General features: G+C 35.6%; 2 protein-coding genes across 3 annotated transcripts; both read left to right on the top strand.

Moving 5' to 3' along the window:
• The first annotated feature begins 27,409 nt into the window (after positions 1 to 27,409).
• On the top strand, positions 27,410 to 42,732 carry LOC147409667 (LRR receptor kinase BAK1-like). Of its 2 annotated transcripts, XM_086431311.1 has the most exons (12): positions 27,410 to 27,874; positions 30,719 to 30,851; positions 30,988 to 31,059; positions 33,981 to 34,124; positions 35,495 to 35,566; positions 35,679 to 35,750; positions 35,845 to 35,957; positions 38,436 to 38,570; positions 38,679 to 39,020; positions 39,918 to 40,312; positions 42,100 to 42,440; positions 42,541 to 42,732. In XM_086431311.1, the coding sequence occupies exons 1-11, from the start codon at positions 27,781 to 27,783 to the stop codon at positions 42,412 to 42,414; spliced, it is 1,887 nt and encodes a 628-aa protein (XP_086287437.1). In that variant the 5' UTR covers positions 27,410 to 27,780; the 3' UTR covers positions 42,415 to 42,440; positions 42,541 to 42,732. The 2 variants fall into 2 exon arrangements, with proteins under 2 accessions (XP_086287437.1, XP_086287435.1); XM_086431309.1 differs by having other exon boundaries at positions 27,411 to 27,874; positions 42,100 to 42,732.
• A 7,146-nt stretch (positions 42,733 to 49,878) lies between these two features.
• On the top strand, positions 49,879 to 66,828 carry LOC147409666 (LRR receptor kinase BAK1-like). Its single transcript, XM_086418265.1, has 13 exons — positions 49,879 to 50,276; positions 53,652 to 53,696; positions 56,443 to 56,556; positions 59,946 to 59,990; positions 60,622 to 60,717; positions 61,301 to 61,345; positions 61,970 to 62,014; positions 62,652 to 62,696; positions 63,348 to 63,386; positions 63,546 to 63,686; positions 64,888 to 65,226; positions 65,307 to 65,701; positions 66,310 to 66,828. The coding sequence occupies exons 1-13, from the start codon at positions 49,967 to 49,969 to the stop codon at positions 66,622 to 66,624; spliced, it is 1,974 nt and encodes a 657-aa protein (XP_086274391.1). The 5' UTR covers positions 49,879 to 49,966; the 3' UTR covers positions 66,625 to 66,828.
• Positions 66,829 to 72,089: the final 5,261 nt, after the last annotated feature.

Genomic DNA, 72,089 nt, shown 5'->3' with positions numbered 1-72,089 from the left:
CGCTGAGCCTATTATCGATGGCACTCCCGAGCCTATTCCTGAAGATTTGACAACGACGGCCGAAGTTCGAACCCCCAATGACGCAGATGCCGGTCTCGAAGCGAACGTCTAGATTTTCTCTTTTCTTTTTGTAATCTTACTTTCTGTTCTTTTTTGTATTTTGAAATGTAAAGGTCATTCTTATATAAATAAATAAAAAATATTTTTCGCACTCCTCGTGTTTCCTGTTCTTTGTTGCTTATTTCTTTTGCTTTCGCATGGGTGTGTGGCGTATGAGAATCCTAGGATAGTTACCCTTACCTTTGACATATATCATAGGGCTCGGCGCTCGTTGGAGGCCGAGAACTTGCCTTGACCAGGACCTGACCCCCTGTAGAGGAGCCAACGTGCTTAACTTCCAAACCAACTCCTCAGTTGGGCTCGGCTCCTATGGAGGGACCGAGGTTTTTTCTTAGACAAACTCCTCAGTTTGGCTTGGTCCCCGTGGTGGGACCAAGGCTTTTCCTTCAAACCAACTCCTCAGTTGGGCTCGGCTCCTATGGAGGGGTCGAGGCTTTTCCTTAGACCAACTCCTCAGTTGGGCTCGACTCCTATGGAGGGGCCGAGGCTTTTCCTTAGACAAACTCCTCAGTTTGGCTTGGTCCCCGTGGTGGGACCAAGGCTTTTCCTTCAAACCAACTCCTCAGTTGGGCTCGGCTCCTATGGAGGGGCCGAGGCTTTTCCTTAGACAAACTCCTCAGTTTGGCTTGGTCCCCGTGGTGGGACCAAGACTTTTCCTTCAAACCAACTCCTCAGTTGGGCTCGGCTCCTATGGAGGGGCCGAGGCTTTTCCTTAGACAAACTCCTCAGTTTGGCTTGGTCCCCGTGGTGGGACCAAGGCTTTTCCTTCAAACCAACTCCTCAGTTGGGCTCGGCTCCTATGGAGGGGCCGAGGCTTTTCCTTAGACAAACTCCTCAGTTTGGCTTGGTCCCCGTGGTGGGACCAAGGCTTTTCCTTCAAACCAACTCCTCAGTTGGGCTCGGCTCCTATGGAGGGGCCGAGGCTTTTCCTTAGACAAACTCCTCAGTTTGGCTTGGTCCCCGTGGTGGGACCAAGGCTTTTCCTTCAAACCAACTCCTCAGTTGGGCTCGGCTCCTATGGAGGGGCCGAGGCTTTTCCTTAGATAGCAGGCATAGGCGCAAAGATGTCTTTATTGATAGTATTTCTTTAGATTGAATACATTCCATGGTGATGAAATTTCACCCCCTGCTGGTGTCTCCAAGTAATACACACCTGTTTCCCCGATTTTGCGCACCATGTATGGGCCCTCCCAGCTACAGCCGAGCTTCCCGCTATTGACTTCCTTGGTGTTAGAGAATACCTTTCGTAGAACCATATCGCTGACTTTGAACTCTCTGTGACGTACCTTCCGGTCATAAGACCTCTTCAACACCTGTTGGTACCGTGCCAACCTTTCTATGACCCTTTCCCGCGTCTCATCCAACCAATCCAAATTTCGTGCCACCAATTCATCGTTGAACTATGTCTCGGCCACTAGTGTCCTTGTTGTAGGAACCTGTATCTCGGTTGGAATAACGGCTTCCGTGTCGTAGGCTAGTGCGAACGGGGTGAAACCTATTACCCTTCTCGTCGTGGTTCGGTACGTCCAGAGGACACTGTGTAGCTCGTCTAACCATCTTCCCTTGTGTTCCTCCAGCTTCTTCTTCAAGTTCGCGAGGATTGTCTTGTTTGATGCTTCAGCCTGGCCATTTCCTTGTGGATATCTTGGTGACGATTGCAGTGATCGGATTCCGTATTCCTTGAAGTACGATTGCACACGGTTGCCCTTGAACTGTGTTCCATTGTCAGAGATCAATGCATAAGGGATCCCAAAGCGCGTTATGATGTGCTCCCAAGTGAATTTGATGACTTCCTCTTCCCTAATCCGTGTGAGGAGCACAGCTTCCACCCATTTAGTAAAATAGTCTGTAGCTACTAGGATGAACAGCTTACCCCCCTTTCCCCGAGGCAGAGGTCCAACAATGTCCATACCCCATATCGAGAACGGCCAGGGTGATTTCATGGGACGGAGTTCGCAGGCTGGCTGCAGATGCATGGGGGCATGTTTTTGGCATTGATCACAGGTCCTTACATACTTCTTACAGTCTTCCTGCATCCTTGGCCAAAAATAGCCCTGACTGATGACCTTATTGGCGAGCGACCGTCCTCCCGAATGATTGCCGCAGATTCCCTCGTGGATTTCTGTTATTATGAGCTCGGACTCTTCCTTAGTAAGGCACTTAAGAAGTGGTCCCCCGAAGGACATTCTATATAGCTCCTCCCCAACGAGAGTGTATTTGTCGACCTGCCGAAGTAATTTTCTGGCCTCCCCTCTGTCTGCTGGCAGTACCTTTGAGCGCAGATACTGAGTGAATTCTTCTATCCATCCCGACGTTCTTTCGGCCTGTGCGCACTCCTTTCCCTCGTGTTCGATGCTCGCTTTAGACAGGTATTCCACTGGTAATGACCGTCTTTCTGTTTCTCCCAGCATTGAGGCGATGTAAGCCAACGAGTCTACATGCCTGTTCTCGTCCCTGGGTATCTGGCATATCTCCACTTGATCGAACTTCCTAATCTCCTGCTTAACTGAGATCAGGTATCTCGCCATGCGTTCGTCCTTTGCTTCAAATTTCCCGTTGCACTGGTTTGCTATAAGTTGGGAGTCGGTACATAGCTTTACCTTGCCGATTTTCAACTCGCTTGCCATTCTCAGCTCGTGGATGACTACCTCGTACTCGACTTCATTATTTGATGCCCCATACCCAAGCTTGATTACCTTTTCCAATCTATCGTTGCTCGGCGTTACAATTACTATTCCCACCCCCGAGCCTGAGTAATTAGACGACCCATCGACGAAAATTCTCCATCCTGCCTGTTTGTCCCACAGCTCCACTTCTTCCGTCCCTTCGTCTTCGTTTTCCAACTCCTCCCAGTTCGGATCCTCAACCGGGAAATCCGCAAGAAAATCTGCCAGTACTTGTCCTTTTATCGCTGTCCGGGACTCGAATTGTAAGTCGTATTCGCCCAGGATCACAGCCCACCTCGCCATTCTCCTCGACTTTTCGGATCTGTGCATCATCTCTTTCAACGGGGTGTCCGTCACAACTCGGATGCGATGTGAAAGGAAGTAAGGTCTGAGCTTGTGTGCTGAGTAGACGAGTGACAACCCCACCCTTTCCGTCCTGGTGTACTTCATCTCCGATAAGCCCAACGTTTTGCTGACATAGTAGATGGGGTATTCCCGTCCCATATCGACTTTAAAGAGAACCGAGCTTACTGATGACGAGCTAGTTGCCAGGTAAATTCCCAGCTCCTCTCCTTCTTCCGGAGAGCTAAGGATCGGTGGCTGCCGTAAGTATCTCTTCAGATCGTTGAACGCTGCCTCACATTCCACACCCCAGGCGAAATTCTTCTCCTTCTGCAACAACGTGAAGAGCAGGCGGCATTGATCGGATACCCTGGAGATAAACCTATTTAGTGCAGCTATTCTCCCTGCCAACTTCTGCACCTACTTCTGGTTAGCGGGGCTCGGCATTTCTATCAACGCCCTGATCTGGTCTGGGTTAGCCTCGATGCCTCTTCTGGTGATAATGTGCCCGAAGAACTTCCCAGAAGAGACGGCGAAGACACACTTCTTCGGATTCAACTTCATTTTGAAACTCCTCAGTCGATCAAATGTTTGTTTGAGGTCTACCAGATGGTCCCCTACCCGCTTGCTTTTTACCAATAAATCGTCGATATATACCTCCACGATCTTCCCGATCAGTCCTTCGAACATTTTCGTCACGAGTCTCTGGTAAGTCGCCCCAGCATTTCTCAAGCCGAACGGCATAACCTTAAAGCAAAACAATCCTTGCTCGGTGATGAATGATGTTCGTTCCTGGTCCTCCATTGCTAGGGGGATCTGGTTATACCCCGAGTATCCGTCCATAAAGGACATTCTCTCATGACCAGCAGTGGCGTCGATCAACCTGTCGATCCTTTGCAGCGGAAAACTGTCCTTTGGGCACGCCTTATTCAGGTTCGTGAAGTCAATGCACACTCTCACCCTCCCATCCTTTTTCGGTATTGCCACTATGTTCGCTATCCATTCTGGGTATTCTACCTCCCTGATAAACCCGGCCTTTAAAAGTTTCTCGATTTCCTTATTTACCCCCTGCCTTAGGCGCGGAGACAGCCTCCTCGGCTTCTGTCTAACAGGTCGGAAGCTTTTATCGACATTTAATCTGTGACACGCCACCGAGGGGTCTATTCCAGGCATGTCCTCCAATGACCACGCGAACACGTCCTTGTTTGCCTTCAGAAGTTGGAGCAGTGCTGCCCTCTCCTCCTGCAACATCGTGGTACCGATACTAACTAGTTGTCTTCCATCACCGCCGAGGTCCACAACTTCGACTTCCTCAACTGTCACTCGCTGCTCTCGCTGCGGTTGCTTCTGTAATTGCTATGAAGCTTCATTCCCAGTTGGGGGTACCTTTCTCTTCTTTTGAGGAATGGCCTCGGGGCCTCGGTCTTGCTTCAAGGCCAGGTGAAAACACCTCTGCGCCATCTCCTGGTCACCCCTAATTTCCATTATTCCTTCCTTACCCGGGAAGCGAATAACTTGATGATAGGTTGACGGGACCGCTCTCATCTCGTGTATCCACCTTCACCCCAGGATTGCGTTGTAGGCCGAATCCGCATCTATTACCACGAATCTTTTCATTATTACTTTTGACCCTGCAGTGATCGGGAGTGTGATTTCTCCTACCGGACTGCTCGGAGCACCATTGAACCCATAGACGAGGGTCGGAGTTGATTCCAGGCTCTCTGAAACCCCCATCCTCTTTGCCGCGCTCAGGAACAGAATATCCACTGCGCTTCCCGAATCCACCAATATCCTTCAGAGCTCGACATTCCCCACTGGGAGCGCAATCACTAATGCGTCTTGATGGGGCCTTGCCGTTCCCCTCAGATCATCCTCTGTGAACACTATCGCCCGGGAGTCCGCTCTGCTGGACTTCGTTCCCGCTACCCGTACTCCTGATGCCACGTTGTTGACTCCGACCTCATGTCGGATCTTTTTCACCTTCTCCCAAATCTCCCTCCTAGATGGCACTCCGTCCCCCAACACCCCCGTGATGGTATGAACTATCCTGCGCTCTTCAGTTTCTCGACGCCCACCTTTAGTTGGCCTTATTTGTTCGGGCTTTCGTTCGGCTTTCTCAGAAATTTCCCCTCCTCTTCCTCTTCTCGCCGAAACATACCTACCGAGCTTCCCTGCTTCAATCATATCCTGTATGATATGACGCAGCCTGTAACAGTCCTCCGTAGGATGGTCCTCAGCCTCATGATACTCACAATACGGTTTTCTGAGCTTCCCCTTGTACCCCCGCGGTGGTTGAATGAAATCGGGTTCCCCCTTTATGTGCCTCAGTATCACAGATAGCTTCTCATTGAGCGGGGTATACACCCGGCCTCTCTTCCACCATGACTGCTCGTTCGAATCTCTCCGCCTTTTCTTGCTTCCTTCCCCTCCGAGGCGTGTCGGCACCTTTGCAGCATCCATTCCCCCTTCACTGTTGGCCACTGTTTGAGCGCTTCGTCTCCTGCCCTTTACCGACTCTTCCACCAAGATGTACTTTTCCACCTTCGCATACAGATCTTCCAGACGAGTCGGGTCAGACTTGATCAAGGATTCATGCAACCGTGTCCCCGGGATGATCGCAGCGATATACGCCGCGCAGGCCGTTGCCTCGTCCATGCCTTCTACATCCAGGGCTTTTGTTCGAAAGCGAGTTACGAACGATCTAATACTCTCCCCGGGCTCTTGTCTAAGGTTAAATAGAGTGTTAACTCCGACCTTCTTCCTTCGCAGATGAACAAACTGCCCAACAAACGTCTCCTCTAGCTCGAAAAAATTTGTTATTGTTCCAGCTGGTAAGGTCTGGAACCACATCATGGCCCCGAGCCTCAAGGTTGACGGAAATAGCTTGCAGAGCAATGGGTCGTCGTTCTGGTACAACACCATCTGGCTTCTGTATTGCAGTATATGATCCATTGGATCTCGTGTTCCGTCATAAGTTTCGAATTTTGGCATATGGAACGATCTGGACGGCTCTGACTTCATTATTGCCGACGAGAATGGTGTCCCTTTGAGTTCCCGAATTGCATTCCTCACCTTTTGCACGGGATCCTTTCCACGGGCGACTTCCCCATCCCTTCTCCTGAGCATTTCTTCCACTTCCCTCCTTGTCATGGTTTCTTTAACTTCGGAGCTTCCTTGCTGCGTTTTTACTGCCGCTGAATCTTCGGTCCAGTCCACCTCCGTCCTTGCTGCTCGAACAATATGATCGCTACTCCGCTCTACACCTGGGCCTTCTTCGATCTCCGCGCGCTCGCCTAGCCTTTGCCTGAGCTCCTCGTTTTCCCTTCTTATTTTCACTATCTTATCATTTTGTTTCTCTAACCCCCTGCGCATTTCCTCTCTCATCTCCGTGAGTAAGTTGTACATCGCAAGCATTGAGTCTGGCGTGTTTGGGGGCGAGTCTGCTGGTAGTGGGTTTGATGGTTCTCCACGATTTTCGCCTCTAGCTCTTCCCATCTTGGTCGTTTTTCTCCCTGTAAGTTTCCCACGGACGGCACCAAATTGTAGATGCACGAAATTGCTCTACACTTTCCTTCTCTCTCAGCTCGGGCGGACCTGCAAATCAGCCCACTCCGACGATCAAGTTAGACCAATTGATCAGTATAATTTTTAAGAGAAGAAGAATTCGAACCCTTTTTACCCATAGTTTTCTTCTTTATATAGGCGTTCAACTTGATCGTTTTCTGTGCCATCCCTTGAGGTGACCTAGGGTAGTTATCCTACTCTCTGACATGTCAGCTGCAGGAGTTGTTGCAACTGCCCTATCACTTCTGAGAAAATCGGAGTTGGTCTGACATGACGTGGGTTGTCAGGACTGACTGTCTATCACTGGCACACCTGTCAAATCTGTCCTACCGACCTATGAGGCAGTTGCCCGGACCACTTCACCGGCTGATGGTTTAGTTCCGAGCTTAGAATCCGTGCATTCCTCGGGGTTAATAAACCGAGCATGAGTCGCGGTTCGTCCGACCTTAAAATCGTTAATCTCCAGCCCTTATTTGAGCCACGTGTCTGTGCTCAAGAATTTTCCCCCCACAAATACCAATACCTATCAATGGTGAAGAATGTATTTTATCATATCGTTTTTCTCATTTGAATTAATTGTTTTTATTAATTATGAGCAATTTCTTATAAATGTTGACCCAACTATCCTATAGCAATCTTTCCATCCAAAGCCAAAGCAATTAGCACTATCGACAAAACTTTGTGACTTTCTTTTTTAAAAGCATCATTAAATCATGCTTTTAATAGTTGTCGATTAAATCACGAGTTTTTGAAAAAAATCACAATTTTCTTTTTTAGCATTTTATGTGTTATTTTATCATTCAATATATGATATATATATATATATATATACATTTTTATAGTTATAAAATAATTTTTAATTTATTCAATATTTTCCCGACTTTGTCAATTTTTGTTGATTTTTTCAGAAGCTTTCTATTGTCGTAATTATGCCCCAACCCCAACTTTGTCACTATGGTTAGCATAGACTCTCGATTCTGCATTGTTTTACTTAAGTTTGATCATGTAGTTTCTGGGAGAGAAAATCTGATTTTTTTTTACTCACACATCGATATCTTAACAACGAACCATCAAGATGTGGATCATCTCAAACTTTATGTCGATCTATGCATGGAGAATTGAATGAATGAATGCTTCTATGTTTTTCTTTTTATTTACTTATTATAGATTTCTCACTTCTAGTACATTCTTTAAAAAGGTTCCCTTAATTTTAGGGTTCTTCTCATGATTATTTTTCATTGAATAATGATTTTCTAACTCCCCCCCTCTAATATATGCCCCCCATACTCTCCTGACATGGCATCTGTTAGAATTATATTTTTTTTTCTCGGGATAAACAATTGTATGATGTGCAAATGTCTATCTCGAGAAAAAAATCTAGGATTTTAGCACATGCCACATCAGGAGAGTATCGGGGAGTGTGTTTGAGGGGGGAGTCAGGAAATCAGGCCTCTTTTCCATTTTAATTGGCATTGTTAAAATTCATATTAAGTTGATCTTTGACCAAGTTGATACCTTTAGGTGGAACCCATTGGACCTACGTGGTCCCAACTCAACTATTTATGAACCAAAGTTTTGACTGATTGTTGGAAAAAGAAAATTTGAAAATATTTTTTTAATTAAGTATCTGGTCAACAAGTAAAACTTTATTTTTTAAAAGTATAGTCTAGAGTTCATAATTATCCTGAATTTATAGGCTATTACAAGGGTGCGAATTCAAATCTAGTGTCTCCACCACCTCCTCTCTTCGAGGACATCTAGGATTCCTTTATTATTCAAGTTAAAGTATACAATTATTATTATTTTTTATTTTTATTTTTATTATTCAAATGATGACTTATTTGTGATCAACACATGATAATGTCACATATGTTGGTGCTAAACTAACCCAACATAAGTGAAAATAAGCATGAAAATTCCCTATAATTGTCTAACTAATTCAAAAGGGGAAAATGTTTCCTAAACTGCTATTAGGAGAAAAAAATGATTTTTTTTTCAACATTTATGCTTCATTTTAGCTAGATACATTTGTCTTTTATTATGTTAGGTGAAGCCAAAATTCCACGTTATATATGGGCTGGTATGCAAGATCCATCAAAATTATGAGTTTTTAATGAATTTAGTATTAAATATGTCATATAGTTATAGAATCTGCTTGATTTTTTTTTTTCCCATCTTATTTCTTGAAATATCCAATTCCAAATGCCAAAATTATTTCTAGATTTGATTTTTCGATCGCATTACCTGAAAAATCCAAATTAAGTTGGTCTAATTATTATTATTATTATTATTTTTGAATGGGTGAGAGTATAGCAAAATACCATTTTTAACTAAAAAGAAAAAAAAATTATATCAATGCATCATTCATGCACAAATGTGTTTATGTTCCTATTTTTTAAGGTCTTCAAGGATGTTTTCTTTTCCTTGAGTAATTTACTAAAATGTGTATTGAAAATTGAAAAATTATTAAAATGGTACACTATTCGTTTTAATTTTGAAAATAGTAAATTATTATTTTTGAAAATAAATTATTTTATTAAAATGGTAAAATTTAAAATGAATAGTGTTTTGATATCAAAAATACACATCCCTATTTTTAATAAAACAATATACACATCCCCTTTACTTAACATATAGAATATAATTATTTTGGTCCACAGTGTTGAAATAAACTAAATCTTGAAAGAAAACATCATTATACTAAAATAGTTATATATCAATCAATTTACTTAAATAGGGGATATGTACATTATTTTATTAAAAAAAATGAAAAAAGGACATTTTTGACGTTGAACAATGCTCATTTCAAAATTTACCTTTTTAAAAAATAACTTATTTTTTAAAACGATAACTTATCATTTTCAAAGTTAAAATGAACAATGCATCATTGTGATAATTTTTCAATTTTCATGGACCGTTTTAATAAATTTCTCTTTTTTTATACAGGAGATTCTATTGCCACACTAACTTTTACTAAAAACACCCCAAAATGTGTTCTAATTCATTTGTACTAGTTAGTAATTACTATCATATGAATTTGGGGTGAGGGGGGAGGAGGGGTTGTGTTAACAATTTCATTGGTTAAGATTTGATTTATTTATTTGTTTTATTTGATTTAAAATTTAATTTATTGTTGACTTAAAATTATTGGTTGAAATTTTTATTGGTTTGATCAAATGTTTTATGTTTTAATGTATGTTAAACCTTTTTAATTGTTTGATTAAGATTTTATTTGTTTTTTCAAAAAATTATTATTAATTTAAAGTTTTTAGAAATTTTTATTGGTTCATTTTTGTATTTTTTTTTTCTCAAGATTTTTAATTACTTGTTAATATAATATTTACTTGTTAATTTTGGAGGTGTATAGATATATTTATACATGTATTTCAAGGGGTGATAGGTGCAAATATCTAATTTGAGACATATTTTTTATATATATGGTAATTCAACAGGTGATATGTGAAAACATCTGATTTTTAAAAGAGGTGTTGTCAATTGTTTTTAAAATTTTTTAATATACTTGAATTTAATTACATATTATATTAATATTTATAGTTAAAATATAAAAAACAATACAGTATGAAGACATATTATGACACTAAAAAACAAAAAACAATAACAAGTAGAATATAAGGGTTTTTTTAAATTTTTTTTTCCAGAAATCATGAGAAGTCAGTATAGTTTTCAAACATACTTTCAGCACAAAAATATTTCTACCAGTACTTCATAAAATAGATACTCAAACACCCTTTCGGCACAGGAGTACTTCTTCAACTCCTTCATAAAGTACTTCAACTCCCGCTCTTTGGCAAAGTACTGCTGCTTTTGACATCCAAATATGCCCTTGGTTCATGCTTTACATAGAATCGCGCCAAATCGAAAACTGAATCCTGATATTAATAAAATTATAAATAAATATTATCAATCTATTTAATAATCTATACCCATTTTTTATGGATAGATTAATGACATTGTTTTAATGAATGGATTAATGACTTTCTTTAATTGCTAGAAAAACTATTGACTTTATTTTTTGGAATGGATACATTAACGATTTTTTTTAGTGATGACTTGATTAATGATGAGATTTCATATTCATATTTATTTATTTATATTAAAATTATGTTGATTCAATTAGGTTTTTAAGATATTGGCAACCCATAGAATTGAATCAAATCGACCTTATCTCAGCTCGGGTTAATTTGGTTCTATGGAAATTTGGTTTGGTTATGGTTCTCATTTAATGGAACCGACCTAGGTCAGCTAGGTTTTGATTTGGCCCTAAACCAAACCAAATCGAATCAAATTGCACCTTTACTATGTAACATGTATCTAGACAAGTTAAGGGATATTAACCCATATTTGACCTATTTTTAATTTGGATGTACCTGAAAGAACCAAACTTGCTAAATTCGGATATAGATCTTCACACATGTAGATTTGAACTTTCGAGCAAATTTTAAATCCAAATCAAGATTTGAATTATGTTCATCTAAGGTATGTGTGATAGTATGACTGACAATGATCCGAAATACACGCGATGTCTAAACCGGTCCGAACTAATTTGATCAAAAAAATATGAAAAATTGGATTCGCATGTACCCCAATCCACTTCGAAAAAATCTAATCCGAACATATTTTTATTTTTTACATTCTTAATTTCATATAAATATATATGGATAACACATTTTAGTGTGACGCCCTACCAAACGCTAACACAAATCCCAAGGCCGCCTCGAGGCACTAGGTGGTGCCTCAAAATTTTGGCATGGTCTCCTCTGTTTATGCTAGCGTTTCACGGAACTCAAACTTGATAAACAAATTCCAAACAATCCTGTATAAAGCAACATATCAACAATGAGTAAGAAACGGAAGATGATAGATTTTATGAACAACAAAAAATTAATGTCAGAGTTGCACAAAAAGGTATAAAGTTATACAGGATTATAAAGTTTTCCTCACTCTAACATAGACCTAGCACTCGTCCCAAAACAATATGTACACCTCCTAGGACGAACAGACTCCTAATAGAAGTAGTCATGATGCTCACCGGGTAACGGGCTCTGGTCGTCGATCTGATCGACCAGATGCTCCTCAATGGATGGCCCAACACTCGTCTCTCCAAGCACAGGTTCTGCAACTAAAAAAAATGGAAGGAAAGGGTGAGTAACAATGGTTACCTAATAGGTTCACAAATAATTCCCACTAATAACCTAACTTAACGTGATCGAATAAAGCATACTGCATCATTTCAAAACATGCAAGTTTTACAATTGAAGCTACGATTAACTGGTACATATAGCCAATGATAAGCAACTAAACAGTTTAAAAGTTACACGTAACATCAATCATCCATACTCATTATGCATTTTCCATTTTATGCAAATACAGTTGACAACATTGAAATAGTAAACATGTTTTTCAATTTATAGTTCGAAATATAACAACAGATACATAATACAAGTGGTAGAGTAATGTAATTTGAGCGTTGAGGTTCATGACTAGATCGCTTCCAGTCGGGACATGATGTTACAACGTAAATCTAGCTTTTAGTTCATGATTTTGTGACCAGTCGCTACTCTTACCACACTGGTGACCATTTATCCGGCTCAGGCGGGCCATTTGACGTGACCGTAAGCAATGGGTCTCTTTTCGATGTATCAGAACGTTCGACTACTATTAGATTGTTAGTGATCACTGACCAATCATCTTCGTTTATGCCTATCAGGCGTGTATGTGATTCCCAAATGACACTCTACTCGTATACGACCACCTTTACAATACACGTTCGCTGGTAAAGATAAGAAAGGAATGGACCCGGATTCTAGTTGTGACTCCACTCTCATACCCGTCCCATACCACGTATGAGCTTGGTGGTCCCTATCGTACATCCCAGGATAGTGCACCCCTCCGGATGATGTGACGCACTATCCCTTCAGGCATTCACAAACCCTTTAATAGCTCACAAAATAGCTACGTATATATATATATATGATTGTTCATTTAAAACAAAAGAGAAATTAACAGAACAGGGTTGAGAATGGATATCCAGTTCCTACCATGCAACCGTGACCACCCAACCTAAAAATAAATAATAATACTCAGCGCACGAGCTAATATAATCGTAAATAAACATGCAACCCTTTCATTAATAACTTTGATATCCTTTCACCAACCTACATACAACATAAAATGTAAAATACAAACATCACCCATTGGGTGTGATTATGATATTTTACCGTTCATCCATTTTTCCATTCTCTCGACATTCTCAATTTTCGTCTCTTCAAGTCAAACTATTCATTTTTAATCTTTCCAAGTCATTTTTGGGTCTTTCCATCGAAAACCATCAAATTTTTATTCAAAACAAGGTCCCGACGATACACAGGACCAAAGCTGTTAAAAATAAGAAAAGCTGGTGAAAATTTGGTTAAGTGTCGGAAACTCAATTTTTCAAAATTCTCGAAATTGAAAATGGGTTTTTCGAAATGAAATTCTCTATTATGAGATTCGACACCATATAGTTTTTGAAATCTAATTCAAAGTAATGCGAAAGTTATTACATTTTGAAAATTTGTTGAAAACATCGAAATCTACATTTTGTTCTTGAAACCAAAATTTGTATTTTGATCCTTTGATATTCAGATCTCGAAATCATTTCCATTGTTCCGAAATGGGGGATAAAACCTTAATTTCATTAAAGAATTTAAAGTAAATGGAAAGTAAATATACTTAAATATTTTTAATGAAATGAAGGGTGGGAAATCAAGTATAGGCAATGGGGAGGTCAAGGCAAAGGTCAGAACTCAATTTTGAAGAGAATTGTTTCTATCGGTGGCTGTCGGCGATAGAGCGGTAGAGTCAGGATGTTGTCGGTAGAACCAACAGAATACTCATCGGCAGGTCTAAGTTTTATTTCAAAACCTAAATGCACATTTCGGAAATCTAAAGTTACCAATAGGAATTGAAAGTCCCCTACTTTGTTTGTGGACGTCGAAAATGATGAACTCGTACAATGATCAAAGTTGGTGATGAAAGAGTTGATGTTGAGATGAGTTCGATGTAAAGAAGACGAGGGTTTGCAACTCCTTCGACAACGACACTCTCCTCCACTTCTACCTTAGAACACAATCCTTTACTAATATGGTGAAGTTCCGAGTGTGACGATATCCTAAGTTACTCGCTGATTTCTGATGGAGGGTAAGGAAACAGACGTGAATGGGTTAACAAAGAGGGTAAGGTTGTAGCTATCGTCGTAACCGACAACTTTATCTTCTTCGTTGGGTTTCAACGGTCATTCCTTCTCAATGAATCTTGAGGTGAAGAGAAAAATGGTTCATGTTTGGGTTCTTTAGAGAAGAAGAGAAATGAAATGAAATGAAAGAAAATCATATTTTTCTTTTATAACAAAGTTGAGGGCATACTTGTAATTTCTTTACTATTTCTAGTTTCAACCGTAATTTAACTATTCGGACTCGAAAAATGACAAACGAGTATACCATTTCGAATAATTTTTCGTTACGGTCCTAATGGTGTGGTTGAATCTTCCTGATTCTTGCTCTAACGAAATTTCACTATTTTAGGGTCCCACTTAATGCGAAATTCGAGGATTTGTTAACTTTTCTACCCGAACTTGAATTCAAGTTTTCTTATAGGCTAAAGTATATATTTCAATCGTTTTAAAACTAATGACGAAGTCGATTTTCAACAAAAACGAACATAGCATAATCCGGGTACTTTACTCTAAGTTATCCTTTTTAGAAAATTCTTTGAATAAATACTATCCTCGAGATACGAGTTAAAAACACGAGGTGTTACATTTTAGTCTTTTTGGTTTCCCTCTAAATTTGTAGTAGAAAAGTGGATTTTTAAAATTTTATATGTTTTAAATTTTTTGAACATTAGTAATTTGAAAATAAGGCATGCGTTCGAATTGGATCGATTTTGGATTAAGGATGAAATAAAACGGATCATATTCGATTCACATATATATTCATCTGATCGGGTACATGCTTAAATTTTTTTGGATAGGTATTGGAATGGTACTGATTCGTGGTATCGAATCGATCCTTTACCAGTACTATGTGATAATAGGAAATGATTGTATGAGGTTTGAATTGATCTTTGATTAAATTAAAGCATTAATTGATAAAATCATCGGACGAACGTTGGTAGGCATCACATTGGGGACCCATACCTCTTGCCTTCCCCATCCAAGAAGTTGTAAAGCAGTAGAGAAGTCTTATGTCGTAGTCTCAAGAGAGAGGAAGCCGAAAGAATAAGGTAGAACTCAATAGAAGATTGATCTAATCATGCTACCATCAACAATGGATGGAGATCGATTCAAAGAACAAGGGGGAATGTCAAAGAGCGAGAGGGGATCAGAAAACTGAATAAGGCAAAAGAACATAATTCAAATCCAAGTCTTTCGACATAGGGAGACAACCGACCCTACACCAGCAAATAAGGAAAATTGAGCCGACCAACAAAAGGGAAGCCCTAACAACTCGGACAACGAACTCGAAGTGAATCAAGACACGACTTGAGAGAAGAGTTGAAGACCACGAGCGGAAGTTGAAGCTATCAACTAGGGAGGTCGATCATATTGTCAAACACAAGAAAAAAGACATCTCAAGTTATTAGTTGAAGTAGACAACAATCTGTAACCTGATGTGTGGAAAGCCAAAATACTTCCGGGTAGATTTGGAGCCGACAAGTAGGAAGTCTTAGACCAAAGAAGTCAAACAACCACTATTAATTGAAACAATTAAGGACCAAGGTTGACCACCTTTCCCACTTCTGTGCTTTCTACCAATCGAGAAGACATCAAAAGAGTGTATGGGAATTGAAATTTGTTCACGTAAAGAAAGAGACCGAAACATCAAGATCGAACTTAACATCAAAGAACAATACGTCTTTTTTAAATTTTATTTAGCAGGGCTTATTCAAATTGGAGTGTATATAGTAATATCTACTAATTTTAAAATATATGCACTATTAAAGCAATCATCGATACATATGAGTATCATTGGATAAAACATAACTAATTTCAATTCAAATCGATTCCTTTTAGATCTAAAAGATATTCAAAATCGAGATTTCAATTATAATTCTAGTTCGATTCTCATTAAATGCCTACCCAAACCTCTCATAGGGATGGGTAGGATTTGTGGGGAACGTATCCTCTATAGGGCTATTTTCCTTTAGCTCTTCTTTTAGAATTCAGAAAACACCACATTGAGAAAAAAAAAATAACACATCAATCCTCTTGGTTTCAATGTTTATATCAATATATTTTTTAAATATATAAAATATAAAAAACCTTTTTTTTTTTTTTTTTCATGTTCTATCAAACATTTGAAAATAAATTAGTCAGTATTCTCTCAAATTTAAACCCATGGATATCTCTATCATGATGGCATGGTACACTTTCAACCCTTGATAAGAGTTAGAGGGAGTTACAAACAAAAATGCTACAGAGTAAGGTTGTCAATGGATCGGATCAAGATTGATTTGGTATCGATCCAATAAGGATTGGATCAGACTCTTATCAGATCGGTTTATTTATTTATTTATTAAATCTTAATATTAAGATCCAAATCCGATTTATTAACAATCAGATCGGGTTTGGATCGTATAAAATCTAAGTAAACTTCATATATCTCAATAAACATATAATATAATTTATATACTTTCTAACATATCATTGGATTGAGATTATGATTGATTTAGATATGATCCAATAAGATATTAGATTGAAGCCTTACCACCGTTGGACATCGATCAAGAATCAGATTTCATGAATTAAACAGGGGATTGCTCGCAAGCGGTTCAACTCATCTAAAGACTCACCCATACAGATAAATATTTATACACGTGGTTATTAAAGGGTATTTTAGACTTTTCAAATTACTTTACATAAAGCATTTAATATACGTACCATACAAAAACGTGCCAGACCATCTTATCTCCTCTCAATTTCGCTAAGTTAAGCGGCTACGCATTTAGGACGGACCAGTTGGGCCCACAAGCCACCACGACTGCCATCATTTTGACTAAGACTAATATAATACAATGTTATTTAAGATAAAAATTAAGTTGAGAGAAGATAACGGCGTTGTTCCATTACAAGCGAAATGCTAACGACGTCTACTCTCCGCCGTCAGTTCCAATTTGTTTGTAATGGAGAATTCCCTATTTTTCTAATATTGGTTACTTTACAAACCATTTAATAATGGGTCCCGTTCGCCACCCTTAGTTTTACCACACACTTTAACAAACGCGTTTTGTCTTACATGGGTTAGAAGTTTCGGAATGAGCTGATTTTTGGTGAGGATGATCTCTATGGTGAGGAAATCATCCTCACCAAAAATCAGCTCATTCCAAAACTTCTAACCCCATCAAAATTGATTTACAAAAAATTGACGGTCCATGATTTTTCAACGTGTAAACATGGGGCTAAACATTTCGAAATGGGCTGATTTTTGGGGAGGATGATCTTCTAATCATAGAGATCATCCTCACCAAAAATCAACTCATTCCAAAACTTCTAACCCATGTAGGACAAAAAACGTTTGTTAAAGTGTGTGGTAAAACTTAGGGTGCTGAACATTTCCCTTTAATAATAGCTTGGTAGTATGATACGTTGGAGTTGCACTTATGGACTGTAATGAAGGTTGAGTGGTAGACATCCAACTTGTTGGGACCCACAATTTTGAGATTTATTGGGTCAAATTAATGGTCAACATAATTAATGAATATGATCCTGACATGGGATTTTGAATTATGATTGGGAAGTTTGGACTTTTCTATCTTAGACAAGTCATGATTTGTTTTCTAGTTATGTTTTAAAAGAAAATTTATCTTTTTATCTTTGATTAAAAGTGAGGTCATATCGCCAACAGCTCAACAAGGACATGTGCAATTGTACTTGTGCGCGACTAGTGGTAAGGACATTCTCTTTATAACAAGGGGGAATAAAAGAGAAAATACAATAAAATTAAAGAAATACTATTGAAAAAAGATAGACGGAGAAAGATAATAAAGTTAGAAGAATATTTTTGAAAAAAATTATGCTGAAGTAATATTGAAATGTGCATCGTGGGAGACATTTCTGATACGGATGTGTGTCAGAACCATAAATGCCTTTCATTTAGATATGAGTGAGATTTCAATGAAATCATCCATGGTTCTGACACACATCCATGTTAGAAATGTCCCCCCACGATGTACATTTTAATGTTACTTCAACATTATTCTTTTGAAAAAGAGAAAAGAAAGAAGGCAATATAATGAAGAGTTGTCAAGAGATTCATGAGGAGATTAAGAGCCTATTTGGATAGAAAGTAAAATGTAAAAAAGTAGTTTTGAGAGAAAATAACTTTTAAAAAGTATAAATTAATTTTATTTTTTATTTTTTATTTTTAAAAAATTGAGATTTTTACTTTTTGAAAGTAATTTTTTAAAATGTAAAAAGTAGTTTTGAGAGAAAATAACTTTTAAAAAGTATAAATTAATTTTATTTTTTATTTTTTATTTTTAAAAAATTGAGATTTTTACTTTTTGAAAGTAATTTTCTAAAATGATTCAAAACAAGTTTTTTAACTTGCAAAAGTAAATCTTTTTATATTATTTTATGTATATTCAAACGAACTCTAAATCTCTACCACTACTTATGAGGGATAAACATTAGGAAGTGAACTATTGTGATTTATTATACTTACTAGAGTTTGCCCGAGCCTATGACACATGCATCCTCTTTGAGATTTAGGGAGTGAAAGAGAAAAAATAATAAATTTGAAAGTGTATTATTGAAAACGAGGAAAAAAGAAAAAATAATATTGAAAGTTATAAGGGTATTTTTGAAAAAAGGTAAAAGAGAAAAAAATTATAAAGTTAAGTTGATAGTATTCTTGAAAATAGGAAGAAGAGAGAAGACAAAGGAGGAGAAACAACCATCATCGAAATACATTGTTTATGAGGTATTAATTTTGAGACAAAGGAGTGAGGGTCCATTGTTGTGCTTTATTTTTTAAATTAGTGGTTAGAATTTTTTTGGTGCAAAAGATTTCAATTATTTGAAAAAGTAAAAACTCAAGATGTTACTCATAAATACCCGTCCTTATGTTGGTCATGCAATAATCGTTACATGGTAGACTTTCACCTAGTGACCATGAACTTTTGATCCATGCCTTTGTTTACCAAGACACAAAAAATAAGTCCAATTGATGGTTTATAGCCATTGGATTTGAGTTTCCCAATTAACCAATAAAAAATCAATGATAATCATTAGGCTTTCAAATGCTTGATATAAATGCTCAAATCCAATAAAAATCATTTCATGCCCTTTTATAGGTTTCAAGTAGACGAACGATTGGGAAAAGTGCAACTGGTCCTAGTTGTTGGTGTTCGTATTGAAAACACCCCCATTTTTGCCTAAGTCAAGCCAGAGAGCACCAAAACCTTTTGAGGAAGGGCTTGATCCAAATGTATTTCAGGAGGGTTCAAAAACCCAAGTTTCTAGTAGCCACAAGGCTTGAAAACCATTTTTCAAGTTCTAAAATTAAGCCTGGCCATACATCACTCTTGTCCAAGCTTAATTTTAAGCCTAACTGTATCTCACCTTTGTCCAAGCTTAATTTTAAGCCTAGCCATACCTCAACCTTGGTCAAACATATTTTTTTGCCTAACCAAGGGTAACCAATGTCTAAGAGCATTTTTGCCTAGTCCCTTGTGACTCATAGCCAGACATAATTTTTGTTCAGGCCTGATTCACCCAAGGCCAATTCTGTTACAAGTACATGTGTGCTCAAATTTTATTGGAGATGATTACCCTTTAAATCCCCCCTTAATGACTTTTCCCCAAAGAAATCCTCCATTTTACTCTTTTACCCTTCCTTCAATCCTTCAATAAATCCAATACTTTGATCTTCTTGTAATTTCTCAATTCTTTCAACTAAGACCTTGGGTCAAATTGATCCCTACATGAATGTAATTACTATTCTAATCCCATCTTGTTAGAACCAAAGTGAAGTAGATTACGTTTATGCCTTTCAAGCATAAATCTTAAAAGGTTTTTTTTTATAATTGGACCAAATTCCATAGTTTGTGATAATTTTTCCCAACCTTTAAAATCCTTTAGAACTTGTGAGCAAAAATATTCTTAACATTAGGTTTTTAGAGAATTAGTTAGGTTAGATGACCTTAATGTCCAAAATCCAAATCCATATTTACATGCCATCTAGCCAAATTCTTTAGGATTTGACCCAAAACTAATGACCTAGGATCTTTTTAACCTCCTAAAAAATTCTCTAGAATTATGCATTTTTACAATCTTATCCTCTTAATCATCATGATTTGTGAGATGTATATGTGTGTGAAACACCATCAAGACCAAGGAGAAGAGCGATAATTTAGATTTCTCTAGAGGTTTTGTTGAAAATATGGGGAACCTTAGGGTTTATAATAAATTTATTCCTAAAGGTCTCCTAACTATCTAAGGTAAAAAAAAGGGAGGAGCTCAAGTGATTCAAAATTACGTTCAAATCTCTTTAGCCTACCAAAACTCCATCCAAATCATTTCTCAAACACCAAAGTAACTCTAACGAAGAAGAAGAAGAGACCAATATAGGGTTTAATTGTAATCTTCAAATTTTTCTATGTAATTTTCCATTCTAAACCTTCCTCCTCTATATACCCTCGTCTTTACATTTAGTTTCATTTACTTTTAACAATATAAATATTAGTTTCCTTTAACTTAAGGCTTGGAGGTAGAAAGTAAAACCTCTTAAAGGTAATTTCCTCCTATAAGTCATCAATAAATTCCATGAGAGCATTAGAGTAATGATTCTTTGTTTATTTACTTTCCTTGCAAACTTAAAATTTTTAGATTAGATGTAGTTTATTTTTCTTGCAAATATAAATTTTTAGAATATACTTTTTCTTAGTTTATTTTCTAATGGCTTAAGAGCTAGAAAGTAATCATTTCTTAGAAGTAATTTTTTTGTTTTTAGGTCCATTACATGTATACACTATATACACACAACTAAAATATATTCCTAAGTGAGCACATAACTCTCTAAAAAAGCTTTTGGATCTAAGAATGTGAAATCCATATGGATTTCCATTAAAATCTTAAGCTCACAAAAAATTTCAGCTAGCAACATTTTTGTTTTAGCTTGCTCATTAGTGTAAATAATTCATTTATTAAAACTGGACTATAGTTCTTTTGTTTTTTAATTTTCTATATAATTTCCTCTATTTTAAAAATCCAAAAATGAGTTTTCTAATCTTCACCTATGGTCATATATTGATAACCATCTTAGGATGGGAGAGACAATGTGCCTAACACATTTCTTGTCCCTCAACCGAACCTCCTTACCTTAGATTTTTAGGTAGACCATTTCCTCTTATCTTTTGGATATATGAATCATTATAAGTGAAAAAATAGATTTTAACAAAAACCTTTTATAGTGTCCATTCACACTTTAATTGAATGGTTGCAACTCATAAACCTGTGTAGATGAGCTCAAACATCCCTAAAGATTTCAAATCCTACGTATCTACACATGTAATTAGCTGATTATGAATGACTAAATACTTCTAAGTTGGCCGATCACGTCCTATGATTTCTTGTGGGTTTGATTACATATTAGATTGTGGTACCTTCCTTTTATGTTATATTCTAATTATAGTCCTTTAATTTTGAATATTTTTAGGATTAGATTAAAAAATCGTCCAATTTTTATAGTATGTTCTTTAACAACGTTCCTAGAATAAGGACTAGTTATCGCAGGGATTATATCGATAGAACTATATCAAAGTTTCTTTTGCCAAACTTGTTGGGAACGATCATCTTGTCAAATTATCATCTGACTCTAAACGAGGTAATCAATTACATCGATCCCTGATCTACGACCACCCTCTATCTAAACTAACTCGGTCATCAAGTGGCTTACTTATCTCCAAGTCAAGGGGCATTCTTTTCTAATGAATTATACCAGACCTATACTTATCCCATAGGTAGATCCTTGCTCTTCGACGCCACCAGCTCCTAGATCTGTAGGGGTTGACCCACCAATGCCGAAATCAAAGTTCAAAACCTTTGGTTCCTCATGGATATCAACATAGTTCTATGCTCGCCCCTTCCTTTTCCAAAACAAAAGAAAACGTGATGGCTGGTTAGAAAATCTTGGGGAACCAATGGACAATGGCTAATAACATCTTGAGTGAGTGGCTAATCCAATTCTCAATGAGGATTGAAGCGACTGGTGCATTTCGATGGGTGGAAATTCAACCATATATGTGCTGCCCGATCTCGAGAGAAGATAAACTTCTTGTTTCGCGGGGATAAAAGATGAAGCTAGCTTTTAGGGGTGGAAGGTTGCCAAAATGGGATCAAATCCTAGCTTGCACTCAGTCAATGGGAGCCTATCCGCCGACCGACTTCATTCCCTTTCTAGAGTACCAATTCAATAGTGAAGCTTATATTTTATTGGATAATTTGTCTCATTGAAAGGGATGGATTTAGGTGCAAAAAACTTCTTGGGAGGTTTTTAGATGATTTGTAGATCAAAGTAAGAATGAGATATCTCACATATAACAATCAATGTGAAATCACTATAACACACTTGCTCTTGACTAATAATTTCATAGTCTCATTTTCTTTTAAGACATTAGCTTGAGCTTATTCTTGGGCTAGACCTTATGTTACTTGGGTAGATTCTAGAAGATCTATTTGGGAAGTAAGCTCGTCGATTATATCTTTCATGTGTCACGCATTGACCACTAACTCATCTATTTGCTTCCATCATTTTGTTGTCTATTATATTTTCTCAACAAGCTCATCTTGTATTGCATTTCTTTAGTCATTTTTCATGCATCATATGTATTGCTCATTTTTTGTGATTGTTGATGGTGTTCCTCTTGTTTTTACCATTCCACAATTGCTCTATCTAAAATTAAAGTTTTTTTTGTTGTGTGTGCTTATTATGAGTATCCCCACCTTACAGGTGAGACTAATCCCACGATCACATGTACCACCCTCTTGGAAGGTCCTACACACAACTGGTTGAGTAGAGGGCCAATTGGAGCCTGAAGGGTGGGGTTTTGAACATTTGGCCTACCTTTCCTAAGGAGTTCATCAAGGCTCAACTTGCCACTAGGCCAACCCCTTGGGGTTCATCTAAAATTAAGTTGTTGAATTTAGGAATAATGATCAACAGCGGTTGTACGATTAAACTTTTGATTATTTGTTATCATTCAAGTTTGATCTTGTAGCTTGTCCTAGCTCTACTACTTTCTATAGCATATTCCACAAATGAAACTAAAAAGGTGGGAAGAAAATTTATTTTTTATCTTAGACATCAAGATGTATCCTATAAACCATTGAGATATGAACCAACTAGAAGGGATACCTTCTATAGGGTTAAAAGTCATCCAATAGCTTAGGATATATGATGTGAGTCGATAAGAACTATTGGTCTTCTTATCTAGTATCCACTTTCCCTTTGATGGGGATTTTATCAATTACACTTTCTTTACGCCCAAGTCAAATTTTAATTCAGGAAAGTAACAACTTGGGTTATGGAGGATTTTGTATCTTGAGTTCTCATTAGCTCCTATTTATAGCAATTTTTTTGAGTGATAGGCAATTTGTGTAGTGTTGGTGGATATTGTGTCAAACTTAGAACATGCCATAGGGATATGATCCAACAATTGCCATGTTTTAGCTACGATGAAAGGGTATGATCTATGCATTAAGTACTTGTGCAACTAAAAATCATTCAAAATGGTAACATATGAGATTCAATGCCTCTTTAGACAAGCAAAATATTTTCTCTCTATATGTCATGTAATGTATGTTGTATGTTGATGCGTATGATTTATGCTAGCAAGTGCACTAATCGTTTCAAGTAATAATATGAGATATCGTTCCCACGAGGATTAAGTTACTAAGTACCAAAAATAATCACTTAAATTACTATTTGATAAATCGAGAATTGTAGAATTGCAAATTGAAATAACAATGAAATAAGAAAGAATGAATTCTTATGGATTAAAAACCTAGGGCTTTCGACTTCACTACAGATATTCCTACGTAATTGATTATTTAAAGTAATTCCTGCTTTGCCTTATTTGAAAGTTTAATTCCCTATACCAACTAGTGTTTTCTTTCGAAATACGCTAGATTTAAATATTAACTCAACACATCTCTATGTGAATTTAAATATCAAAGAGTAATAAAATCTGTGGAATTATCGTAAACTGAATTACTAGCCTCTTAGAACATGCTAAAGTACCTCAATCGTTCATTCATTCCAACGTGATCTATTTTATTGACCTAACCTAGATTCTAATTCTCATTATAAACCTAGATCAATAAATCAATCAAAACTTTGGCCTTCAGAATTGACAGCATTAAACTCAAAATAGACACACAAATAAGTAATTACAAAAAAAATAATTGAATTTGAGTAGAACAACTATGAAATTGTATCTGAGTTACATCTCAACCCTAGAAACGAAATTTAGTTCATTACAACATACGAAACAAACATCTTGAAATTAACCATAGAAGAAAGGAAGAATAAACCAGTAAAATTCGAGATTGCCGTAGCAATCACTTGATCTCCTCTCCCTCTTCTTCTCTGGCCTCCAAGATCTCCATAAACCCTAAAAAAATCAACTACTTATAGCCTCCATACGTTCTGAATACAATTAGGGTTAAATCCCCTTTAAATAAGATCTAAACGATATGATAACAACACGAGGTGAAGTGCAGAAAAGGAATCGCGCCACGCGCCGCGACAAGCATGTACCCACTGCTGCGACGGCTAGCTTCTGTCTTGGGGCCTTTGTTGATTTAAATACGAGCACCGCGACGGATTTGTATCCACTACTACGGCGGCCTCTGCCTCTTGTACTCCATTCTCCGAAACTTCATCTTTTCTTTCGATTTCACCCCGAATTGCTTCCTTTTCGTATTCTTGGCCATTTATTACATAAAACAATAAAAAGAACGATTACTAAATAAAATCACTCTCAAATTAACAAAATGTCAAGTAAAATTACATAGAATAAGTCGTTACAAACCGACTTATCATGTCATCACCATTTTTCTCATAGTGGTTAGAAATATCCTAGGCTTGATGATTTCATGCTTGGAGGAGATGCACTTGGGTTTATTTATCCCTCGAGGATCCCTTACATGACATTCTCAAGATTGCTGTTAAGGACCATGCGTGCATTTTGAGAATTGGATAATTTCATTACCTTTAAACTTACCAAATAAAACACATTCTTAAGTCGTACGATGAATATTGTAGTATACTTGATTATTAAAGAGATTTTTTTGGGGATCAATCTATTAAAAAGAATTAATTAAATTATTTTATTAGTGAGAGTTACTATTGCCACCATGACTTTTACTAAATGACATACCAACTATGTGCAATTCTTTGGTGATTTACATAAGAATTGGTGGGCATTAGTAAAAGTTGGTGTGGCAATAGCAGCTCTCTTATTAATTTACTTCTTATTTATAGACTTTTCATCTTTGTATTCAATAGTAAGCTCCATTAATTTTTTTTGATATTCTCTTGATTCTTTTCCATCTTGGTATTTTCAAGATGTTTAGAATTTGGGAGCAAATCCTTTGTAATACACCATCAGGAGTTAGTTGAGATGGTAAGGGCAGTTGGGTCTCCTCAAGTCATACATTTGAATCTTTATATACCCTTTCACATAAAAATGACTATATTTAAGTGTTGAACACGTATTAGGATGGTTAGTATATGTAACTCGTCAAAGCATAAAAAAGAAAAGAAAAAAGAGATGGTGCAACGTTAACACAATAGAAATACCTAATCACTTAAATTTTAAAGTCCAGTGATCATCTATTTTCAAAGCCATCGATTACATCCACTTTTTTGTTCTTTCAAATTTGACTCAAACCAGGCCGATGTATTTTTTTTCATCGTGGTACCATCTTAACCGTCCAAAACATTTTGCATGATAGCACATGAAATAAGTACTATAGAGGATCCACTCCTTAAATATTTTCCCTTACCATTTTCAAAAATAGAAATTGATTCCTCAAAAAGATTATCTTCTATTTCCACATGTCATCATCTTATTGATCTTTGAGAAGATTCGAAAAGAAAAATTTACAAAATTTTAATACTAAAAGTGGTCAAAGGAAGTTTGTCTGATGTTACAAAAAGTGATCCTTAAAATCTCCACATTCATTTTATACATAACAATTCGAATTGTACTAAATTTTTTCACTTTTTCTAAAATCATTTGTGGGATAAACGTTTAAGCATGCGTGATGTCCTTAAGTGGGACCTACAAATGATGGGTCCCACTCCCTTCTCAATTCAAATTAAGCTCACCAATACAGCTCAAATGCATGGTAGGCCAAGGATTTGCTGTCTAACAATAAAGATGTTAAGCTGTTAAATTAACAGGAGAATTGCCACGTCTCTATTATATTTTTGCATCTTAGAGACACCCTCATTTACAAACACCTAAGAGGTCTACCCCCTTTAAAATTTTGTAGAAATCATTTCCCTTACCAAATTGATGACATGCCCATTGACCTTGGTCTTTTCTTATTCATTATTGAAAAATAATGTCAAACTCTCCTGTGATGCAATAATTTGAAAGATTACTAATCAACAGAAGTAAACACCCAGTAAATGTCGAAAGTCAAGGAAGTCAAAAAAATTGCGAGCTCTCTTCCACACAATGGGGGATAACAAGATTGTATTACACTTCTAATTTTTTGACCCTTGCACTTATATATATTCATATTTCCGTTCCGTCATGACAAATGAATAATATGACTTATTACGAAATGTCTTACTCATCATCATTTCGTATCAGAAGAGGTTGAAAATGATTGATTTTGAGAAGAAAAAAAAAATTAAGATTGAAAAGAAAAATCAAAGGTGTTTTAGTTTGTTTCTTGTTAGTTATGAGAGAATACCAAGGGCAAGGAGTATATCATTATTAATTTTAAAACATAGAGATAAATTAAGAGTCGTGATTTTTTGACGTCCCTTGACGTGGCATGGGTTAAAATCATATATTTTTCCTTGATATACACAATTCTACATCTTCCATAAATATGTGCAGTTGTGTATCCCAAGGAAAATCTATGATTCTAGCACCTGTCATGTCAGGGAGAATAATGATTTTCTGACAAGAAAGTCTTCATTCAAATAACACGAATCTATAGATCTTTTTTCCTCGGGATAAAAGATGTGCAGTTGTATATTCAGAGGAAAAAGATCTATGGTTCTATGTCCATGCCACGTAAAACTAAGTATTGAGCAAGTGAAGGCTTTTTATTTGGAAAATCAGCACTCGTACATAAATCAAGTATTCACCAAAACATAGAAAAGCCACGTGTCATTGATAGAGACTTTTTCCTCAATTCTTTGGAGCGGCTGTTCGCATCAAAGTTTTTCCGATTTCCATCTACCGTACAAGACTTAACGGAACAATAAACACTTGGGTATCCGGTTTTTCGTATCGGTCACTGTTTTGACTTTTTGTTCTGTAATACAAATATTCAACGTGGATTTGACCTTATCCAACGTGGCAATGGTGGGCCCCGGGTTCCGGTTATGTCTCTTTGAGTCTTTCCACGAGCTGATAGAGATTTTGACTACGAATCGGGCAGCGGGCAGCCACTCTTGGGCAGCTGAAACACTGAACTCTAGCCTTCCCCTCAGTTAAAGATCATTAGAAAGGCAACCACAAAGGGATAATTCGAACAATTTTTCCCCCAAAGAGACTGAGATAGAAGAGTTACAGTAAAAAAAAACGAAAAAAGGGAGAAATGATTCAGAATTTACCTCAAATCACGTGTTCCTTGTAATGTGCTTCGTTTTCTAATGAGATCGGCCATCAATTTTGAATCGGTTGGTGTTTTTTTGGTCAAAAATGGTGGAGATTTTAATAAGTTTCTCTGTAGAAATTAGGGTTTTTCTGATGCGTTGTTTTAGTGGAATTATTACTGTGGATTTGAGAGGATTAATGAAGTAAGCTCGAGTGGGTGAGGATTTTTAGCTGGAGAAACATGAGAGTCATGGAGCGAGAGATCGTGACTTCGGTTCTTCTCTGGTTGATTCTTTTGTTTCATCCATTAACAACGATCCATGCGAATACGGAAGGTATGCTCGTTGATCTTTATCTATTTTTTGACATTTTTGTGAGGTAGATATGAAGGAATCATGATATTTGCAACTTCGTATAAAATTACTGATGAATTAGATTTCAAAAGGAGCTAAGAATGGTATATTTTCTACTAAATATGCTTAGTTGAGCTTATCTTGTTTTAGAAATTTATCGCAAACCTACGTATTTGGGTAGAAGAACTGACGACGTCATGGAGGGTTGATTAAGAAAAGGAGATGATTGTGGGTTTCATATATATGAGGTGATGGACTTTGGAAGACGAGATTTTGAGAACAAATTAGTTGTTGTATTGGGAGGGTTGATTCAGAATAGTTACAGCGATGGACTTTGTAGGAGAAGGGAACAAGGGGATATGAGCAATCATAAATTAGAAATTGGTTTTTTATTTTTATGCATCACGGTTTACATGTCACAAAATAGATTTCGACTCCCTGATTTGGATACGGGCTTGATTTATCTTTTCATGCCAAAATCAAATTGGGTATGTTCAATTGCATGATCAAGCTAACTGCAGACCCAAAAGAGTGGGTAATAATTTATTTTGACTTAGCACATGTGTGCATATTAATTGTTTGTAGTAATACATTTATACACGACAATAGGTATTAGGTACATATGAAAAATAGTGATCTCTTGGATCAAGCAACGTTGAGTGCCCTAGTGTACGTTATGTACAATAAAAGATTAAAGGATATGCATGTGAAGATTATGGCGAGGGGTGATGAGGAAGATTTACTGCATGCCAATATGGTGAATTCAGGTAATGAATAACTTGTTGAACCACCTGAAGAAGGACAATGGGTGTGGATCAACAAATAGAATAAGAGTGGTGGATGCAGAGACTTCATTATGGCTTAATGACGTCAATGAACTTCTTGTCAATGTTATTGAAATGGCAGTGGCATACTTAGAGCCAATGTGAACTATCACAACATATAGGAGGAAGGCGGTGAGTTTTTAATTCCATAAAGTTGACATTGCAATGCATAAATTCCTAAGCTTTTTAATATATTTTTATTTTAATTAAGTAGATAACTGGGAGGCACCAAAGTAATTGGTGGACGAAGAAGAAGAATGGGTGAATGCAGATTATTCATTCACTATAAATTTTCCCAAGTCATTTGGTTCCATTTTAATAGTCGTTTTTTTTTTTTTTTGTATCAATTGGATTTTCCAAAGTTAGCGGGCCACCACTTTTATTTTAAGAATATGATTCTTATGGAGTTTGATCCCATTTGCAGTTTGCTAGAACTTCTAAGAGGCGATAACTAAGCAAGGTTTCAAGGGAGAGTGGATTCAGACTATAAGGTCATCATTAGCATCTTAGGCCTGATTTTCTTCGATGCAATCTCTTCAATGAGTTTAGGGGCCTCTTTCAAGGGTTCCAATTTTAGGTGAGAGCTTGTTTGTAAGGAGGATATGTTGTCAAGTTTTTTGTTTTTTCCCCTTTGCTATTCCTCTTAGTTGTTCTCTAGGTGATCTATTGACCTCCTTTATGGAGCTGAATGTTGAGTGATGAAGAAGCACTGAGTTAATAGATTGAGTGTAGCATAGATGAGGATGTTGGGATGGATAGTGGAAAGACTGGGAAAAATGAAATTAGAACTGAATGCATTTGAGAAAATGTAGGAGTAGCTTCAATCGGTGATAAACGAGAAGAAAGTCAGTTGAGATGGTTTGGGTATATTCAACCAACTATTTACAAACCCAATTAGAAGGAAAATGTAAGTTGAAGGTGCTAAAAAAGCGAGAGAAAGATCCAAAAGAATGTGGATTGAAATAGTGAAAGCAAATATGAATGCACTTTGCATAACATAAGACATTTCTGTTGACAAAATTGAATGGAGGAAGAAGAATCGGTTAGTTGAACCCAAATCTCTGTGATCAGGATTCAATGATGATACACTTATAACAAAGCTTTGACTTTTTACTTGAATATTTAGTTTTTAATGTAGGTTTGGTTTATGATTTATACTTGAGAGATGAATCATGTTGATAATGCATTGCTATTAAGCGTTTGGCTTGAACATGCCACTCGACAAGATAAACAATAAGAAAAGTAGCACTAGTATGCTTATTTTATTTATTCCTTTTTTTTTTTTTCTTCAAATTTCTATGGTAATATTATTTTTTAGGAATTTTTTAGCATAAAAAGAGATGAAGATGTTGAGATGGATGAGTGGAAAGATTGAAAAAGAATAGAGAATTAGGTATGAACGCATACATGAAGATATAGGGGTGGCCCCATGTTGATACCACGAGCTTGGTTCAAAACCTGCCATCACCCACTAATTTTTTACCACTAACCCATTTCCCTACCAAAAGATAAAGTTGATTGAGGTTTCAGCAAGTGCAATGAAGGCCAAGTACAGTTCCGGTTATAGAAGGAATGTGCAAGTTGAAGGTCCTAAAAGCAAAATAACATGGATTGAGGTAGTAAGAGAGGATGCAAAAACACGTGCAATAAAAGAAGACATAGGTTTAGACAAAACTGAGTGGAGTAAGAAGATTCATTCAGCTGACCACAAATTTTTGAGATAAGTCTTTGATGATGACGGGAACTTCTTAGTTTCTTAATATTCCCAAACATTCTAGATGCCCCTTCGATAATGATTCTGGTAATCCTCATTTTTTAATTTTTATGCCAGTATCATCCAATGGTTTCTCATGATGTATTATTATGATTAAATGTGCTAACATTTTCTTTGTTTTGTTATAACATGGTTTTGAGATTGTTTAGCTGAAACTGACGATTTTTCAATTGTTTTTATTAGTTTTTACAAACTGTAATTGATGCTGTCATGTTCCTCTGTCAACAGGGGATGCATTGCATAGCCTACGTTCCAATTTACTAGATCCTAATAATGTGCTGCAAAGTTGGGATCCTACTCTCGTCAATCCCTGCACATGGTTTCATGTTACATGCAACACTGATAACAGTGTTATAAGAGTGTAAGCATTATCCTTCTGAATAATTTTTTTATGTTATGTGGTCATAATGTAATTTACCACTGGGTGGTTAACATTGCTTTCCATTTTGATGGGGTAGCTTATATGATGGCAATTATTGTCCCTTGTCTTCTTTCAGTGATCTTGGAAATGCGGCTCTATCCGGTCAACTAGTTCCGCAACTTGGTCAGCTTAGAAATTTGCAGTACTTGTAAGTATTGCTCTATCCTACAAATGTTGGTGTTTTCGTTTTTAGCATTCTGCATTTTTTGTTTTTCTTTCTGAAAGTAGGATCCTTCATTTTCAGAGCAGTTTTATTAGTCATACTAGTTCTCCCAGGTTTTAGGATTATGTGCGTATGTTGATCTTCAGAATTTCATATCTATTTTACAAATATCTAATTTATTCGTTATGCTGAAAGGAGATTGGAATTCCTGAAAGTTAAGGTGAGTAAATGTCTCATAAATTATTCATTTTACAAGATTTTTCATCAACTATTTTCAAATTGTGGGGTGTTACATATTCTGGTAAATTTACTCACTTATCTCTGCATGCTTTTCCATGGAAACATATGGTTTATATTTATAATTTTTTGACTAAACATTTCTCTTGATATCTAGGAAATATCTGCACAAAATAATAAATTTTAAGCATCATTCTGGTAAACGTATTGGCGCTTAGCTTCTTTTGATGGGTTGAGTATCTAGAATATCCCTGTTCTTAGCACCGTCTTGCCTGAGCATCTCAAGTTGTTTATGTCTCGTTTACTCTTTGTTTCTTAAGTCACAGTGCATACACCTTAACTCAATAAGAGTTTCAAACAACCACCACCATAATATCAAACCATGGTTGTGTTTAACAACTCAATACATGTCTGAAATGGCAAAAATCCTCAAGTGTTGGGTGCTCGCTGCATATTTGAAGTCCTTACTCCTGTACTTTGAAGTTGTAAGCTTTTAAGGTGGGTGTTTGACATGACATCACTTGCATTTGTATGCTTTCATACAATTGAAATCTTAAATACTAAAAAATATGTGTTTCAACTTTTTTATGTTGCTAATGTGGGGCATCTGCAAGTTCATTTTAGGGTGTGTGCTCAGTTGGCCCCGAGTTTCCTAAAATCCACAGCATTACCCGGTTGGTACGGTGATTATTGTATTCATGATTTAGGATGCATGGACGAGCTTAGATCACCATAAATTTCTTGTTTTATTATGCCAGAGGTGCATTGTCTGAGTCAACGAAATTTCGATCTGATGCACTCCCTTAACCGTTAGGACCCACTGACCTCCGAGCCCTGTTTTTTGCTCTGGCTTGGGTGGTTTGATTTACCTGTCCCAGGCTCATAACGGTCATCTGGCTCCACTAGCTTTTATTCGGTATTCTACATTGGGCCCACCAATACCAAAGGGACACGTGTCCTTGTCTCAGAGCTTGACAGAAATGGGCTGCAAACGTAACTTACGCCGTGTTGACAGACACTTCTTGTCATGATCATTATATGTCAGGCAATAGTAGAAAAAACCCAAAACAAAATTTTGCGTGTCTATAATGCAATTTTTTCTTGTCTTGTTCATTTAACTCATTAGTTCATTGAATTTATTTTGAGTTTATCATTTTATTTATATATTGAATATTGAGTTCAGCAGTGAATCAATGCACAAAACACAAAAAATTAAAAAAAAATCATTAGGAACCTACTTTGATTAATGTAATCTCTAGAAGTTTTAGAGCAATAGAATCGATGAAAGTGATTGGTTCACCTGAAAATTGGGTTTTCGAGTATATATTTTATATTTAATTAATTAATTAATTTTGTGGTTAAGGCGTGGGTAGGATCAAATAGAGTGATCCTAGAAAAAGAGAGTAGATACGTGAGGTTCAATGGGTTTTGACCTCATCTACTTGGGTTTAGGAGTCGTCACTATTTAAAGAGTTTAAGGTGTGAATGGACACCATTAAAGAGTTTTAGAAATCTGTTTTTCCAATAACTTGGTGACTCGAATTGATCTTAACCTAGAGGTCAAGGGTAAGGAGGTTCGGTTGTGAGACAATGAAGGTGTTAGGCACTTTGTCTCACCCACCAAGTTGGTGGTTACCAAGAATTGGGCCAAAAGTGAAGTAGAAAACTGTCTCATTCTTTTTAAAAATGATCATTGTTTTCATTTTTTATATATATTAAATTATCAAAAAGAGGAAAAAACAAAGCAAGGAAAATCATTGTTTTCATTTTTGATTGATGTAAATTTTATTAAGTATCAAAAAGAGGAAAAGAAAAAAAAAGCAAAGCAAGGAGGTCGAGAAGGTCTACCTCCGACAGGAATTAGACACAAGAAGAAAACAAAAGGCGAGAAAACAAAGACGGCTACTCAGGCCCAACAAACAGTATTCCACCTAAAAAGAAAATCTTCAAAGTAGACACGCTTAAAGCCCTTGAAGATTTTATACAAGAAAAGAAACATAGAATGGATAAGATGATATCTTGTAGAGAGTGCTATGATCCTTCAGAAGTCCAACAATTCCTTTCTGTCCAAATCCTTCAACCCATGATAGAATGGGTCAAAGAGCATAGAATCCTTTTTTCTACTCTAGGATATTTTGCCATCTACTGAAAAGCGCAACCACTGGATGTGGGAAACACCATTTGAGATTAAATAGGAAATGAAGTGAGATTGGATGGTGCAGGAGAAATCACAACGAATAAGCAAGTGGTTAACAGATTCACCATTTGCCTTGTAAAGGAAATAATAGTCAACTGAAGCAATAACTCGAGTGATGATGTTATCCAATATTAAGATTTTACCTAAACTAGCACAGACCAAATGACAAAAGTCACCTTCAAAGGGACTGTTGGCCCCCAAATAGCAACAGCTGGAAACTCGAAATGTTGGAAACGGGACAAAGCATGATAGAAGGAACTTAGCGTATGGGTGTTGATTCCAAGAGGAATTTTATGTGAGTCCTATTATCAATAACTATTGTTGCTTTGTTGGCAATAAGGTGGTCTATGATTTAGAAACTGTGCTTTGCTTAGGGTTATTTTTGAAGTAGTTAGTGTATGGTTTTGTATTACATTGCAGCTCTTTCACCGTACAAAGCATTGAAATAATTTTTTCCTCTTGATTTCTGCAGGGAGCTGTATAGTAATAACATGAGTGGACCAATCCCTAGTGACCTTGGGAACCTGACAAGCTTGGTGAGCTTGGATCTCTACTTAAACAATTTCATTGGTCCTATTCCAGACACATTGGGCAAGCTTACAAAATTGCGTTTCCTGTATGAATACTAAACCTTCACCTTATTTTCTTGAATATTTAATTATTAGTTTGTCTCCAATACTTCATGTATGCTAATGTCATGTTTTGATTAACAGTTTTTTAAATCAATTTTTTATTTATTTTTATCTTCAGTGCAATGGTGAAGTAATAACCTAGGGTTTAATCTGCACAAGTCCTGAAGTTTTCCCTCACTTCAAACCCTACACAAACTATTGGACCGAAGAATGAAAATTTCTAATATTATAATCAACTTATTTTCCATCATGAATAACCATATATTTATGAACTTCTAGCTGGACCCACTAATTCTAATCAAACTCTTCGACCCCAATTCAAACACTCGTCTATCTTATCAAGATTAACAATAAAATATATAATCCAACTGATCACAGAACTAATTACAATCCCATTCTAAACTTTATGTTTGGCTATTGCTTGGCTTATAAATTGTGGTTGTACAGTGTCGTGTTCTATACACTGATCAGAGTATCAACTACCTCGTAAGGACCCTTTTCTGCAAAATCTGCTGAGTTTGGAGGAGAAGGAGAACATGCTTTCTGGAGCCACTATTTTGCAAATTAAAGCATTTCCTCACACGGACCAGAAAACCATAACCTAAGTTGGCCTGATTATTATGCTTAAAGCTTTCATCCCTATGTAGTTAGCATATTCATTTAACTTTTCCTTTGCCACCTATACAACTTGAACAAACCCATATCGGGGAAAAAAAGATGCTAAAATGTTATTGCAACTTCAGATTCAGTTTCCATGGTATATTTATTATGGTTCTCCACTTGTGCACAGCCATATATGCATGTGCAGGGAGTTTTCATGACCCAAATGTATGTGATCATGGTAGAATTACCACTATTGACGAATCTGGTTATTATCAGTGGACCTGTTGTCCGTAATTAAAAAGGTAAATGTCCCAAAAGAGGGCTAATGTAGTCATCTCACAACAATTTAAAAAGAGAATTACCCAAAAGAATGACTCATGAGAAAACACATGATCCCCACTGTGTAAACTCAAAATCCAACGATTGAGATTTATACGTATCCCCATAATACAAATCTCGCAGATACTTATCTCAAGGATAAATATCTACCGTTCAATTGTATGTTTAAATGGCTGGGATCATTATTTTTTCCCCGTGTCATTCTTCATGAGTCAGCGGATCCTGACCCTATATATATGCGCATGGGATTATTATTTAATTGGCTGGTGAGTTCTTTAATTGGTGTGACTTTCAACGTTAACAATATTATGTATGTATTATGCATCTACAAATGTTATTTAAATTTATACACCATTGTTCTGATAATTTGGAACTTACCATTGAGTTCTCTTGGAATGTATATGGATGATAGCCGGCTTAACAACAACAGCTTGACCGGTCACATTCCCATGTCCTTGACTAATGTCACTGCTCTGCAAGTCTTGTAAGTATCAAGTTGGTCTCTTTTTTGTGTCATTCAGAAGTCATTTATTTCTCATCTTTTCCAGCTTTTGTTTGTTTGCTATAATGTACCATTAACATTTTGCGGTATGCAGGGATTTATCCAACAACTTACTATCTGGGGTGGTTCCAGACAATGGCTCCTTTTCACTATTCACTCCCATCAGGTCTGTTAACGGTAAACAATAAATTATGTGAACAGTAATGGTTTTTTATAATCATTGCAAGTGTTCTACTGACTGCTGGTTCCCTGTTTTATAGTTTTGCTAATAACGTGGGTCTCTGTGGCCCGGTTACTGGACATCCTTGCCCAGGATCTCCTCCATTTTCTCCACCTCCTCCATTTGTCCCACCACCACCAGTTTCGTCTCCAGGTGAATTTTTTATTTTTCATTTTTTTTTCTTTGTTTGATTATGTATCCAAGTTGAAGCTGCTATTTTGTACATCATGCTTTCTCAACTTGTCTTTAGCCTTTGGTCTAATTCATTCCCTATTGGTTTGGCCTGGCTTTCCTGACATCTCTTCCTGATTACTCTAGTTTTCCTCTTCTGTTGATTCTCTCCACTAGCATAATGAACCGAGTAGAGAATTAGTTATGTAGTAGTTTATTAAGTTGTGTCGAGATTCATTGGATCATTTTAGTGTTGTAGTTACGTAACCCATTATCTATTTAATAAGACTTCAACTGGAGATCAAAGTAATCTGGGTTTATCAAACTTCACATGGTATCAGAGCCATGACTGGCTATGATCTTGCGATCAGGAGGGCCATGCTCTTGGATTCTTAACCCTATTTGTTTCTCACATTCTGTCGTTGAGACCATACAGCAAACACTTTATATGCATTTTTGGTTTCTACAATTATTTCTTCTTCAGAAGTAACACCGCTGCACACCTTAAAGAAAAGGAAGACATGATGAGGAGAAACTGAAGATTGTCATTGCTTTCTTGTTCCTATTGCTCCCTCTTGCCTTGGTTATTTATCATGTAGAATGACAATCTATCTGTTGTGTTTGTTGCCCTCACCATTTGCACCACTCGATGCATCCACCATTGCTCCTCCCATAGATTATGATTTCTCTTCACTGAATTTCTCTATGATTGATTGTCGTCTCTTTCCATCATTCGCATCACCATCATGAATTTCTTCACTCATGTAAGTGTTTGCAAATAAAAGATTTAAAATCCCTCTTTGGTGAATTGATGGTGAAAACTTGCATGAAGTCTTCTCCTATATCTACTCTCCCACTTCTATGTCGATGGTACAGTTTTGAGGAGAGCCATCACTCTTTAGTCTTTATTAGTTTGTTTTATCACATGTACGAGAATCTTATCTTCTGCTTTAGTGGGTTTGTAGTTTTTAGTTGTGGGCCTACTAGTAAAGTCCAAAGCCTTTGTCATATTCTTGTTTAAGATGGATATGGTCCATCCATGTAAGTAATCCAAAATGAGGCCCACATTGAGATAATATGTTAGGCCCGATTCTCAATCCAACCCATATCATTGTTCAAGCCATAGATCAAGTAGCCCAATCATCTTTCCTTCATGTAAGAAGAAAAAAACAAAAAAAAAGGTGGGAAAAGTTTGCACCACCAATGTGACCTACATTGAGATAATATCTCCTTTTCAGACCCAAAAGAAGCCCCATTTGGCTCAAGCCTAATTGGTTGAGACCAATTTTGAGCCTCTGAATCTTCTAGCATCAAGCTCACTTTGGCCCATTGAGGCCCATAGATGTTGTTGCCAATGATCAAGCCAATGAAAGAGCCACCATTAAGCCCTTTTGTGGTCCATTAGAGACCATTTGATCATCAAAATATTTTTGAATTAATATCTATCGGGTTTTAGTCTTGCCTAAACTAATTATGGCCCTAGAGGCCCATTTGAGTTGAGCAAGTGCTAAGATGCAACAATTAAGACATCTTCTTCATCCCCATCAACGGCATGCAGTTGGCAATCATATACATCAACAAATAAGGGATGTGATCTTCAATGACCAGAATTGATGTTTCGGCTACCCAACAACAATTGAGTTATGACTTCATCACAGGAATTGCACTTATGTAATCAATTATATGCTCCTTCTTCAGAGAATTAGTTATGTAGTAGCTTATTAAGTTGTGTCGAGATACATTGGATCATTTAGTCTTGTAGTTATAGTGGTTATGTAACTACCTGTAACCCACTATCTATTTGATAAGACTTCAACCGGAGATCAAAGTAATCTGGGTTTATCAAACTTCACAGAACCCTCAATTGCTATCATTGTATTTGGAAGTGGTATTAAAAAAGTAGGGTTTGCAAGAATTGTGTGTAGTCTTGGTTTTGAGGTACATCTTGGTCAGTTGAACAACTAAAATGTCTTCACCGTGACAAACTTAGACAATGACTACACACCCAGAATAAACCTTTGATGTCTCATTCAGGTCATGGTTGAGACCAGCACATTCCGATGAATCATGCTTTTACGGTTCAGTACAGTAGCCAACCAGAGACTTATTATTTTCTTCCCTACCAAGTCTTTGGTTGTTGCATTTGTTTTTGCTTGGAGATATGTGGATATCTGTTTGCTGCATTTCTCCCATTACTTTTTTGATAGCCAACCACATTTTTTTTTTCACTTTTCAAAAAAAAAAAAAAAAATGTGGTGGCATTAACATAAATTTTGGGTTTTGACAACCCCTAAAATCAAAAGAAGTCATGGGATTAGATATTGTTGTGTTGATTGTAATTCAATTGAGGTTGCTTATTGTTGTTTTTGTATAAGGGGTAAGTTGTGATTTATGGGTTTCAATGATCCAAATTCTGCATTAAAAGGATTAAACTATCTTATACTATTTGTTAAATGTCAGGGAGTAGTGCCTCTAGCACTGGAGCTATTGCTGGGGGAGTGGCTGCTGGGGCTGCTTTATTGTTTGCTGCCCCTGCAATTGGGTTTGCATGGTGGCGTCGACGAAAACAACCAGAGCATTTCTTTGATGTACCAGGTTAGTGTTCTGATCAAATATTGTTGTAAATTAAACATATAGTATTTTTTAAATAATAATTAAACATATAGTATGGATGTATTATGACTTGTTTACACCTCCTTGCAGCTGAAGAGGATCCTGAAGTTCATCTAGGCCAGCTTAAAAGGTTTTCTCTGCGAGAACTACAAGTTGCAACTGATACTTTTAGCAACAAAAACATTCTAGGTAGAGGTGGATTTGGTAAGGTATACAAGGGACGTCTAGCCGACGGTACATTAGTTGCAGTAAAACGACTAAAAGAAGAGCGGACACCAGGTGGGGAGCTGCAGTTTCAGACAGAAGTAGAGATGATCAGCATGGCTGTGCATCGGAACTTACTTCGTTTACGTGGTTTTTGCATGACCCCGACAGAACGTTTGCTTGTATACCCTTACATGGCTAATGGAAGCGTTGCATCATGTTTGAGAGGTATTATTTAGTAGCATTTCTACATTCTTTTAGGTGACAACTTTCTTGTGTTCTGTTTTCCTTATCCTTGGATTTGGCTATTTCATGCATGGTTTCAAATCTCGTTATTTCGTTACGTCTTTGTTCATAGTGAGATCAAGTTGTCTCGGACGAGTCATCTCATTCAAGGATGAGTTATTTCATCTTCAATTTTGAACTAAAAGCCCTCAATTTTTCTTCGCAGACCAGTCGTCTTCAATCTCTTTGAACAAAATAATTTAAACCTTAAATTCGACCTCAAGATTCTATCTACTTCAATTCTTTAACCTTCTAACCTAGGATTTTCAAAGAAGTATTAAACGATAAAAATTTGGTTAGAAAAATCTAGGGTTTTCTACATAGGGTTAAGGAAAGGTAGACATCATTGATCTGAATATAAGGTTGAATATATTAAATAAATTTACCATTGAGTTTAGGTTGAAAAACTTGAGTCGGTTTGGAAAGAAAAATCAGGGATTTTTTTTGCTGTTGGAGATGATGGCAATTTGGTCTTCCTCATAAGCCTGAAGTCAAGGAAGGCATGGCATCAGTTTCAAATTCAAAACACGGGTATCTCTAATATTTACCAAAACTTTAGGGGCATGTCTAGATTTCCAAAGTTTTCTATGTCTTTTCAATACATGAATACTTATCTCGTCCAAGATTTGCAAAATCTCAGCCGAGATATCTTGGTTATCTCATGGGGTTCTGCTCAATTGAGATGCCGTGACTATCTGTCTCGTTCATGGACGATACCGAGATGACTCGGGTGAATCATCTCGGTCCCGGACAAGATTTGAAACCCTGATTTCATGTGAAGTGTGACTTGCATCATCTAATTGTGTTGCTTACTTATGTTGCATCAATTTAATTTGGTAGAACGTCAACCATTGGATCCCCCACTTGATTGGCCAACTCGGAGGCGTATTGCGTTGGGATCTGCAAGAGGGCTTTCTTATCTGCATGATCACTGTGATCCGAAGATTATTCATCGTGATGTGAAAGCTGCTAATATTTTGTTGGATGAGGAATATGAGGCAGTTGTTGGGGATTTTGGGTTGGCTAAACTTATGGACTATAAGGATACCCATGTGACCACTGCTGTGCGAGGCACAATCGGACATATAGCCCCTGAGTACCTCTCCACTGGAAAGTCTTCCGAAAAGACGGATGTTTTTGGCTACGGGATCATGCTTCTAGAGCTTATAACTGGACAAAGAGCATTTGATCTTGCTCGGCTTGCCAATGATGACGATGTTATGTTGCTTGATTGGGTATGGATGTACTGCATTCCTCAATATATATTCTTCTCTAATGAGTTTATCATTTTTAAGCTAATATATCTATTTAGTTCATAATTCATTCCTTCATCTTTAGAGTATTGTTGTTTTATAAGTTTGGATTTTTGGCTAGGATTCAGTAGTAATTACTGGCAATTGGCTGGACAAGTTTTGGATTTCTAGGTTCAGAGCTAGTTCAGCTTTCAAACATTTAGGTTTTGGCCAGTTTTTATTCTCTTTTCCTTTTCTGTTTCCCAAATTCCATTATTGGGAGCTCTAAGTCTCAAGTAATTAAAGAATGAAACAGAAAGGCCAATTGTTCGGCGGCTGGGTTGTCTTGTGATATTAAGTTCAACTTCAATCTTCTGTTATTACTTAAAACCCCTGTGAGGCAGGACTGGAAACCAACCTTGAACCCCTTCTTATGCTAACCACTAACCCCACCCCCCCCCAAAAAAAAAGAACTGGAAACTAACCTAATATGATGAATTTGAGATCAAAACAAAACTGATTATAAAATATAATGTTTAATCCACCACAAATCACTTAGAACAACTAAAGAGTAATTAGAGACAATTCAAGACCCAAATCACAATCTTACAATGCTAAACCTTAGAAGTTTGAAAGAGGTTTCCAATGTAAGACTGAACTTCCACTAGCCTAGGATTCCAAACCAGCACAATCAAATTTCTCTGGACCTTTCAAGGATTTCAAGAAAGTAGTTGGGCCCAAAGGTTGATCTAAAGTGGTTACATTCAATAATTGGACTAAGTCATGATACTAAATTAACAAGCAATTTCCCGCAACGTTATTCTTTAGGAAATTAGGGGAAAGAAAAAAAACGGGTCAAAATCAGGTTAGATATGGGGATTTGCGGTTGGGGAAGGGTTCGGCCAAAGGTTGTAGGTCAAGAATGGGTTCAAGTAGGGTTTTAGGGGTTAGGAAAGTGTGGCTCGGGTAAATAGGGTTAGAGTTTGGCTGGCTAAGGGGGGCAGAGTAGGGTTTGAATGGGGTCACGGGGCTGGGTTAGGGTTTTGGATGGGATTGGATTGGATGGATGTGGGCTGGGTGTGGATCAGCTGGGGTGAATAGGGGTGGGGGGGGTGTGGTTCGGCTGGGGAAAATAGGGTTAGAGTTTGGCTGGCTAAGGGAGGCAGGGTAGGGTTCGAATGGGGTCATGGGGCTGGGGTTAGGGTTTCAGATGGGATTGGATTGGATAGATGTGGGTTGGGTGTGGATCGGCTGGGGTGTGGTTCGGCTGGGGAAAGATCCAAGAGAAGAAAACTAGACAGAAGATGGAGAAGAAGACAAAAAAAAAAAAGTTGAGAAACTACATAGGAGCCTCTGTCTGCCTCCTCGTCCTCTGATAAAATCTAAACCATGAAGCACTGAAGTCTCATCACACCTTGGGAACTTTGATTTTATAGTACTTGCTGTAGTAGGTTATCACCACTTGGTTGCAGCAGTCATCACTTACATTTGCAAACATGTCCACTAATGTGTTCAACCTAGTCCTCTGTGAAGTCATCTGGAGTCTTCAGAAGCATATCTCATTTAAAGTCAAGCAAACTGATTTAGTTCAGTTCAGCTTCAGGGCCCCTAGCCTTAGCCCCCAGAGATGGTGTAGATCCTGCCTTCAATCCCTTGTATTCTACCAGCACATCCACATTTGCACATATATACACTTGTATAAATGTAAAAGAAGGAACAAATTCAATAACAATAGCCAATCAGTTAGGTGGATCATAAAACCCACATGACCCATCTGTATTATTTCACAGGTGAAAGGGCTTCTGAAAGAGAAGAAATTGGAAATGCTGGTCGATCCAGATCTGAAAAACAACTATATTGAGTCTGAAGTGGAGCAGCTGATCCAGGTTGCACTGCTCTGCACACAGAGCTCCCCAATGGATCGACCCAAGATGTCAGAAGTTGTGAGAATGCTTGAAGGCGATGGGTTGGCAGAGAAATGGGAGGAGTGGCAGAAGGTAGAGGTTGTTCGTCAGGAGGTCGAGCTCGCTCCACACCGGAACTCTGAATGGATTGTGGACTCCACTGAAAACCTCCATGCCATTGAATTGTCTGGCCCAAGATAACATTGCCACAATTGAAGGTAAATAAGGTAATGGTTTATGCCTAATTTTTCATATATGTATTTTTGTTTCTTTTGTAGCTCTTGCCCGCCTTATTAGTATATGAATCTTTGTGCGGCCCATTTGTAGTATCTGTCTCTTCTATTTCTTGGTGAAAAGATGCTGTGAGTTGAGGCAGTTAAAAGCGCGACCACAAAAGCACCAATGCATGTCATGTTTATCTTTTGCAATGGTCTGTATTCTTAAGATAGTAAGGATTTGTAAGATGGCTAATAATACCTTGCTGTCTTCACAAAACAATACAAATCTCTCTCTCTCTCTCTAGTTTTGGTTTTTGGTGAATATTTGAGATACCCTTGAATGCAGTTTTCTGTAAGAGACTAATAAAAGATGACCGAAATGCTGCTTCTTCGCGAACTCTTAGTCTCTCCCCCACACAAATTGTCTTGAATCTCATCAGCCTAATGGGTAAAATTACTCAAATCCGCCTTTCATCCGTGGCTTCAACCTTCCTGGTAATAGTTTTCTTCTCTACTTCAACCTCAAGAGTCCCTCTCCTTCAGACCTCACTAATAAAGGTATGGTCTTTCAGGAGATTGAAGACAATGGGTTGTGGGGAAGAAAAATCAAGGATTTTTTGCAAGAGTATCGGGGGGTCTCTCAAGTAGTCACTAAATGTTTGAATTATATTAAAGTTTAAGACTTACCTTATGGAGTCATCAATAACTTGAGTGTAGGAGAATCTCAAGGTTGTAAAAGAAAAATGCATGAAGGGCTTTCCCCAATTTCTGATTAGCGTTCACAATATTGTTAATGTACACAAAGAAGTGGAAAATTTGTGGAGTAACTCCTAAAGATAAGAGGAGAATAAGCATGTTTATTTATTGGGGACGGTTCTGCAGCCCTAAAGTTTGCTAAGTTTGGTGCTAAACATTTTTCAAAATATGGCTTAGAAGCTTTGGAATGGGCTGATTTTTTGTGAGGATGATCTCTATGAAGAGGAGATCATCCTCACCAAAAATCAGCCTATTTCAAAACTTCTAACCCCATCAAAAGTGATTTACAAAAATTGGACGGTCCATGATTCTTCAACTTGTAAACTAAGGTTAGAAATTTCAAAATGAGCTGACTTTTTGTGAGGATGATTTCTTCACTGTAGAGATCATCCTCACAAAAAATCAGCCTATTCCAAAACTTCTAACCCTATCAAAAGTGATTTACAAAAAATGTTTGGCACCAAACTTGACAAACTTTAGGGCTGCTGAACCGCTCCCTTATTTATTTATTTATATATTTATAAATAAAAGTTCATTTAATCAAGAAAGCTGCTATTGGCACGCCCACTTTTACTCATTACACCCCAATTTAATTTTTTTCTTTTATGAAAAAGTCAATGGCTGAGAATTGTTGTGAGATAACTAATATTCTTATTGGACTTGGACTCCAAGAGATAGGGCAGTATCAAAAGTGACCTTTCCCAAGGATTATTGGGTCAATCAAACGTAAATGTTTTGTTATCTTCTTCTACAATTTCTTGTCCAAAATCATCCAAACTTTTCGATAGGTTTCTAAACCAGTATCAATCATAATAATTCATAGATAAACTAGTTATCTTTCCATCTAAACATGTTTCAAGGATTCAAATAATCTAATCATGCGTGGATTTTAATGAATTTAGCTTTAGATTGAAATCATAATTTCATTCTTCTTAATTTAAAATGATTTTCTACAAAATAATTGTAACTAAAGGGTAAAAGGGATGAGTTTTTACATGTTTAGCATCTTCTATGATGCAATAGTTTCAAAATAAACTTCCAATGATCCTCTTTGTTCACTTTTCGTTTTTTCTTTATGATGAAATCATGATTTATTTGGGATCTATGTGTAACCCTTGACGAGACGAAAAATTTCTTATCTCTCGTTGGGTCTTGGACTACGCTCTACATCTTTAGATCTGGATTTGAAGTTCTTGGGAGGATAGGGACAGGATTTTGCTCTTAAAGAAAATAATGAAAAATCTGTAAATTTCATATAATTGTGAAATTTATAGTGATCTAGGGACTTGAGAGTTATTTTCAAATTTATTTTCTTTCATTTAAAATCTCTATGTCCTTGGCTCCAATTTTAACGAATTTATAGTGCATTTTGGGTGATTTTTAGATATGAACCTAATAGTGTCATTATTTTTTTTCAGAATCAACTCGTATCAAATTTTCTTTTTTGCCACAAAGTTAGTCTGTGTTAAAAGAAATCCTCGAGATATGCATAATGTGATGATCAATTACCTCAAGATACGTGTTGAAAATTTAAGGCGTTACATCCTTCCCCACTAAAAGGAAATTTTTTCCTTGAAATTGAAATAAATCTCAATTAGTGAATAAGTTTGTATTTAATTCTTCAAATAGTACTCATGATTAATATCTTAATTATTCATTTTCCGAATTTGTGATTCTCCATAAATCTTTTATCCAAAAGAAGACTGATCAAGAACTTATTCATCAACGTATATTATGCATTACATATATTGTTCACCAAACTCTAAATCAATGATCTACTGTTACCATTCCTTATATATCTCCTTTTAACCACAAAATCGTTTAGTGTGAACAACAATCTTACTTTCAAATTATACATCTTCTATTTTCATCAAATTCCCCAATACGACTCTGAAGATTTTTATTTTTTCCCCCTACAATTATAGTTTTTCTCTAATTCATACTTGCCACTATATTAAGAACTCAATCTATTATCTCTTTCGACATATAACAAGATACCATAACCATTTCTTACCTTCTTCTGCTATAGTTCCAATTCTTATCTGTTTATGCTATAGTTCCAATTCTTATCTGTTTTATGTGCCTTAATAATTCTTTCAATGATTTGGGGTCATACTTTAATCTGAGTTACATAACTCTTTTGTTTATCTACTTTTGTTGGAGTATTGAACACAATAATTATACTTTCTTCTCTCTATGAGACTGGACGACTCATCTCTTTGACTACTAACAACTTGTGCTACCACATTAGGATTACTAAATTGCAATCTAAAGTAAAGCCTAAATATTTAGACACTTCATCTATCCCTTTTGTCTCATTTACCATTCTTTATGTGAGAATAAGAACTTGAGGTTCATATGTTTGAATACATTTCGAACACTTTTCCATATCGATGGTGTGTCCAAACCATCAATGCAAGGATGATAATTATTAACTCCAAATCTTCCATAGAATTATGTTTAAACTTTGAAATCCTAAAATAGTTAATTAGTTGCAATGATCTAGCTTTCATCATGAGTGGCAATATTCGTACCTTAATGATTTTATCAAAGAAATTTGTCTATTTATGTTTGTGGTTGTTATTCTTAGCCTTTCTACAATAGTAGATGCGATATAAATATGAACATACGTATAATCTATCATTGCATATGTTAAGCAATTATATATCATAATCATGCCTTCCGCAACATCCTCTGAGGTTGTAAGGTTGGTTTGAGTTCTAGCATAACACAGAGTGTTTATAATCCATTGCGGTACCTTGGAACACTATCTCCTTACGTGTCTCAATTCCCTACACTAGTAGCATCTAAGAAGTTCTTTATTTTCTTGAATCGTTGATGTCTTCTATAACTATGCCAAGGTTGTTAAAAGCGCTAAACGGGACATAGGCGACAAAAAAATAGTGTCTATTTGTTTAGATTTATTAAAAATAATGCAAAAATAAGAAATAGGAAATTTTTTTTTTGGACAAATATGCACTTGTCAAGTAACATCAACTATTTAAAAAATTCCCAAGTCAATAATCAATTAAAACCTATAACCCAACAAATCAACCTAACAATTACTATTTAAAATTCATTAAAGTAATAATTAAGAAAAATATGTAAATAGAGTATTTATAATTTAGTTTTTATAGATATCAACTAAGTTAACAAAAATCCTCTAATTTGAAGTCAATAATGTACTCATCCCTTCAATTGACCGAGGCATTGTTACACTATGTGAAAATTGGAAAATTCTATAGGAAAACTCCACGGCTTAGGCCACCGTAATTTGAGATGTTCTTTAGATTTGACGACCTAGAGTTGTCAAATTTCTCCCATCCTCCATTAATTTGACGATTTTGACCTAGTGGAAGAAAAAATTCGACAATGAAAAATTTGATGTCATGGTCAGTCAAATTTTACGAAATTTTTAGGCCCAAGGCCGTTGAATATGAACTTTTTTCACATTGTCACCACCACCATCATCACCGTCGTCATCTCCCTCCTTTGCTTGAAACTAAGCCCAAACTTTCAACTTTGAGAAGTCTTAGAAGTATTAATACTAAAAAGATTTTTATATAAAGCCCTTAAAGTTTTGGTAAATATTTTAGACACCCTTATGTTAAAAAAAATCTAATAAGACATCCTAGACCATGGTCTTCTTGAAAAGACTAAAGAAAAAAAGAATTTTTTTTAAAATCCCGCTTTAAGCTTTAAACGTTGGGCGCCTAAGCAAGCTAGGGGCCATTTCGACACCTAGGCCCCACTTTTGACAATTATGACTACGATGACTCTTGAAATATTCTAAGCTTTCAACCATTATTCCAGATTGTTTGGAGGTGATATTGATATTTTATTAATCTTTTAAAAATAATATGGCCTCATTGGTCCTTTAATTGGCTTCCCTAACATCTTACTAAGCCACTCATGTCTAATCGGTAGAAGTTGATCAAGACATAAGTTTCTTTCATGTCCCAATTCACCACATGCATAACATGCAACGAGTCTTTCTTTTGATTGATTTTTCAGTATGTGCTCTGTTGCTTCTTATAAAAATTTTCCACCTCTTGAGTTGATAATATTATAGACTCACTTCTTATGTAAGAATGTTGCATCCTCGAATTACCTTGTTTAGTATTCTACTATCTTTTGTTAGACTCCGATTCCATTCTTTTTCCTGAACCTTGATAGTTGATATGATGGTTATACTTTCTCCATATTCTTTTGTAGTTTCCCATGTAGTGGAATCTTTACTTCTTGATTTTTTGAGGATTTATCATTATGATGATGAACTAGCATATTTGTTATCCACCTCATCATTTTTGCTAATTGACCTATCATAACCATTTGATCTTCGAATATTTTTGTTTGTTTCTTTTCCATTCCAATCCTATTTTAGGATATTTCTAAGATTGCTTGCATCACAATCTTCATCTCTGTAGGTTTTCTCAGCTCGAATAGATTTATCCCAGAAGATTCGCTCCTTGTAACTAGCCTGGATGCATTTCTTCCTCTTTTCATCCTATTTGATTTGCAAGTTCAAGTATAGTCTTGAGAGCTTCTTTTGATCTACTAATATTCTAATGAAATCTTTGGCAGTCCATCTTTTATATAACAAGTTTTTATAATCTTGTTTTTTAGAATTTTTATGAGGTTTCAAAGCTTTTATGTATTCCTAATAATTAATTGTCATGGTGTAACTAAGTTTGGGATTATTCTTTCTTTTTCAATTTTCAGTCATGCCCGCCTTGTTAATTCCTAGAATAGAATACTATCACGTAACTCAACAATTTCTATGACTCTAGTGAAGGTCTTATAATATTCTTTATCTCATGACTTACACAATCGTATTGAACTTCTTAATATTACTCATCTTATCTCCCGACTAGACTCTAACAGAGCTCTAGACACAGGTGAGCTCTTGTCCCATATGGAATTAATATTGGTTTACTCAAAATGGACTATAAATTCATTAAAATCGAAACTCAAGACATAGAGATTTTAAATTAAAGAAAATAAATTTGATACTAACTCTTATGACCCTAGTCACTATAAATATCATACTTACAAGAAATTTACAGATTTTCATTCTCTTCTCTAAGAAATTTGAAACTAGCTCTAGACACTAATGTTCTCATTTTTATTTTTTTTTTTCAGAATCAACTCTAATCAAATTTTTTTTTTTGTTATAAGGCTAACCTTAGTTAAAAGAAATCCTCGCGATATGCATAATGTGACGATCAATTACCTTGAGATATGTGTTGAAAATTTAAGACGTTATAGCCCGTGTCGTAGGCACATGCGAACTCTAATCTATATAATTAAATACAACTGTAAGACCCAACGTTTGCTATAGTTTTGAGGGACATATGTCTCATCCACCCTTTTGTATTGTCCCTACTTTATTACCTGCAATCTTCACCCCTTCAACTTTATTGTATTTCCTCTCTTCACCCTTTTCTCCTCTTTTTTCCATCCAACATTTATATGGGATCCACATTAACTACTTTATTACTTTTCATCTTTAACCTACAACTTTATTGTCTTTCCTGTCCTCCCCTCTATTTTTTCAATAATATCACTCCAATTTTACTACTTTTCCTATTGTTATATACTTTCAATAATACCACTTTAACTTTACTATTTTTTCTCTTTTACCCTTTAACCCAATTTATTGTCTTTCATCATGGGTAGCAATGGGGGGCATGTCGTGTTGAGGTAAGGGTATTATAAAAATTTATCCCCAAGTTTGAACCACTTGATAATCGTGTAAAAAACTTAAACCTAAACCCGACCTATTTTTTATAAATAGGTAAACCTAATTAGAACCATGTAACTGATTAGTCAAATTATATCTTTATTGGAAAAATATAAGTTCCATTTCCACCAAATATAAAATATCATTACTAAAAATAAAGACACACAACCATAAACAAATATTTAGAAACATAAATTAAGTATCACAAAACATAAACTAGTTTTGTCCTTTACAACCTTGTGGCATCAGGTCATATTTTTTGGATGCCATAAGATAACATTGTTAAAAAATTTTCCTTACTAACTTAATAAAAAAAGTATTGTTTTCATTATTATTATTATTATTGACTAAGCAAATTATATTTCATTATCAAATTAATGAGACATACTGTCTTGCTTAGTAAGATCTTAAATCTACTAAGGGTCGTTTTGCCCACATGGATCATCATATTAGGATTCAAACACAACGTACCTCTAGATTTCAATGGGACATAAATAATTGAATAACTTAGTAAGGAAAATGTTTTTTCATTTTAAAACTAAAAGCTTAACTTTCCCAAACTAGAGGTATTTTATAGAATAGTTTTTTTTTTTTTTTTCAAAAAATGTTTTATGAAAAAATTCTAGGAAATTCTAGCAAAAAATGGGTAATTTAAAAAATTCTTAAATAACTATTTATATATTTAAAACTAAACGTTTGTGACAGAACTATTAGATGTGTCAAAATGAATAAGCAGGTTGATGCCCCTAACATGGACCCGACTCATTTTATAATTGTGTTACACGGATTGTCATTATTATGACTTAAACCTAAATAGGATTGACACAGACCCACTAATTTCGCGTCGTTTTTTAGTATAGTCAAATGGTAGAGTATGAAATGGAGTAGGAAATTTCTTCCTCAAGAGACTTTTAAGTCTTCAACCTTTATCCTTAGTCCTTAAGGGGAGAGAAAATGTAGTAAGACTTGAAATCTCAAAAAAAAAAAATAAATAAATAAAAAAATAAAGACAGAGAGTCACAGCAGAGAGAGAGAGATGGGTTGTTGCAAAAGCTTAACGGTGGTGGTGATGGCGGTGGTGGTGATGGTGGTGGAAACAAGTGCACAGGTGCCAGACTGTGCGTCGAAGTTGGTCCCTTGCACGAGTTACCTAAACTCGACGAAACCACCACCCGAGTCTTGCTGTCAGGCTCTACGTGAAACGATACAGAACCAGCTCGACTGCCTCTGCAAACTCTGCAACAACCCAATTTTATTAAAACCTCTTCTTGGCTTCAACATCACGCAAGCCCTACAGCTTCCCAACTATTGCGGCTTTACTTCATATGTTAACCCTTGCACGATAGGTCTGTTTACTTCCAATCCCTCACTTTTTTTTTTTTTTTTCTCTACGAAATTCTTGAGAACTCGGTTAATTTGACTCTAAGGATTTAGAATTACACTAATGCTGGAGTGCCAGAAAATGGGGACACAGGGTGACACCAGGGGTGGAGCTGGTGGGGGGCAATTACCCCCACAGAACTTTGAGATACCCCTATAATTACATGCCCCATTTATCCCCACTCCCTCACCTCTCTCCCCCCTAAATTTTTTGTTGATGAGTGATGACATTGCCTCTTAAGTGGGCCTTCTCATATACTAATTGAAAATGACTTAAATATCTTTTTTTTTTTTTTCAACTTCTAATAAAAAACCTCTAATTTCTCACCAAAATCATTAATCTTCAAGTTCTTCAATTATACAACTAATCATAGTTTGCCCCCACTACAAGAAAATCCTAGCTCCGCCCCTCGATGATTCAATGACTTGGTGGTATGATTATGTGCGTGCCACCACGTCATTATGTCACCCAGGTCCCCTTTGTGTCACCCTAGCACAACTCTTAGAATTATGTAAGAATTTTATTTTATTTTTTGTTATTTCGAGGTTGTTCACTTATACTATGTTTGGATCAAGAGAAGTGGAGAGAAGAGAAACTCAATTTCTCTCCACCATGTTTGGATTGGCAGGAGAGAATTTGGGACAATTTTATAATTTTAAAATATCTTAAAAGAGATCTAAGAGCAGAATTGGAATTATAAAATATTTTAAAAAATTTCTCTCCATTTCTCTCCACTTTTGGAGGGAGAAAACGTACTTTTTTTTTTCTTTCCTCTTCTCTCTAATTCTTTTCTCTTCTCACCCCCACTTAATAATCCAAACAAGAGAAATGTAGAGAAACTCATTTATTTATCTTCTCTTCTTTCCATTTCTCTCAATTCAAGCACAATGTTAATGAAAATTTGAGATATTCTGGATTTTTAATCTAATGATATGCCCCTTGACCTTAGTCTTTTAAGGGATTATAATACCGAAGTGTAATGCTGAAGTGATCTCAAGATTGTAGTATTTAGGTCAAGATGTGTGATATGAGGTACAATCTTGAGGTCATTCCAGCACGACTCAATATTGAAATACTCATTTCTCGTTGTCTTCAGCCTTGGATTTTGAAGTTAATAAAAATAGGAAGAATCAAGTGGATTTTTGTATTTTTTATTTTTACATAAAAAAATTGAATATTTTGGTTATTTAAAATTTTATTATCTAGGTAAAAAAATATAATAAAATTATATAAATGACTTAAATGAGTCAACTCTGTATCCATTATACTATGGGCTATTTTCTTCGAAAGGTGTGGGTAATTTGGGCTTTTTTGCACTTGAGCTTTTTTTCTTTTTTCTTTTTTTTTTTTTTTTAAATGGTACTTTAGTTGATTTTTTCTCTTGGTTTGGATTAAGCCCCACCGCCCGTGTCCACTAGGCCCGCACCAACCTCTCCCTATTTTTTCTTGTATTCCTTTTGGCCTTGCCCCAAGCATATCACTTTTAAATAAGATAAAATTTTATTTTAAAAAAATCATTTACTTGTATATTTAGTATAACAAATTATTACTAAGTTAATATTTTGTGAATAATATGCTAATTTTCTTAAAGGAATTTTTTATAATGATTTGAAATACTTTTTCTCTCATTTGATTCATGAGAATCGAAATCAATGGGTACCTGTCGCTTTAGGCAGTTCCAATTCCGTTTATTTTGGAACTGGACCCGGAATTGACAAGAATCATAATCCATATAAATATAATGGTTATGGTTCTAAGTTCCTTAGAAACCGACCCATTGATACCCCTATCCATGTGTGTCCAACGACCCTTAGTAAAATTTGACATCTTACTAAGTCATGGCAGCATGGTTTATAAAGTAAGATTTGTTCAAGTAACAAACTTGATAAAGTAAGGGTGTTTTTGTAATAAAATTGCAGCAGATAGGTCTGCCGGTAAATCTCTCTTTTAATATTTCAATGTCATTTTACAATTTTAACCTTGTTATTTATTATTTTTTTATTTTTATTATAAAATTAAAAAAAAGACAAATGCTTAGGTAGAATAAAACTTTATTTTGGTGATTCAATCTCTTGGCACACGCAAGCCCTAGAACTCTCCAAATAGGCAAGTGCCATGGCATCGCATTTGACGTTAACCTTTGCAAGAAAGGGTTGTGCGTGTTTGAATCTTTTTTTTTACCCGCCAAATTTTGAAGAAATCGATTTTTTTTCCAACCCCCAAATTAGGGATTTTGATAAGAAGAAAAAAAAAATGTTCTGTCTGGGTTTTGATGAATATTTGAGATATTCTGGGTTTTTAATTTGATGAATATATGCCCCTTGACCTTGGTCTTTTGAGTAATTACAATAGAAGTTTACCGAAATACTCCTTTCTCATCGTCTCTAGCCTTGGATTTTGAAGTTAATAAAAATCCGTCGAGTCAACTGGGTTTTGTATCTTTTCATAAATAAAAAATCTGATTTTTAAATAATTTAAAATTCTATTATCTAAATAAAAATAGGATATTGTTAATGTGTGCCCTTGGTTAAAGTGCAATAGGTACACTTTGAAAATTGGAATCTGTGGGTATTTTGGTAAAAAAAAAATTTTAAGGGCATTTTCAATGCATAATCCAATTTCCAAATTGTATTTATTGCACTTTAACATGTCACCTTAAGGTACACGATTACAAGACCCGTAAAAATATGATCTTATGACTAATCGTTTTCTAGTCCATGTATATAGATGTCTTAAATAAGTTAGCACTGTACAACTGATACTATGGGTTATTTAAGGGCTAGCAATGGATCGGTTCAGTATCGGATCAGTGCCACTCCGATCCGATCCAATCCAAAAAATTTAAAGATATATCCAATCCGATCTGAATGGATTAATGAATATGTGAATTAAATCTGATCTGTTTCATTTCATCCTTAATCCGAAACCGATTCAGTCTGATCTGAAGACATGCTTTATTATCAAATTATCAATGTTCAAAAATTTTAAAAATATAAAACTAAAAAAAAAAAACTACTTTCCTACTACAAATATAAAGGGAAATAAAAAAGACTAAAATATTTTATCTATATGTATTTATATGAAATTAAGAATAATAATAATTATAATTATTATTATTGAAATATGATCGGATTGGATTTTTTTTTTTTAGATCAGATTTTGGTAGATCCAAATCTGATCCGAAAAATCGGATTTTTCATATTTTTTTTTTCGGATCGAACTGATTCGAACATCGGGTATATGTCAGATCATTGTCAAACCGAGGCTATCTTACCCTTTTCTAGTTTTTATTTTTTTATATTGGTACTTAAGCTCCCTCTCTCTCTTCCCCTTGGTTCAGATGTTGCACCAATCATAACGCAAACCACGTCAGTTACTCCTCCAGGTAATTACCCTTAGCCTCTCTTTCAATCTCTTTAATTATACTAATAGGTGGTATGCGTAAACATATTTTAAGGACATTTTTTTGTAATTTATAATATTAAAAGAAGGAATTTTGAAGATGATATAATATTTAAGGGAATAATGGGATAGTAATTTTATTAAATTTTAACGAAAATGGCTATGATAGTATTAAGCTTAAAAATAAGAGTCATGCTAAAATGACCTCAGGCAGGAACCTTATATTGCACTTCAATACATGAAAGTGCAATGTAAGGTTCCTGTCTAAGGTCACTTCAACATTACTCTAACAATAAAAGAAAGGGCATTTGTTGTATTCCAAATTTTGGTGTACAAGAACTTCTACTCTGTAGTTTTCCACCTCTCTCATTATAATAGTAAGAGTTCGTGTTGGAGTGACCTCATTTCGCCCTTTTCTGACATTGAGGTGTGTACAAAACCATAAAAGCTTTTCACTCAATTTCTCAATGAAAAACATTTATTGTACGTACAAACCTCCATGCCAGGAAAGTGCGAAATGAGGTCAATCTCTGAGGTCACTTCAGCATTATTCTAATAGTAAAGATTTACACCATATTAGAAATCACATTTTTAGCTTAAATTTCCCTCAAAGATGTAACTACTGCAAGGACTTTTTATTCAAGAAATATATTTTCCCTGGTAAAATAGTTGTAATTATTTTAATAAATATTTTATTTATAATAATAATATTATTAATATTTTGGGTGATTTAGACATGAATAATGACAAAATGACTAAAGAAAAACCACTCATTTACATAGAACCAAAGATATTTCCTTGTGTATCTCGAGGAAATAATCTATGGTTTTGTGCACATGCCACGTCAGTTGAGTGAATTTTGAGCGTCTTTTTTAATCAGTTTATCAAGATCCAACATCTCTATAACATAGAGATTAAAATACAAATACAAAAACCAACTAGGTGTTTTGATGTGGAATTGAATTGTAATGTCGATCTTGATGAGAGGAAAAAAATTCATGCTTTGGCCAGAGGCAACCGACTTCAGCATGTAAGAGTTCCAAAAGCTTCTCTAATGGTGTTTTTCTAGTAAAAAATGATATTTTCTAGAAATTCTAAAAAATGAATGGGGTGAGCATGAATTTCAGGAAGTCTTTAGGGCATTTAAAGCCTAAAAAAGTTTGTTTTGTTGATCACCAATTGTAGCCTACGATTTCAACTAATTCTTGTGGCCTTGATCTTATGATTTGCATCTATTTAAGTTAAAATACTCTTTATTATATCTTAACTATTGATTATGTTCTTTTTATTATTTTTTTTATGTCACTGAGCAACAGCTTAGTGATCATTAAAATCAACCAATAGGATTAAAACACATGTCACTTTAAAAAAAATAAAAATAAGATTCAATGCAATAAGAACACAGCACGTGGCATCAGTTTTACAAATTTGAAACTCCAAAAATATTAAGAGATAAGCATCAATAAAGTACCCCTTTCTCTCCCACAATACAACATCAATTTAAAATTCAAAAATGTAAATAAATAAATAAAATTTGAGGGGCACCCCTTAACTTTTGAAAATTCTTGAAAATCCTTTCTCGTTGGATCTTGCACAAAAAGACTAAAGTATCTCTTTCTCATGATTCTAAATTATTGGGCCGCACCAATCATATCAAATTGTTTTACAAACTTTATTATATATTATCTCATAATAAAATATTAGATTACCACAAGCAAATTATGTAGAAAACGAAGAAGACAGAAAAATGCGAATGGTAAAACAATCCAAAGTCTTTTCGTCTCCTAAATTTTAGAAAATTTGATATATTGTATAGAATTTCATTTTGAACAAGTTTAAAGTTTTAGATGAAGTGAAACTTTGAAGTTTGGATGCCTGAAAGTTCCAATTATCCTAATGGAAATGACGTCCTGATGGTCTAAAACTCTTATTTTAAATTTGATTTCATCATTTCGAATTAGAGAATCTCTCCAAACACAGTCTTGAAACAAATTCATCCTATTTCTAACATTTTCTGTAATGATCAAAATAATCAAAATACCCCTGAGTGAAATTACCATTTTACCTCTAGAGAAAAAAAAAGGAGTATAAGTGCAGAAAAGGATAAAATAGAGTTTTATATGTTATCAATACATATAAATAAAATATTATATTTATACTCAATTATTTTTCAAGATATTACATACCTGTGAAAATTCCTATCTTAAATTTATATTTTAATGTTGAAGGAAATGGAATCTTTAAGGTTGAAATTGAGTGAATAAAATATTTACTCAAGAAGTTTAAGTTGATATTTGGTAGTATTGTGCTTTCTTACTTGTCGTTGTCCTCTCGTCTAATTCCTATGAATCATGCTTACATGAGCATTTAGCATATGGGCCAACCCGGGACTTGGTAGTTTGGAATGTGCTGATAACTGTTTGTTGCATCTCTCCCAATACTTGCCCTTAACTCTCTTTGGTAGACTTCAGTCATTCAGAGAGTTGAAATGTTTGGCATTAACATAAATTTTAGGTTTTGGAAAACCTCAAAAGTCGAAATAATTTATGGGTTTAGATATTATTGTGTTGATTGCAATTCAAACAAGGTTGCTTTTTAAATTTAAGGGAATAGTGCTTTTAGTACTGGTGCCATTGCCAGGGGACCTCCAATTTTCAAACAATGTTAAAAGGTGTTGTTTGAGTTACTGATTGACATGGCACTCTCTTAACTGTTTAAATACATTACAGGGCACTACAGGAAAAGAGTGCTACTGAGGATCCACTCCCATTTAGATTTAGAATTAATGGCCCCAGCCACAGGCCCAAGTCAAAGCCCAAGCCCAACCTTCAACATAGCGTCAGGTAATTACCCTTAACCTCTCTTTCAATCTCATGAATAATAATATAAAATCTATTTTGTTACCATCCAGATTCTTAGATTAAGACTTAAACTTTCTACTCCATTAGCGCTTAGGTACGTTTGGTTCGATTTCTCTTAATGTTATGATATTTTCACTTAACTCCGTTAGCAGGGAAGTGTTAATATTCTAATGTTATTTTACCCCCATGTTGAAAATAACATTTCGGTCCCCTTTAGAACATCTGGAATGGACAAGTTAGTGGACTTGTTAAGGTTGCCAGATGCTAATATGTGTGTTGATTGTGGCTAACAGTTTGGTTAGCCACGTCATCTTGCTAATGTGTTAGTTTTGAAAGTAATAGTGAACAATGACTATTTTATTAGTTTTAAAAAAAAAAAATTAAATCACCAAGTTACAAAAAGGTGGCTAACATGTGTGCACTAGTGTGGGAGTTCTTGGACGTGTTAAGTTACTTCACTTGTTAAAAATGGACTAACATCTAACAAAAGTTCCTACATGGCATCTTTAACTTGTGGATTTTAACATCTCCATCGGAGATGCCCTTACCTCTAGGTGATTTCACTTTCTCTCTGGTCACACACAATTTTAATATTTCAATGTTATTTTACAATTTTAACCTTGTTATTTTATATTTTTATTATAAAATTAAAAAATAAAAATAAAAAAGATAAATTATTAGGTAGAATAATTTATTTTGGTGATTCAATATCTTGAAACACGAAAGCTCTAAAACTCCTCTAGTACTATGACGTTGCATCTGATGTTAATTCTTGTAAGAAAGGTCTACGCGCGTGCGAATCCTTACTGTTCTTTTTTTTTTTTTTCTTTCCACCAAATTTTAGAAAACTTGGGTTTTTCCCCCAAATTAGGGATTTAGATAAGAAAAAAAAATGTTCTTTCGCGGTTTTGATAAATATGAGATATTATGGGTTTTTAATTTGATGATATGCCCTTTGACCTAGGTCTTCTCAGTGAAATACTCATTTCTCATCATGCTTAGCCTTATATTTTGAAGTTAATAAAAATTAGTCGAGTCTGTAGACATCCAAATTTGACCAAGCCCTCGACGCAAAATACCCCAAAATCTATCAAAATTGGAATGGGCCCTAAGGCCCAAACCTTCAAAAACCAATGTATTTCGTCATTTTTTTTTCAATAAAAGGCCTAAGATTTCTCACGTGGCCCACGGACCAAAAACCCACCTCCCCACTCCTTTATATTCCTCAATCTATCTTAACCCAAACCCAAGCCTATTCAACTCAATCTAAACCCATCCTAACTACCCATCAACTAAGCTCATTCAACTCAACTCAAATCCATTCCTATTCAAACCACAACCTAAGCCCAACCCAACACTATACCTAACCAATTCATTACCCAAGCCTAACTCTCAACCCAACCCAACATCATAACCAATCAACATGATCATCAAGGTGGGACACATGTCACTATCTCAACTCACCTCCCTCATCCCCTACCTATCCTATCACCTTTTCTCAAAACATCATCTACTCACATCAACTCATCACATTTTCTCTAAAAAAATCTATCTACCATCCCTCTAACCTACCATTATAATTCCCTACAAACCCATACCTCTTCATAATCTACCATCATCATACTTCTTTCTAACCTACCATCATCATTCCCTACAAACCCATCTTTACATTCCAAACCCACACCTCTCATCTCAGATCAAACACACACACACACTCTCTCATCAACTCATTTAAATCTCTAATTTCCATGACACATGTCACCATCTCCCCCACCCTCCCAAAACCTAATCAATTATCTTCTTACACAACCTATTCTTTTAATTAAAACCTCATCCCCACAACTCATCAAACACTCAACCACCATCTTACACCCTCATTCTCTCAACCAAATACCATTAATTTCATCTCACCTAACACTCAACCCAAATTAGTTGAAAGATTCAACACATTTGGATTACAAATAATCTATTTAACCCATCTTCCCTAAATACCCTTCCATACCCTTTAATTTACACACACTCCTCTTTTAAACCCCATACCATTCTACCATTTCTCATCATTTAACCCAACTCTACCCCTAAAAATAATTCCCAAACTCTATAAAACACCCCCCTCATTCTCCACTCACAACCCCTAATGAAAAATTAAGAAAAATACCTTCTAAAACTACAACTGTCTACTCTTACTCTACTCACTAACCACCCTCAATTATCCCAACTTATCAACTCAACCATCAATCATCAAAAGTCTAACTCCTTATTATATCAAAATGAAGAAAAAAAGACTCATATTTTGAAGGACAAAGAAGATTAAATCAAGTTCAAGGTAGGACATTGACTAAAAAACAAGAGAAACACTCTTCTCCCCTCCCCCTTCTCACCCCTCCAACTTCTCATCTTCTACTCACCCCCCTTTTCTATACCTATGCACACACTACGAATGATTTGAGTCATCGAAGGACCCCTTTTTCAATAAGAGTACCCTCAATGGATTGAATCAACATCAAAGCCCCTCATACTTGAGGGCACATAACGGATCTTTCCGACCTTTTATTTTATTTTATTTTATTCTCAAAAATTGACCAAATCCTAGGTTACCACTAACGGTGGAGGGAGTAGGGTGCCTAACACCTTCCCTACTCCACAATATGGACCCCCTTACCTAGAATCTAAGGTTAGACCAAATGAGCCGTATCCGTACGAGAGTCACCAAATGTCAAAATGACACAATTTTCAAAAAATAAAACAATGGGTGACCAATCACATCCTTTAACAAATATGAATGGCGGCGACTCCAAACCCCCCCCCCCCTCCCAAATTGGTTGAGATATTCGAAAATTCGAAGAATCTCATGTCCACAGAGCCAACTGGGCTTTTGTATCTTTTCATTAAAAAAAATTATGATTTTTAAATAAATTTAAATTTTAACTATCTAAGTAAAAATATGATCTCATGGCAAATCGTCTTCTCGTTCATGTATATAGTTAACTTAAATGAATCAACAATGTATAGCTGATTCCATCTGTTATTTTACCTTTTTTTAATTTTATTTTGTAGTGATACTTAAGAGCTCTCTCTCTCTCTCTCTCCCCATATCTAAATGAAGTAAATGAGTCAACACTCAATAACTGATATCATGGGTCATTTTACTTTTGAGCCGTGATGATGTGGCATGAGCTAGAATCATATCCTTTTGAGATACACAATTCCACATCTCATGAATATGTGTAGTTGTGAATCTCGAAAAAAATAATCTATGATTCTAACACATACTATATCAGGGTATGTGTGTTAGAGGGGTGTCAAAAAAATCATTATTCTTTACTTTTTTTTTTCATTGGTACTTAAGCCCTCTCTTCCCCTTGGTTCAGATTCTTCCCCCGCCACAGCCCCAGACACACCGGTTACTCCTCCAGGTAATTACCCCTACCCTCTCTTTTATACAATAATAGGTGGCATGTTCAAACGTATTTTAAGGGCATTTTGTTAATTTAATATATTAACTGAAGGGATTTTGAAGATAATAAAAATTAATCGAGTCAATTGGGCTTTTGGATCTTTTCATTAAAAAAAAATAATGATTTTTAAATAAGTTTAAAATTTAATTATCTAAATAAAAATATGATCTCATAGCAAATCGTCTTCTCGCCCATGTATATAGTTGACTTAAATGAATCAACAATGTATAGCTTATTCCATCTGTTATTTTACATTTTTTTCATTTTATTTTTTATTGATACTTAAGCACGTGCGCTCTCTCTCTCTCTCTCTCTAAATGAAGTAAATGAGTCAACACTCAATAGCTGATATCATGGGTCATTTTACTTTTGAGCCGTGACGATGTGGCATGGGCTAGAATCATATCCCTTCGAGATACACAATTCCACATCTCATGAATATGTGTAGTTGTGTATCCCAAAAAAATAATAATCTATGATTCTAACACATACTATATCAGGGTATGTGTGTCAGAGGGGCGTCAAAAAAATCATTATTCTTTACTTTTTTTCTCATTGGTACTTAAGCCCTCTCTTCCCCTTGGTTCAGATTCTTCCCCCGCCACAGCCCCAGACACACCGGTTACTCCTCCAGGTAATTACCCTTACCCTCTCTTTTATACAATAATAGGTGGCATGTGCAAACGTATTTTAAGGGCATTTTTGTAATTTATTGTATTAACTGAAGGGATTTTGAAGATAATAAAAATTAGTCGAGTCAATTGGGCTTTTGGATCTTTTCATTAAAAAGAAAATTATGATTTTTAAATAAGTTTAAAATTTAATTATCTTAATAAAAATATGATCTCACAGCAAATCGTCTTCTCGCCCATGTATATAGTTGACTTAAATGAATCAACAATGTATAGCTGATTCCATCTGTTATTTTACATTTTTTTAATTTTATTTTTTATTGATACCTAAGCGCTTGCTCGCTCTCTCTCTCTCTCTCTCTCTAAATGAAGTAAATGAGTCAACACTCAATAGATGATATCATGGGTCATTTTACTTTTGAGCCGTGATGATGTGGCATGGGCTAGAATCATATCCCTTCGAGATACACAATTCCACATCTCATGAATATGTGTAGTTGTGTATCCCGAAAAAAATAATCTATGATTCTAACACATACTATATCAGGGTATGTGTGTCAGAGGGGCGTCAAAAAAATCATTATTCTTTACTTTTTTTCTCATTGGCACTTAAGCCCTCTCTTCCCCTTGGTTCAGATTCTTCCCCCACCAGAGCCCCAGACACACCGGTTACTCCTCCAGGTAATTACCCTTACCCTCTCTTTTATACAATAATAGGTGGCATGTTCAAACGTATTTTACGGGCATTTTTGTAATTTATTGTATTAATTGAAGGGATTTTGAAGATAATAAAAATTAGTCGAGTCAATTGGGCTTTTGGATCTTTTCATTAAAAAAAAAATAATGATTTTTAAATAAGTTTAAAATTTAATTATCTAAATAAAAATATGATCTCACAACAAATCGTCTTCTTGCCCATGTATATAGTTGACTTAAATGAATCAACAAAGTATAGCTTATTCCATCTGTTATTTTACATTTTTTTAATTTTATTTTTTATTGATACTTAAGCGCGCGCGCTCTCTCTCTCTCTAAATGAAGTAAATGAGTTAATACACAATAGCTGATATCATGGGTTATTTTACTTTTGAGCCGTGATGATGTGGCATGGGGCTAGAATCATTTCCCTTCGAGATACACAATTCCACATCTCATGAATATGTGTAGTTGTGTATCCCGAAAAAAATAATCTATGATTCTAACACATACTATATTAGGGTATGTGTGTTAGAGGGGCGTCAAAAAAATATTATTCTTTACTTTTTTTCTCATTGGTACTTAAGCCCTCTCTTCCCCTTGGTTCAGATTCTTCCCCCACCATAGCCCCAGACACACCGGTTACTCCTCCAGGTAATTACCCTTACCCTCTCTTTTATACAATAACAGGTGGCATGTTCAAACGTATTTTAAGGGCATTTTTGTAATTTAATGTATTAACTGAAGGGATTTTGAAGATAATAAAAATTAGTCAAGTCAATTGGGCTTTTGGATCTTTTCATTATAAAAAAAAATTATAATTTTTAAATAAGTTTAAAATTTAATTTTCTTAATAAAAATATGATCTCACAGCAAATCGTCTTCTCGCCCATGTATATAATTGACTTAAATGAATCAACAATGTATAGCTTATTCCATTTGTTATTTTACATTTTTTTAATTTTATTTTTTATTGATACTTAAGCACGCTCGCTCGCTCTCTCTCTCTCTCTCTCTCTAAATGAAGTAAATGAGTCAACACTCAATTGCTGATATCATGGGTCATTTTACTTTTGAGCCGTGATGATGTGGCATGGGCTAGAATCATATCCCTTCCAGATACACAATTCCACATCTCATGAATATGTGTAGTTGTGTATCCTGAAAAAAATAATCTATGATTCTAACACATACTATATCAGGGTATGTGTGTCAGAGGGCGTCAAAAAAATCATTATTCTTTACTTTTTTTTTTCATTGGTACTTAAGCCCTCTCTTCCCCTTGGTTCAGATTCTTCTCCCGCCACAGCCCCAGACACACCGGTTACTCCTTCAAGTAATTACCCTTACCCTCTCTTTTATACAATAATAGGTGGCATGTGCAAACGTATTTTAAGGGCATTTTTGTAATTTATTGTATTAACTGAAGGGATTTTGAAGATAATAAAAATTAGTCGAGTCAATTGGGCTTTTGGATCTTTTCATTAAAATTTTTTTATGATTTTTAAATAAGTTTAAAATTTAATTATCTAAATAAAAATATGATCTCACAGCAAATCGTCTTCTCGCCCATGTGTATAGTTGACTTAAATGAATCAACAATGTATAGCTGATTCCATCTGTTATTTTACATTTTTTTAATTTTATTTTTTATTGATACCTAAGCTAGCTCTCTCTCTCTCTCTCTCTCTCTCTCTCTCTCTCTATCTATCTATCTCTAGTAAATGAGTCAACACTAGTAGCTGATATCATGGGTCATTTTACTTTTGAGCCGTGATGATGTGGCATGGGTTAGAATCATGTCCCTTTGAGATACACAATGCCACATCTCATGAATATGTATAGTTGTGTATGTTGAGAAAAATAATTTATGATTCTAACACATACTACATTAGGGTATGTGTGTCAGAGGGGCGTCAAAAAAATCATTATTCTTTACTCTTTTTTTTCTCATTGGTACTTAAGTCCTCTGTTCCCCTTGGTTCAGATTTTCTCCCCATCACAGCCCCACCAGTTACTCATCCAGGTAATTACCCTTACCCTCTCTCTTATATAATAATAAGTGGCATGTGCAAACGTATTTTAAGGGTATGTTTATAATTTAATGTATTAACTGATCAAGGGATTTTGAAGATAATAATAATACATTGGATTAGATAATATTGAGGTGATTTTTAAATTTAAGGGAGCAGCACCTTTAGCATTGGAGCCATTGTCGGGGGAGTGCTTGCTGTTGTTGTTTTATTCATTGTTGGCTTTGCAATTGGGTTTACTTTGTGGCGTCGTCGATGGACACGACAACAAGGGCATTTCTTTGATGTACCAGGTTAATGTTTTGATCAAATGGTGTTGTAAATTAAAGAGCAAATTATCAAATTGGCATAGCAAAATTGAAAAATTATCAAAACGGCACATTTACCGCTTTGAAATTAAATTATTTTACCAAGATGGTAAGTTCTAAAATGAACAATGTTTTAATATCAAAAATGCTGTTTTAGCATCCTTTTATTACACACTATACATATCCACTATTTAAGTAAATAGATAGAAATATAACTTTTGTAGTACAATAATGATTCCTTTCAAGTAGGGTTGTTAATGGATCGGGTCTAGATTAGATCGAGGTTGATTTGGTAACAATCCAATAAGGATTGGATTGGATGCAGGACTGGTCTGATAAGAATCGGATGGAACCCTTATCGAATCGGGTTTTATCAGAACTCAATATTAAGATCCAGATCTGATCTATTAACAATCTGATCATGCCCAAACCCGATTTTATATACAAAATCTAAATAAACTTCATACATCTCAACAAATATATAATATAATTAATAGATTTTCTATCATATTATCTGATCGGAACATGGTTGATCTAGATCCAATCCAATAAGATATCGGACCGGATCCTTGATGGAATCCAAAACATCAGTCCAGACGTGAAGTTATCGGATTGGATTGGTCTGATCTGATCCATTGACAGCCCTATTTCAAGATGTAGTTTATTTCAGCACTCGGAAGGTAATTTCGGCTTTGATGGAGATTTGAAAACCCACAAATTCCATGGTTAAAACAAATATACACATTTAGAGTTTAGAGCTATAAATTTACATATAGATCTACAATACCTTAACTCTAATGGAAATGTTGATTTAGGGATTTTCTTATCTCCATTGATGTCTGAAATTTCCTATACAGTTGGCGGGTGCTGAAATAATCCAAGACTTGAAAGGAAGCATCACTATACAAAAATAGTTATATTTCTATATGTTTGCTTAAACAGTAGATATGTATAATTGTATACCATTTTATAAAAGGATGCTAAAATGGCATTTTTGGTATTAAAACACTGTTCATTTAAAAACTTATGGTTTTGCTAAAATATTTTAGTTACAAAAACAGTAATTTATCAATTTTGGAATTAAAATAAATAGTGTACCGTTTTGGTAATTTTTCAATTTTCAGTTTACATTTTGCTAGAACACCCGAAGTTAAACGTAAAGTATGTTGTTCATATCTCCTTTCAGCTGAAGATCCTGAAGTTAATCTTGACCAACTTAAAAGGTTTTCTCTGCAAGAACTACAATTTGCAACTGATAGTTTTAGCAACAAAAACATTGTGGGTAGAGGTGGATTTGGTAACGTATACAAAGGACGTCTAGTCAATGGTTCATTAGTCGCAGTAAAACGACTAAAAGAAAAGTGTACACCATTAGTAGAGCTGCAGTTTCAGACAGAAGTAGAGATGATCAGCATGGCTGCCCATCGGAACCTACTTCGTTTACATGGTTTTTGCATAACCCCAACGGAAAGGTTGCTTGTATACCCATACATGGCTAATGGAAGTGTTGCATCATGTTTGAGAGGTACTACTCAATAGCATTTCTAGGTCCGTCATCTAATTGTGTGTGCTTACTAATTTTGTTACATTGACTCATTTTTGTAGAACGTCAACCATTGAAACCCCCACTTGATTGGCCAACTCGGAGGCGTATTGCGTTGGGATCTGCTAGAGGGCTTTCTTATATGCATGATCATTGTAATCCGAAGATTATTCATCGTGATGTGAAAGCTGCAAATATTTTGTTGGATGAGGACTATGAGGCAATTGTTGGGGATTTTGGTTTGGCCAAGCTTATGGACTATAAGGATACCCATGTGACCACTGGTGTGCGAGGCACGGTTGGACATATAGCTCCTGAGTACCTCTCCTCTGGAAAGTCTTCAGAAAAGACTGATGTTTTTGGCTATGGGATCATGCTTCTTGAGTTTATAACTGGACAGAGTGCATTAGATCTTGCTCGGCTTGCCAATGACGATGATGTTATGTTGCTTGACTGGGTATGGATGTACTGTCTTCCTATATATAAATTTTAATGAGTATATCAGTTAATATAATGTAGCTATCTGTCAATTCTTTCCGCTCATCTTTAGGGTTATCCAGAGTCTTCCGAAGCTAATTTCTTTTAATGTTGAGCAAAATGGTTTAGTTCAGTTCACCTTTCCTACCCGAGTTTTTGTTGCACCTGGGAGGTAGTGTAAAAGGGCCTGCTATCAATCCATTCTCATCTATATGCACTTAATGTTTGCACATATACAACAAAACACGAAAGACATTTTTTGGGGATTTATTATTTAAGTGAGATAGCTTGTGTTTTGATGGTCCCAGTCCAAGCTCTTCGATTGAAACTAAGGGGATCTTTTCGATCTATTTTCTTTAATCAGTAAGGGGGATCATAAAAATAAAAATTAAAATTAATGGAGTTTCTTGGTGTGATTCCAAGGTCCTATATTTCTATCCCTTCTCTTTCTTTTTTAATCTATCCATATGAGATGATTAAATTGGTCTGAGGTAGTGATGGTACAATTGCATCATGAACAAAAACTGTTAATGTTGTCTCCAAGAAACAGAAAAAATAACGACATGACCCATTTGTATTATTTGACAGGTGAAAGGACTTCTGAAAGAGAACAGGTTGGAAATGTTGGTTGATCCCGATATTAAAAATAACTATGTTGAGGCTGAACTGGAGCAGTTGATCCAGGTTGCACTGCTCTGCACACAGAACTCCCCAGCGGATCGGCCCAAGATGTCAGAAGTGTTGGAAATGCTTGAAGGTGAGGGGTTGGCGGAGAAATGGGAGGAGTGGGAGAAGCTAGAGGTTGTTTGCCAAGAGGTCGACCTCGAACCCCAATGGACCTCTGAATGGGTTGTGGACTCCACCCAAAACCTCCATCCTACTGAATTGTCCGGCCCAAGATGACATTGCCATGATAAGAAAATTTTACCGCTTAATCTTCATATTTATGTATTTGCTTCTTTGGTCGCCCACCTTATTAGTATACGAAGGTTTGTGTGGTCCGTTGAAGCGCGGCCAAGAAAAAGCTCCAATATATGTAATGTTTACCTCCTGCAATGGTCTGTATTCTTAACAGAGCTGTGCCTGCCTTATAGTAAAAATTTATGAGATGGCTACTAATAATTTGTTTTCTCTCGAAGTTAAAAAAAAAATTATATAACCATCTCAGATTCACTAATCAAGTTGATAAAGAATGTCTACTGGTCACTAAAAGAAGTAAGGTAATCCCACGCTCATATGTTATCTGATTTGGTTGAATTTGGGACCCAATACTTCTTTGTTGATTCTATGAGGTCATAAGATATGCGGTTAATCTTACTTTTACATGAATGTGATTTGGAAGTCTAGTTTTCAAGACCTTGGCCAGTTTGGAGACCTTACCAACCAAGCATGGTGAACCTAGCCACTCTAGTACCCCTTGCAAGAAGTGATCATTGTTCATGCACGCAAGGAGAATACGTGTCATGACGAGAAGAATCATTCTGGTATGTACAAAGATTTTGCCACCTTATTCTTTACTCAATCAATTTCCCCAACAACAAGAAGTGGCGTTCGATACACTAATGATAGCTAGATATTAAGAGCCTGTTTGGATACACAAAAAAACAACTTTTTGACTATTAAAAGTTTACTCTACATTTTTTTTATTACTATATTTCAAAATTTTGTAGTTTTGTAATTGTAAATAGAATTTTTTATTTTATTTTATATTGAATGTATTAATTATTCGAATTTTTTTTCAACATTAGGCAAATAAATTACTTGTAATATATTATAAATATTGGAAATATGATTAGATTTCTTTTTTCTAAATAATAATAAAATGTTTGTATTCTTCTAATCATGCACTAGAGTATATATAGATATAAAAGAAATAAAAGACATCAGACCTGAAACTAATCTCCACCAAATTGGAAAACATGTCCTGATAGTTATTTATATTAAAGAAATATTTTGAAACAATATTTCTAAGAAATTACAAGGGATCTACAGGTTGCAAAGAAGGGTTCATGGTACCTATAGGAATAACATTCAGTCCTAAATATCATTCCAATGGCATGCCACACATTAAAGTCAGAGGTCCTTCTCTAGATAATTGTCTTTTGCACTTTCCTTGTACTTGCTTTATTGAAAGTTACAAAAGTAATTCACCAGATTCTTTTATGCATTTTTTTGGGTCAACCCATGGCACAACATTACAGTCAAAATTTGGGAGATAAAACATGTAGGGTATATATGAAAAGCGGGTACTTTATTTTTTTGGAATAAAAGTTTCTAGATCCAACACCATTTTACAAGTTATATTGGTTAATAATATGGGAGCGGTTCAGCAGCCCCATTGTGGTGCCCCATATGGTGCCATGCATTTTTCAAAACATGGGTTACAGGCTTTGGAATGAGCTGATTTTTTGTGAGGATGATCTCTATGATGAGGAGATTATCCTCACCAAAAATCAGCTCATTCCAAAACTTCTAACCCGTCAAAAGTGAATTACAAAAATTGGACGGTCCACGATTCTTAAACTTGTAAACTAGGGTTAGAAGTTTCAAAATGAGCTGATTTTTTGTAAGGATGATCTCTTCACCGTAGAGATCATCCTCACAAAAAATCAGCCTATTCCAAAACTTGTAACCTCATCAAAAGTGATTTACAAAAAATGCATGGCACCATATGGGGCACCATAAGGGGCTGTTGAACCGCTCCCTAATAATATAAACTAAATATTTTAACTATTGCATGATCTCTGAATATTTTTTGTAAGGATGATCTCTTCACCGTAGAGATCATCCTCACAAAAAATCAGCCTATTCCAAAACTTGTAACCTCATCAAAAGTGATTTACAAAAAATGCATGGCACCATATGGGGCACCGTAAGGGGCTGTTGAACCGCTCCCTAATAATATAAACTAAATATTTTAATTATTGCATGATCTCTGAAGTCGCAAATATTTGTACCATCAAATATTATACATATTCAGTTCTTGCCCAACTAATGGGCCAGATTAAGAAAGACTGCATAGGACTGTGGTGTACAATGAACCTGTTTTAGAGGATATTCTCTCTTCTCATTCACCTAAATTTTCAGTTGAAAAAACTGATCTGGACTAAATCGCAATCTAGAAAATTTTCTTCAAAGCGAGTCTTCCGTATGCTTTGATTCGGCTCTTAACCTTCCCTTCATTGAAAAAAAATGCTTTGGAGATATGTTAGCTTTACCAAGTAAGACTTGTAAACTAACAAGGGACACTCCCTTTGAAAAAATATTTCACATAATTCAATCCCATTTGCTTGCTTAGCAACCAAGAAAAAAGAAGGGAACATAGAGAAAAGATGTTGCTTGGCATCTCTATGCCACCAACAAGAATTGAAGAGAAGGATTATTATATATTCAATTTGCCATTGCATGTACTCTCCCAACCAATTGAATACCTCTTTGAGCAATTGTACTGGCTAAATGGTTCAAGTTCTACTCCAATCTCATCAATTATAACAATTTCTAACATGTGACATTCAACAGTTTCAATCATAACCTTCACATAGATTAAAAAGGCCCAAATAACAATAAAGAAGAATATCATAGAAATATAAATGGTTGAAGCCTCTCCCCATGGTGCCGATTTTTAAATACAAAACTCACACTATGTTGCATATCTACATTTGAAACTTGCATTCTCCTTGCATAATTTGAAATATCTAAAATGACATCGCATTTCTTGTGTTCATTTGTTAAATTATAATCATCTCTTCACTACAAAATTATTAGTTTTTAGCGACACTATCATTGTGGTGGCCAAAAAATTCCTGTCGCTATAGAACTTGTCTTATACTTACCACCGCTGCTCCCCATCTACCAAATCACTTCTCCATACAACTATTCACGAAATTCTTCGCGCGAATTTACCAAATCAAAACATCTCTCTCTCTCTGCTCTCTCTGTATCTTCTCTTCTCCTTTGCTAATGGCGGAAATTTGATAGAAGAGGTATCATCTCTCTCTCTCTCTCTCTCTCTCTCTCTCTCTCTGTATCTTCTCATTCGACTTAATCAAATGGTTTAAACAAAATGGCCGAAATTATCTCACTCTCTCTGCTCTCTGTATCTTCTCCTCTCCTTTCCAACTACGATTCTAGGGTTTTCGGAATTAATGGCGGAAATCTGCTCTTTCTAACAGGTATCTTCTTCTTCGTCTCTTTCTTTATGCATCTTCTCTTTCGATTTAATCAAATGGTTAAGACTTCAGATTGATTTGAGATCAAATGACGATTTCCACTTTGGTTTGATTGGAGATCAAATCGATCTCAATTATTCCATTTTATAGATTGATTTAAAGATCAAAATGCTTAAATCAGTTTTAGATTTGAGATCAAGTTCAGAGTTGTTTACTTTCTTGTAGTTATTCCACTTTGGTGAGTTTATGAAACATTTCTTTCACTGTTGAATCCTTTTAAGTTCAGTTTCACATTATTTATGAAACATTTCTTCATATAGAATGGTTGTTGGTTGCTATAGTTTATCTTCAACCCCAAAAGCTAGATCGTCGTGTCAAGGTCTAGACCATTAGATGGTTCTCACGTGTCATGTGTTGTTTAATTTGATTTACTAAGTAATTGTGTTTAATTGACAGGTTGTATAAAAATAGGTATTTAATTACAAATAATTTTAAAATAAAAGAAATTAAAAAATAAATAAATCTTATTAGCGGTGGCCATTACCGCCACTATAAGCATTCAAAATTGTATTTATAGCTATGGTAAAAAACTAATTAGCGGCGGTTTTTAACCATCACCATAGATCTCACTCATATTTATAGCGACAGTAATACACTATTAGCGGCGGTTTCTGACTGTCACTAAAGGACTCATTTATATCTATAGCGACGGTAATACAATAAAGCTTCATATGGCCTTCAGCGACACCACTATACTATTACTAATAACGGCGGTTTTTTGGTATTTGCGACGGTTTTTGACCCCCGCTAAAAACCTAAAATTTTGTAGTGCTTTGCAAAGATTATAGAAGTTTGATTTAGAAAAGAAAATAAACAATACGAGGAAAAGATTTTAAAAAAATAAAAAACTTATCAAACCTTACCTTGCAACTAAAAGCTCTTATGATAATAGAGAAATTATCAAACCTTACCTTGAATCCTTCTTTTTTTCTTTGTTAGTCTGTTTTTCTCCTAAATTTTGGAGAACTCGATTACGTTGGCTTGGGATTTAGATAAATTATTGTTTTTTGTTTTTTATTTTTTATTTTTATTATTATAAAAAAAAAAAAAGGCCACTATTGGCATCCCAACTTTTACTTATTACACCCTAGTCAAAGATAAAGAAAATAAAAGTGAACGGTTGAGAATTGTTGATAGAAACTCTTTCTTTTTTACAATTATTACCTCAATATTACAAAGCATTATAACACATTCAAACAACTTCAACAGTTGTTTACAATTAGGATTAAGGCTCATGTAAAATAATAAATCTAGCAAAATAGAACTCCAAACAGAGAGAGAGAGAGAGAGAGATTCTATTGGCACCCCAACTTTTACTTATTCTCAACTATTGATTTAATTTTTTTTTAATTGAAGTGTTACAAGTAAAAGTAGGGTGCCAATAACAGCTCTATCTTCTTCTTCTTTTTCTAGATTTCTATTTCAAGGTTTTCTGATTTTATTATTAGATGAACCTAATCGTAACGGTAACCAACAGCTAAGATTGTTTGAACGAAGAATGTGTTTTAATCTTTAATTGGATAGTGATAAATTATTTAAGAAATTGAGGTGTAATAAGTAAAAATCAGGGGGCCAATAGCAGCCCTAAAAAAATTCTTCATTCTTTAGTTTTGGTATCTTGAGTTCAAGTCCCCTCCTTGGCCAACCACATGGTTTTATGGTGACTATTTGTGCGAGATATGGTGCTCTAAGAGGCCAGTTGCCTCACCCCTACTAGTTGGGCCTACGATTCTGGACACCACCGTTATGAAAAAAACAAAAAACAATCTTACGACTAATCGTCTTCTAGTCCATCTTAATTTACAAAAGAGTTGTGATAATCTGACTACCCCACGTGGCATACTCAATCGACTACCTGACATGACAAGTTCGGGAACCATAGATATGTGCTCCTTGGGATACACGGTTCCCTCGAGATACGCTTTTGCATGGGGATGTGCAGCTGTGTATCCCGAGGAGTGCAGATCTACAGTTCCTGGACTTGTCAGTTCAGGGTAGTCATTGAGTTTGCCACGTGCAGTCAGATTATCACGATTCTTTACAAAAATGATATAGATGGCTTAAAGGAGTCAACTCTGTATCGCTTGTACCATGGGTTATTTTCTTGGTGGTTGCATTTGTTTTCCTTTGGGATTTGCG

This window comes from Akebia trifoliata, chromosome 2 (assembly GCF_017979445.1).
Source record: "Akebia trifoliata isolate Shusen 1 chromosome 2, ASM1797944v1, whole genome shotgun sequence".
NCBI classification, from domain to species: Eukaryota; Viridiplantae; Streptophyta; class Magnoliopsida; order Ranunculales; family Lardizabalaceae; genus Akebia; species Akebia trifoliata.
The sequence above is the reverse complement of the archived record's forward strand: the minus strand, read 5'-3'. Positions and strand labels throughout refer to the sequence as shown.

Excerpts from the sequence above, each read along its gene's own strand:
- LOC147409667 (XM_086431311.1), top strand. The coding sequence starts at position 27,781 with ATGAGAGTCATGGAGCGAGAGATCGTGACTTCGGTTCTTCTCTGGTTG. Across the intron at positions 30,852-30,987 it reads GATAACAGTGTTATAAGAGT|TGATCTTGGAAATGCGGCTC; the intron begins GTAAGCATTATC and ends GTCTTCTTTCAG. Across the intron at positions 40,313-42,099 it reads ATGTTATGTTGCTTGATTGG|GTGAAAGGGCTTCTGAAAGA; the intron begins GTATGGATGTAC and ends ATTATTTCACAG.
- LOC147409666 (XM_086418265.1), top strand. The coding sequence starts at position 49,967 with ATGGGTTGTTGCAAAAGCTTAACGGTGGTGGTGATGGCGGTGGTGGTG. Across the intron at positions 56,557-59,945 it reads AACCTTCAACATAGCGTCAG|ATTCTTCCCCCGCCACAGCC; the intron begins GTAATTACCCTT and ends CCCTTGGTTCAG. Across the intron at positions 59,991-60,621 it reads CACACCGGTTACTCCTCCAG|ATTCTTCCCCCGCCACAGCC; the intron begins GTAATTACCCCT and ends CCCTTGGTTCAG.